Here is a 72,089-nt window from a genome sequence, read left to right on the forward strand (position 1 = left end):
TCCGGTAATTCAAAAAAGCTGCTTGACTCAGTTACAGCACTGTGAGTGACGTGTGACATCACTGTATCCTGTGAGGGTGACGAAGTCCTTGACGAAACATGTTGGGCGTGGAACCATATAATTTCACTTGCAGTTTTAAAGGTCTAGCTAAACTACAGGAAAAATTGGGCACACACCTTTATCTCATGTCACCATGGCTCCAACGGGTGAACAAGCCTAGGAATAAATGCAAGCAAAAACAATGTAATATGAGCATATTATAAATACAAATATATTTATATACACGCATATACATTACATACACACACACATAAATATATATATATATTTATTAGGCAGTAGGTGTGGCTTGGGACTCGTCAGCATCATTATGTCAGTATAAATAAGATACAGAGTATATAATGTATATAGTATATATATATATATATATATATATATACTTAGTATAGAATATGTATATATATATATATATATATTTATTATATACATATATACGCATTCATACACTATGTATATGGACACACCAGTTATATTGTGCCAGATAAATGTTTTACTTATATAGCCATAATGTGCTATGTAGAACTTTACAAAGAATTATGGTTCGTGCACATCACTCCCTGGCCCAAGTGGGGATATACATATATATATATATATATATATATATATATATATATAATGTGTGTAATATAGCTGAATAGCAGGCACTCCTATAAATTTCAGCTACCACAGTGCCAGAAAAATAATTACATACAGTCCAAACATCGGCAGTCAGTGGCCCATAGTTCATTCAGCAACAACAAGCTCAAATAGTCCAACAGACAGTTTACCAACGCTTCAGGCTTTATCCGCCCGTCTTCAGGCAGTACATGCCTGCTGCTGAATCACTGAATGAACAATGGACCACTGAATGCCGATGTTTGGACTGTGTGTGTGTGTGTGTGTGTGTGTGTGTGTGTGTGTGTGTGTGTGTGTGTGTATGTATATATATATATATATATATATATATATAATAGCAGCGTGCGGGCAGCACTTCTCCTTCTCCCATACAATATTATAAAGCCTTATAATAACGCCAATATCTAAATATATATACTGCATATATACTGATTGCTCCCAGCTTGTGATTTATTTATTGGATATCTAGACCTGGAGCACCATCCACTACATATTATTTCTGTATACTACTCAGGAGTGGCACCCAGGCAAACTGATTAGTTGGGGTGAGTGCAGGACATTTCTTCTGCATAATAAATATAAATATATATATATCCTTATGGTAATGACAGTGCCTAAATTACATTTACTTGTTGTATAAGCAGCATAACAGCCAGCAGGGGTACACCTCACCCCAGATGATCAGTCTCCTTGCCAGATCAGGCAGCCTTCTCAGAGCAGCTTTCGCAGCTGCTGTCACAATGCTGTTGCAGAGTTGCTTCCTGCAGAGCGCTCGGTAGTGCTAGAGCGCCGCCTCTGCAACGTCACACGTCCTGACATCACTGTATGCGGCGCAAGGGTTCCAGGGCTAGCTAAAGTGAATCTTCCATTGTGCCATGCCGGAGCCGAGGTAGGGAGAGAAGGGGGGTCGCGACCCGTGGGCGGGGCCTCAGACAGACTTTGGCAGGCTCCTGTAGCAGGAAAAAATGTTTTCCTGTCTACAGCAGCAGCACAGCGCAATTGCTTTGGGCCTATTTTGATGGGGGGCCTGGAGCTGCAGCTCCATCCGCCCCATTGTTAATCCGGCCCTGTCTTCACTCCATGTCTTGTCCCACATTATACACACTATATTATTAGGTTCTTACCATTCCAATACTTACCATTTGCACACTATATAATTTCCAATAAACATTTGTATCCATTCAAACCAGTATTGTGTGATAATTAGCATTTACTCCACCACAGAAAGCAGCTTACACCACTTCATTATCCCTTCGATTTAAACATCAACAGTATTTAATATTTCCCAATTAATTACTAAACCTCTTGCAATCACACTTTTATCTAGGCAGGGCTGTTTCTTGGGCCGAGTGCACCGGCAAATCGCAAGGGGGGCCGTGGCCACTGTTTTCACCAGTATTCTATTCAGTGTAGCTGACCACATAGAATAAAGATAAAATGTCCCACACAAAATGGTTGCTGCCATAGAGGAGACAGAAGCTAGAGGTCCTACTGGACCTCTAGCATCTGTCAGAGATGAGGACGCCGATACGGAAGTGCAGGGATCTGCATCCACCTATTTGAGACCTGCCGGGAGAGGCTGCAGTGCCGCGGGCACCAAACCGGAGGCAACCCATGGTGTGAAACCCCTAGACAATGAGCAAAAAAGTATCCATTATTGGGCAGGCAGGGCATAACTAGAGCATAATAAAGTAAGCTGGGCAGTAATGTGTGGGGCATAATAAATTGTCAGGGGCATTACTGTGTATCATACATAGTAATGTCCCTGAAACTTAATTATGCCCTACTGAGTACTGCCCAGGACAACTTATTATGCCCCACAGTGTACAGATAATTATGGTGCTCTAAATGGAATACACCCCATATGTGTCTAGCTAATATTATCACTAGTGGTTCTATCTTGAGATGCTGTCCTATCTATACACATGTACCTGTTTCACTGTCATCAGAACTCTATAAAGTTTTGGTAATCACATCAAATGTAACTTACATAGAGAACTTTGGCCTGTTACTACAATGCTGGTGTCTTTGTATACATACCCAAAAATTATAATAACAATTAGCAATAATATTTATATAGCAGCAGTACCCAAAATCTTTCCAAAAATTAATGGTAATGTTGGACTGGATATTCCTCTGAATAATATCCTATATTATTCATATATCAATTTATACATCTCTCTTCAATACAATACTCACAACCACATTTTTCAAAGGGTGATCTTTACACCAGTCATAAAGCTCTCTGGATTTCCTGCTTACAAAAAGAGGAAAGAAGGGTCTTATTGAAATAATTCCCATCCACATTAATTAGTGATGAGCGGGTTCGGTTCCTCGGGATCCGAACCCCCCCGAACTTCACCCATTTTACACGGTTCCGAGGCAGACTCGAATCTTCCCGCCTTGCACGGTTAACCCAAGCGCCCGAACGTCATCATCCCGCTGTTGGATTCTCGCGAGATTCGTATTCTATATAAGGAGCTGCGCGTCGCCGCCATTTTCACTCGTGCTTTGGAGATGATAGGGAGAGGACGTGGCTGCGTTCTCTCAGTTTCTGTGTTCAGTGTGCTGCAAATATCTGCTCAGTGTGCTGCAAATATCTGTGCTCAGTGTGCTGCAAATATCTGTGCTCAGTGTGCTTGCAAATATCTGTGCTCAGTGTGCTGAAAATATCTACGTTCTCTGCCTGAAAAACGCTCCATATCTGTGCTGCATTATAGTATATAGTAGGAGGACAGTGCAGAATATTGCTGTGACCACCAGTATATATATAGCAGTACGGTACAGTAGTCCATTGCTCTACCTCTGTGTCGTCAAGTATACTATGCATCCATACCTGTGCTGCATTTTAGTTGTGCGCAGTATATAGTAGGAGGATAGTGCAGAATTTTGCTGACCACCAGTATATACGTAGCAGTACGGTACAGTAGTCCACTGCTCTACCTCTGTGTCATCAAGTATACTATGCATCCAAATCTGTGCTGCATTTTAGTTGTGCGCAGTATATCGTAGGAGGACAGTGCAGCATTTTGCTGACCACCAGTATATATATATATATATATATATAGCAGTACGGTACAGTAGTCCACTGCTCTACCTCTGTGTCGTCAAGTATACTATGCATCCATACCTGTTCTGCATTTTAGTTGTGCGTAGTATATAGTAGGAGGACAGTGCAGAATTTTGCTGACCACCAGTATATATAAATAGCAGTATGGTACAGTAGTCCACTGCTCTACCCGTGTGTCATCAAGTATACTACAAAAGTTCAGTAAAATGACCCAAAAATCAAAATTAAAAGCGTCTGATGAGAAGCGTAAACTTGCCAATATGCCATTTACGACACGGAGTGGCAAGGAATAGTTGAGGCCCTTGCCTATGTTCATGGCTAGTGGTTCAGATTCACATGAGGATGGAAGCACTCATCCTCTCACTAGAAAACTGCAGTGCCACTCCTAGATGGGCCAGGTGTTTGTGTCGGACACTTGGGTCGCTTAGCTTAGCCATCCAGCGACCTTGGTGCACCTCTTTTTTTCTTTGCATCATGTGCTGTTTGGGGACTATTTTTTAAATCTGCCATCCTGTCTGACACTGCAGTGCCACTCCTAGATGGGCCAGGTGTTTGTGTTGGCCACTTGGGTCGCTTAGCTTAGTCATCCAGCGACCTTGGTGCACCTCTTTTTTTCTTTGCATCATGTGCTGTTTGGGGACTATTTTTTTTAAATCTGCCATCCTGTCTGACACTGCAGTGCCACTCCTAGATGGGCCAGGTGTTTGTGTCGGCCACTTGGGTCGCTTAGCTTAGCCATCCAGCGACCTTGGTGCACCTCTTTTTTTCTTTGCATCATGTGCTGTTTGGGGACTATATTTTAAATCTGTCATCCTGTCTGACACTGCAGTGCCACTCCTAGATGGGCCAGATGTTTGTGTTGGCCACTTGGGTCGCTTAGCTTAGCCATCCAGCGACCTTGGTGCACCTCCTTTTTTCTTTGCATCATGTGCTGTTTGGGGAGTCTATTTTAAATCTGTCATCCTGTCTGACACTGCAGTGCCACTACTAGATGGGCCAGATGTTAGTGTTGGCCACTTGGGTCGCTTAGCTTAGCCATCCAGTGACCTTGGTGCACCTCTTTTTTTCTTTGCATCATGTGCTGTTTGGGGACTATTTTTTAAATCTGCCATCCTGTCTGACACTGCAGTGCCACTCCTAGATGGGCCAGTTGTTTGTGTCGGCCACTTGGGTCGCTTAGCTTAGTCACACAGCTACCTCATTGCACCTCTTTATTTCTTTGCATTATGTGCTGTTTGGGGACTATTTTTTAAATCTGCCATCCTGTCTGACACTGCAGTGCCGCTCCTAGATGGGCCAGGTGTTTGTGTCGGCCACTTGGGTCGCTTAGCTTAGCCATCCAGCGACCTCGGTGCAAATTTTATGACTAAAAATATTGTGAGGTGTGAGGTGTTCAGAATAGACTGGAAATGAGTGGAAATTATGGTTATTGAGGTTAATAATACTATGGGATCAAAAAGGACCCCTAAATTCTATGATTTAAGCTGTTTTTGAGGGTTTTTTGTAAAAAAAAACACCCGAGTCCGACAAAACATTTTCAGGGAGGTTTTGCCAAAATGCGTCTGAATCCAAAACACGGCCGCGGAACCGAATCCAAAACCAAAACACAAAACCCAAAAAATTTCCGGTGCACATCACTAACATTAATGGATGAGTACTCATACCTACACCACACTTCTGCTCGCTCTCTCTTCAAAGAAAAAGACAAAAAGTCCTAATACTGTTATAAATAATATCGCTCCCAGTATACAGTACTTTCAAAAATGTTAAAAGTTCTGTAGGATATTAGCTTATAAGCACATAGTCTATTATCGGCAATCATCTTCATCTCGATTGAAGGGTTCATTCAAATATAACTCTCTGGTAGTAATAGTTGTAATAGTCTCTTTATCTCCATACAGTTTGAGTTTTTAGGTTCCTTCAAGCTCCGGTCTCTGATCTTTTCATTCCAATGCGAGCTCATGGATCTCGGTGTCCTCCTTCTGCAGCCTTTGCAACGGCTGTATCAGTAGTCACCGGTACTTGTCAAGGACCATCCTATGCGATATGTAATGGAACCGAAACATAAGCAACTTCTCACCATAACACAGTCTCCACTCCCTCAGTGATTTGTTGTGTGCTGGACTGAGTGTTCGTGCTAGTTAAATATCCTTCCAAGTTTCTTGCAGCTTTCGATGTTCTGGTAACTGTTTAAATAATTTGTGTGACACATTGAACAGTCAAATCAGTTTGTAGTTTTGAATCAGTCTCTGGATAATATATATTTGCTGGATTCCAAAAAAAACAACAACAAAAATTATACAGAAGAGAGACTAAGCAGAGGTTTAGGTGTCATTCTACCACTATTGAACCAACGATTGGACCATGCCATGGTTCAGATTCTGCTATTCCTGTCTCTTTTGTAGATTAATGATGCTTAATTCTTTAAACCTCCTCTGTCAAATTATGATTTATTTGTATTTTCAACATTACACATATTCATTGAAAAATATTCCCTATTACAAGTGGGTAAATCATGTCTTCATACAAATTCCTGTGAAATCACCATATTCTCTTTTACACTATGTTGTATTTAAAACAATGTTGTATGTATTTAATCATCCTAAAAACATCCTCAGTAAACATCCACATACGATAGCTTTCTTATCTTTATCAAATAATTTGTAATCCTTGTAAAGAAATTATATTGCTTTAAGTTCTGTTATTTTGGTTAAATGCTAGAACACAATGTATATTTCTCCATTAAATTTCATACTATTGTAGTAAGCTTGTGCAAACTAATTCAGGTTAGTTACCCTTAGATGTGCATAACTCATGACATTTCCCATAGCAAAAGTTGTCAGCAACACTTTACTACTACTAATACTAATTCACATATTAATTTCAGTTACCCCACATTAATTCACCATCCCAGTATCCCCTATAGATGCTAGAGAAAGTATTCTCCTGTTACTGTCAGTTTTTAAATGCAATGTAATAATTACAATTGTCTTAGTCACATTATAGGCCCTCATTCCGAGTTGTTCGCTCGCAAACTGCTTTTAGCAGCTTTGCACACGCTAAGCCGCCGCCTACTGGGAGTGAATCTTAGCTTATCAAAATTGCGAACGAAAGATTAGCAGAATTGCGAATAGACACTTCTTAGCAGTTTCTGAGTAGCTCCACACTTACTCGGCATCTGTGATCAGTTCAGTCAGTTTCGTTCCTGGTTTGACGTCACAAACACACCCAGCGTTCGCCCAGGCACTCCCCCGTTTCTCCGGCCACTCCCGCGTTTTTCCCAGAAACGGTAGCGTTTTTTCACACACTCCCATAAAACGGCCAGTTTTCGCCCAGAAACACCAACTCCCTGTCAATCACATTACGATCACCAGAACGAAGAAAAAACCTCGTAATGCCGTGAGTAAAATACCTAACTGCATAGTAAATTTATTTGGCGCAGTCGCACTGCGGACATTGCGCATGCGCATTAGCGACTAATCGCTCCGTTGCGACAAAAAAATAACGAGCAAACAACTCGGAATGACCACCATATTGCTTATACTCCCCACTTTTGAGGATGAGGAAGGCAAGTATGCAGCTATATCAAAGTTGTGACAGCCATGTGTACTGCCAGAGGTAACGATGTAGATTCTTATCATACAAAATGCACTGCTTAACCACAGTTCTACACATACACAGTTTATTGCAGCGATCGGGTCGGAACTGCACCTGCGCCGGGGCGCCGCAGAGCGACGACGCATGCCAGACGGCCAAAGGCCGCCATTGCCTAGCAATCGCCTCTGCCTGATTGACAGGCAGAGGCGGTCACTGGGTGGGAGGGGGCTTGACGGCGGCGTCAAGCCGCCGTTTAGGGGGCACAGTCCGGCCAATGCAGGCATGGCCAGACCATTGGGGAGGGCGGCCCGCGGCGGCTGCGTGATCTGTAAATGGTGCCCACGCAGCGAAGAGGTTCTCCCGGCCAGCCGCAGGAGCTGTGCTGGCTGGGAGTTACTCCTCAAATGCAAAAGCATAGCCGCTGTACGATACTTATGCATTTCTGCGGGGGGGGGGGAGGGGTCGGCACTGAGATGTAGGGCAGACTAGCCCTGTGCTGGGCATCCCCCCGCATGTCTGAGTGCCTGATCGTAGCTGTGCTAAATTTAGCATAGCTACGATCAACTCGGAATGATCCCCATAATCCTTACATATACATGAGTAGATCATTCAGCTCTATTTGTGTTTCCATCAAATGTCATTCATGATAAAGTGTAATATATTGTAATACATTCTATAATTTCTTCTGTTATGAACTTGAATGCATGCATATAGCACTCACAAAAATATACTGTATTCAGAAATTCATCATCTGGTCATAGATACATATATATATATATATATATATATATATATATACACACAAATGGAAAATAAGAGGCGGCACTCAGCAGACTTGTGAAAAATTCAACGTAGTGTAATCAGTACGGCCAACGTTTCGGGTACCACCTCCCTGTCTTCAGGACAAGTGTACAGTGTCAAATCAACATTTTTATAACAATGAACTTACCCCCCCCTGATCAGTTTCCCCGCCAGCGTCATCCACGGCCGCGTCTCCCGTGCTCTCAGCCCGGCGTCCACAGCGCACCACCTGATGCACACCACATGGTGCGGAAGTGATGTCATGGCGCCTGGCCGGGCCGCGTTACCATGGCGACCCTGGAAACAACAACAAACAAACAAACACAAAAGAGGTTATCTGCATCGGTCATATAGTGTTCTAGTGCAACAGGTCCACTGGGGACATTATTATATTCACAAAGTGTACATATAACAACAGGCTAAAACCCATACAGTGACAAAGTGAGCCATATAATTCATACGATCCCAGGCCGGGAATTACATATATACAGATGAATGACCGAACTAGACTGATGACCCCTATATCTTGCAAATGACAACATATTAAAAGAGATAATGAACAAGTGCCTCCTAGCAGTGCAATCTAAATTAAAAATTAAAAATTGAGAATATGAGCTCTTTGGCAGCCTAAGTTGTTCATCCAGGCTAACATCAACTTCACCATATTTAAGTTAATGCATATTTTTCAACACCAGCTACCTGACTTTGTTAAAAACGTACCCATGATATTTTATGATGCATATGACACACCCATAGCTTACTATTATTCATAAAAAATTGATCAGACCTAGGCTTTCATTTAGCCCCCCTGGTTTTAACGTATTGAGTCTATGAATCCACATGGATTCCAGCTGTAGGAGCTGTTTGCCCCTATTGCCACCTCGCTGTGATGCTGGAACATGGTCTATGATTCTATGCTTAAACGTGGCCATCCCATGCTTAAATTCCATAAAATGGCGCGCCACAGGCTGCTCCCCACTACCTGATGCCAAGGCGTTCCTAATGGCTTGTCTGTGTTGCGCCATTCTGACTTTAAACTGGCATTCAGTCTTGCCAATATAGTAGCGCCCGCAGGGGCAGATTATGGCATATACCACGAATTTAGAGCTACACGTTAGTGGCCATTTTATCGGAAAATTTTTTACCACTAAACGGGTGGGGGATATTATCCCCTGGGGACATATGTGAGCAGGTTGTACATCCTGTACACTTAAAGCAACCATTTTTTCGTGTCAAAAAATTAGTGGGGGTGTTCTTTAACTTTGACAAGTCTGTCTTTACCACTACGTCCCTAAGCTTCTACCTCTCGTGTAGCTTGGCATTAGCCGTTTATCGTGGAATATTTTCAATTCTGGATCAAGACACCAGGGGCCACAGGGTCTTAACTTTCTTATTAACAAGATCGCTTTTTACATTATATTCGTTAACCCATGGGATGACCCCAGTTTTTTATTTTTGATTATGGGCCTGCAGCAGTGTTTCTCTGTTTTGTTCCTGTGCTTTTTTTCTAGCCCCACTCAGTAACTTTCTAGGGTAGCCTCTTTGTAGGAACCTCTGTTCCATCTCATATCTGGCCCCTCATATTTCAAATTTCCTGTAATAAGTTGTCTCACTGCCTGCAACCCCTGTGCATGGGGTATGCAGGTATAGAGGCTGGTGACATCAGCCGTGGCCAAAATGACCTCTGGCGGTACAGTATCAGTAGTCAGGAATTTTCTTAACATCATATTAGAGTCTTTCAAGTGTGTAAATGTCCCCTGAATACAGGGCTGAAGGAAGGCGTATAAATAGATGGCCACTGGCTCACACAGAGACCCCCTGGCAGAGATGATAGGTCGTCCAGGAGGCCTCTGTGCGTCCTTGTGGATCTTAGGAATTATATAAAATAATGGTGTAACAGGAAATTCCGGACAAAGTTTTTTAACCACATCCGCTGAAATCACACCCTCATCCTGCGCTCGCTGCAAAATGTCCAGTAATTAGGGGTCATCAGTCTAGTTCGGTCATTCATCTGTATATATGTAATTCCCGGCCTGGGATCGTATGAATTATATGGCTCACTTTGTCACTGTATGGGTTTTAGCCTGTTGTTATATGTACACTTTGTGAATATAATAATGTCCCCAGTGGACCTGTTGCACTAGAACACTATATGACCGATGCTGATAACCTCTTTTGTGTTTGTTTGTTGTTGTTTCCAGGGTCGCCATGGTAACGCGGCCCGGCCAGGCGCCATGACATCACTTCCGCACCATGTGGTGTGCATCAGGTGGTGCGCTGTGGACGCCGGGCTGAGAGCGCGGGAGACGCGGCCGTGGATGACGCTGGCGGGGAAACTGATCAGGGGGGGTAAGTTCATTGTTATAAAAATGTTGATTTGACACTGTACACTTGTCCTGAAGACGGGGAGGTGGTACCCTGTGCTGTAACACCTTTCTTATCCATTAACCTGTTCAACACAGGTGTCGGCAATCATACATTAAGAGGGAAGTCCAGGAGCAGAGCATTGTGTCCCTCCTGGAGAGGGTCATGTTGGGAGGTATGATGGAGAGGGTCAGGTAAGCAAGTATTGGGGGGGGGGGGGGGGCGTGTGTGTGTTGTGATCTGTGCAGCAGTTGGGCGTTGTCTCTTTAGATAATTTCCAGGAGGAGTGAAAGATACATTTTTGTTCACTCTGGGAGGGGAAGAGTGTGAAAGAGGGAGAAGTTTTGCTGGTATCTGTAGTGCAACAGATGCTTACAAGTGGTGTCTGCAAGTGATGGACAGCTGCATCCATAAATTCCACATGCATAACATATTCCATTCTGAGACAATCTAGCTAATGTATACTGCTGGTTTTTTTTTCTCTTATTAACGTTCTGTCCCTGTAACTACACTTTTTGCAGCTTTCTCTACAGACTTTGGGGCAAATTCAGTAAGGATTGCAAAAATTACAAATTAGCAAAAATTGCGCGCAAAAGCAAAATTGCGAAAGCACGCCCAAACAGAAAAACTGCAACACTAATTTAATTTAACAAAAATAAGGTGGCCTTGTGAAATGTGCAAATATTGCGAAAATCATCCTAATAATCATAATTTTTGCGTACATATTACAAATGTATGCAATTTTTGCGTACTTGTTTCTGATATTGCATTTTTTGCTAACAACAGTGTTTTTCCCTTAACAATTGCACAACCTACTTTCCTGCACCCAAATTAAAGAAACTACTCAACAATTGTAAATCAATTCAATCATCACTTAATTGATCAAATGATCTTGTGGTAATTTAGCAATTATTATCTTAAAGACACCAAAGTGTTTTTCTTCAAACATTGACTAATGCTTATAACTGTGTTCAAATATATTCAACTAGAGAGAGTGTGAATTCTAGCCTCTAAACCCTACACAACAGCAATTATTGGTATATGTTTTAACAAACACACTTTTTTGAAGTCAAAATATTTTAATTCGGAAACAACAGTAACATTTTTATAAAAAAAATAGTGTTATTTTGATTGTGAAGTGGTCAAGCATTACATATTATTGTTTATTTGCAGTTATTTACATACCTTACTTTAAGGAATTATGTGTAAATATTTGTTTCAAAAAGTTTACAAATGGAGCAGAATTTGCAAAACTTGAAAATAAAAAGATGGTGTTGCTCTTCTTCAACATATGTTTATGTGTGTAGCGCACAAATAAAATGTAAAAAATAAAAAAAATGTATGTGGGTATGTTTTGTTTAACAAAAAAAGTTGGTTGTTTAAAAAAAATGTCAGGAAGCTAAATGTCATTCAGCAGATACTACTAAGCAAAATGCTTGTAAAGGTTTTTTTACAATTTCTTCTATCAAATAGTGTGGTTGTCAAACCTCGATTGTTAGTAAGTGTAAACACAAATCGGTTAGTAATATATATTTTCACAATCAACATGTGTTACAGAGTTAAACAATACCTTACATGTTTCTAGGTTCCAATACAACTGAATGAAGTGATTTGTGGTCTGAGGTGTGAGCTGCTTCAGCTGGGTGTAATGAAGCAATGATTGCAGTATACATGCAGTCTACAACTGAGGTCAGCTTGTGCAGATTTTAAGGTAGACCTGTAGTCACTCAGAAACTGCACATCAGAAATGTGTGATCTGTTGTAAAAATTGCGAATGCAACACCCACCGACCATCAGCATGCGCCCACAACATGCCCCGTAACACGCCCTTGATCATAGTTTTTGCAAGTCCAGCACTTTAGTACGCCCCCTACACGCCTACTTTTTGTAGTGCATACGCAGTTTTTGCTAAGTCTCAGAAATTGAGTTTTTTTCTCAGTTTTTGCTATTTTAGTTGCAGAATTTGCATTTTTACGCTTTTTTTGCTAATTTTGATGATTTGCGATCCTTGCTGAATTAGGCCCTTTATCTGCAAAGTTATCAGTTTACTAATTAGTTCTCATCTTAAAATAAAGTAGAGCTTACTCCTGTAAAAAGAAAAAGCAAGATTATCAACATAAAAAACGTAACAGTTCAAAAATATTTCATCATATAAAGCATAAAATCTGATCATGATCAATATTTATATTAAAGCACTTATCTATTTCATGGAATACCCCTTTTTATTGTTTCCAAATAATTATTTTCATTTTAATGCAAATACATATCTCAAACGTATGTGTGACAAACATTTTAAAATAACAAATCATTGTCTTCCGAGAGCATTTGTCGGATATCGTCAAAACATTAACATACCTCCCAACATGACCCTCTCCAGGAGGGACAGAATGCTCTGCTCCCGGACTTTCTCTTAATTTATGATTGCTGGCACCTGTTTTGAGCAGGTTAATGGACAAGAAATGTGTTTCAGCACAGGTGCTGGCAATCACAAATTAAGAGGGAAGTCCAGGAGCAGAGCATTCTGTCCCTCCTGGAGAGGGTCATGTTGGGAGGTATGCATTAATATACTTACCACACTATATTGCCATATATTACAGGAAAAAAAACTTCTTTTTTTCCGGCAATACAGCAATCGCAAAACAGCACAAGGATCAAGCTATTAACAATTTACTGGCAGACCTTCTCATAACATGTCGCATTAAAGAATAGGTACTAAAATGATACCTTATGGAACTTCACTCCATAAATAAGTAGTAACATCAGATAAACACACATTTCTAATCACACATCTTTCAGTCCTGCAAAAAGTCATTTGAGCACAGACACTCAACTCCTTAACTGTATTTTTATCTCAGTTCAACAGATATATAAACATTATTTGCAAGACTTGTAAACAAGCCAGACACGGACAGAATAGTTTCTGTGTTAGGCACAGAACAGAACCAGATATTGTGCTTTCGAAAGTACAAACACTGAAGTTTCATGTCGGACGTACAAGACACCATAAAAACAAAACCACACAATGACATACAATTTCGCAGGCGCAGGGCGGGTCATTTGATACCATATTTTTATAGTCTTTTAATTTTTATTTTTATTTTTTCTTACATAACCTGTCTGTATTAACTCTGTGAATACACACATATAACTTAAATCAGAGTTTGCACATTTCAATATTGATACTGCGGTCAGTATTGGTTGAACAGGACATACCCCACAGCATCATTGAAATACACAATTCCCTAACATGTACATGGTTTTTTTTTTCTCACATTTTCTGTAGACTGTACCCATTGGTCACAGTACTGTACAAAATCGGTACAATATGAAACATTTTTCCATAAAATAATATAACGTGTACACCTAAGTTGTGCTCGGCATGCCTTCCCATATGCTGAAAAATTTGCAATCACTGCAATTTTTCACACATGCAACACATCTGTCAACTGAGAACAACAATGCACCACAAACAACACACCACTTTAAAAGTTGCTCATCTCTCTGCGCAATGATGTTAGCAGACAGATTTATGGTTAAAAACAATAATCAGCAGATTAGATTAGTAGAACTATTACTTTATAAATATTATTATATTTAAATAACCTTGGGTGATCGCCCTATTTATAAAGCACACACACACGTATCTCTCTGTTTAATATGGGATGATGTCTTTCCTATGCATATGTGTTTTCACGTTATACTTATGGTGTTACAATGCTATCTTATCCAACGCAAGCATATATATTTTGCTTCTCACACACGCATTTGCACATAAGGTGAACAGCCGAGGTTTATGTATTAGTCACACTTACAAAATTTGGATTTTTCAACTTATACTTGTAACAATTAAATTTTGCAACATTTACAGATGAAAGCACTCCTCATCAATTGTTCCCAGGTTACTTTCCTAGCTTACTCAATCATTTCAACCTAATTCCCATATTCTAAGAATAAAATCACACAGACAGCTGGCAGGTACAGAAACAGCATGTACTGGCATATAGCACATAGCATGACATATTCTATACTCACCAGTGCCTGTAATGATCTTGGGATATTCCTGCCATACTAAAATGCTGGCAGGCTGGCACACCCCTTTGAGAATTCAATGAATCGACTGATCTATAGGTCCATAGGACGTAGCCCCCAACTGTTGAATACCAACTTTAATTTAACCATTGTGTTTTCCTTGTTGCAACTAAGTAAAAGATTGAATTGAAGTGAGATTTATAAAAACAATTAATTATTTATTAAAAGGACCCTGCACATATACAGGCTGAGAGACAACATCCTGTCAGCCCGGGTCAAAGACATTAATAGAAAAAACATGGTGATTCATTTAGTTTTATAATACTTGGTTACACCCAATTCTTATAACACTCCCACTGATTTCATGCATCTTGGAGTACAATGTTATGCTCATATTAGGAAAAGGTACCAGCTAGAATCTGGTCAGCCTTATTTGGTGCTAATTCCAATTCTATTACACACAATAAGTCTGCTAAACTCTGTTAAATGTACATGTATCTGATTAGTGAACTAATGTCTATATAAAGGTCATCTATCGAACAAAATGGATGGAGGGTTAGCCTTAAAATATGATGGTTATAGCTGTATATCTATTACATATGCAAGTGTATTGTATGAATAAAATCAATTATATTCCTTATGCACTTAGATATTTAACAATTTATTTTCATTAAAAATTAACTTTAAATTATTTGTATTCACATTCCATAAATAAACATTTATTTCCAATCAAACAAACCCTATATTCATTCATTGGGCCAGGATGTAATGGGATGCGATTTGGTCAAAAATGCATGTTTAGTGCTAAACTCACATGTTTTGACCATCTCACAAATCTAATGGGGTGTGGGAACATGCAAACTTTCATGTTCCCTGCAATCCCAAAACTCGCAATGACAATGGGGGTAATTCCAAGTTGATCGCAGCAGGATTTTTGATAGCAATTTGGCAAAACCATATGCACTGCAGGGGAGGCAGATATAACATGTGCAGAGAGAGTTAGATTTGGGTGGGGTGTGTTCAATCTGCAATCTAATTTGCAGTGTTAATAATAATAAATAATAAAGCAGCCAGTATTTACCCTGCACAGAAATAAAATAACCCACCCAAATCTAACTCTTTCTGCACATGTTACATCTGCCTCCCCTGCAGTGCACATGGTTTTGCCCAATTGCTATCAAAAATCCTGCTGCGATCAACTTGGAATTACCGCCAATACTCGCATCCAGATGTTTTGCCATTGCAAACAAACAATCCAGGCAATGTAATAGGATGTAAGTTTACAACTTGCTCCTAAAACATTACCATAATTTGCAAAAAAAATAATTAAAAAATTGAGTAGGGGTATTTAACAACTAGCGCTGGTCCTGGTTCTAAAAATATGGGTGGACAAAAGACATAGGGGTTCCCCGCATTTTTTAAATCAGCACCTGGCTCTACTAGTGAAGGAGGTAATGCCACAGCTGGGGACACATTTATACTTGTTTCTGTGGCCATAACATAACAACCTCAACTAGTAAGCCCTGGCTGGGGTTCCCTGGGGGTCTTTCCACTCCGGACACCCAAGGGCCCGTGCTGAAGCCCGGGGCTCTGGCCACCACTTGTGAGCTGTGGGAGGTAACTTCATAGTCCATTGTGTAAACTTAAGAATAAATATTGTTTTTTACAGTGGAACTACAGATCCCAGCAAGCCTCCCCTGCATGCTGGTACTTGAAGAACCACATGTACCAGCATGCAGGGAATATAAGGGCCTGTTGGTACCTGTAGTTCTACTTAAAAAAAATTACAATATAGACACCACTCACACACCATGACAGTAATACTTTATGAAAGCACACTTACACACTCACACTTACATATACTTACCTACCATCCCACGTAGCCCATCAGTCCCCTTGTCCAAATAGTAATCCTTAGAGATGTGCGCTGGCCCAAATCTTGGGTTTTGGGTTCTTGTTTTGGATCTGTATCTCTGTTGTGTTTTGGATCTGAATTTGTTTTGCCAAAACCTCACCTGCGAGTTACGGATCTGTTTTTGCTTTGGGTCTGTATTTTTTTTTTAAATCACAAAAACAGCTAAAATCACAGAATGTTACCACAGTATTATTAACCTCAATAGCATTCAATTCCACTATTTTCCAGTAAATTTTGGTCACATCACAATATTGTTTTCATCCAGCATCAGATCTTGCAGGTTTTGGATTCCATATAAAGGAGCCGCAGCTGGGACTCGGCGAATTTGCACTCCCTTTGCCACAATGTCTGCACTAAAATGGAAATATGTTAAATTAATACAAAGGATGTGTATATTGGTCAAAAACATTTACATGGTACTATGGGATCTATTTACTACAGGGACGTGCAGTCAGGGGAGGCAGGGGAGGCAGTGCCTCCCCTGTAATTCATGATTAAAATAATACAAACAAGATACTTATGACACATATTATGTGTCATAAGTATCTGTTTTGGCCTCTATATTATTTTAATAATTTTTTGCTTTGTAAAAAAAGTGTTAGTAGTGTTTTGGAGGCACCGAGAGCGGTGCCTCCCGCTGTCAATAGTAAAGGACAGGAAGTGGGGGGCGGGGCCTAACATCGGCCAGTAGAATCCCGTTCAAAAAATCAAAGAAAGCAGCACTAGTATAAGTGCCTCTTTGACAGGGGCTTGCTTTCATCCTACATGAAAGCACGCCCCTGTCATTAAGAATGATGTGATTGGGCAATGGTTACTTTGGGGGAGACACCAACGCAGGTGTCCACCCTCTCATCTTGGGTTTTTGTTCCTTACCGAATGTAAGAGCCGTCCCCACCTGCCCACCCGCCAGCCCTCCAGTCCATTCCGCACCGTGCACCGAGATAGAGGAGGGCGCCGCCGGGCAGTGAAGTAGCTGCAGTGAAATTCCCCTGTGTGCGGCCAGAAGTATGCGGACCGACTGAGAGGTGAGCGGGGAAGGGGACGGGGAGGAGACTGGCTGTGCCTGTGCCGCTAGGATGCAACCTCTGATTCCACCGCGATGGGAGGGGAAGGACCGGGGGCTGCCTATGCCGGTGATACGGAGTCATCTTCTGTGACTGTGTCTGCCTGAGTAGTGTGAGGCATCCCATGTGACTTGTGAGGTAGTAGGCTATCTGTGCTGCTGGGATGCCCCCTGTGATGGGATGGAGGGGGGGGTTGTTTGAGGAGCCTGGCTGTAGTGTGCCCTGTCACCCACTACCTCCATCACCCACTGTCTCCCTGTCACCCTCACAATGTCACCCACTATCTACCTGTCACCCTCTATCTCCCTGTCACCCTGACCATGTCACCCACTAATCTCCCTGTCACCCTCTATCTCCCTGTCACCCTGACATGTCACCCACTATCTCCCTGTCACCCTCCATCTCACCCTGACCATGTCACCCACTACCTCCATGACCCACTATCTCCCTGTCACCCTAACCATGTCACCCGCTATCTTCCTGTCACCCAATGTCTCCCTGTCACCCTCTATCTCCCTGTCATCCTAACCATGTCACCCACTGTCACCCTCTATCTTCTGTCACCCTGACCCTGTCACCCACTACCTCCATGACCCACTATCTCCACGTCACTCTCACCATGTCACCCTCTATCTCCCTGTCACCCACTACCTCCATCACCCACTATCTCCCTGTCACCCTAACCATGTCACCCACTATCTCCCTGTCACCCTCTATCTCCCTGTCACCCTCTATCTCCCTGTGACCCTCACCATGTCACCCACTATCTCCCTGTTACCCTCACCATGTCACCCACTATCTCCCTGTCACCCTCTATCTCCCTGTCACCATCTATCTCCCTGTCACCCTCACCATGTCACCCTCTATCTCCCTGTCACCCTAACCATGTCACCCACTGTCACCCTCTATCTCCCTGTCACCCTGACCATGTCACCCACTATCTCCCCATCACCCTGACCATGTCATCCACTAACTCCATCACCCACTATCTCCATGTCACCCTGTCCCAGTCACCCACTATCTCCGCAGGTGGGGGGGATCACCAGCAAGAATATTGCCTAGGGCATCAAACTAGTCGGGGTGACTCTGCCCAGTCCTGTACCTTGCGCCCACCTCATTTTCACTGCCCGTCTCTGGCCTACTCTGCCAGACTTCGTGGAAGCCCTGTACAACAAAATTGCATTCATGACATCCTTCCACTCCCTCCCCAGTCCCAAAGACTAGTTTTTATTCTATTTTATAAAAATTTACAATATATTAGCTACCTGCTCATCACAAGTTTGATGAGCAGGTAGGCTGCAGGCATTGGCGGCGGTGGCATCGGACTGGTACTGTTTGCAAATTAGTGGCGGGAGGCCGGGGCATTTGATGGTGGGTGATTTTGTAATCCGTTCGTGGGGGTAGTGTCCATTAGTGGCAGGGGTAGCGGGCATCAGGGAAGGTGACAGTAGTAGACATTGGCTCAGGGGCAGTAGTGCGCATTGGCTCGGCGGCAGTAGGGATCATCATCAGGACTCGGCGGACATTATGGCTGTAGTGCCTCACCAGCCACTGACCTCACCGCACGCCACTGATTTACTAAGCCTTCGGTGGAGATAAAGTGGATGGAGATAAAGTACCAGCCAGCCAGCTCCTAACTGTGGGCCTAATTCAGAGTTGATAGCAGCAAATTTGTTAGCAGTTGGGCAAAACCATGGGCCTAATTCAGACCTGATCACTCGCTAGCTATTTTTTGCAGCACTGCGAACAGATAGTCGCCACCTACAGGGGAGTGTATTTTAGCTTTGCAAGTGTGCAAACGCATGTGCAGCCGAGCGCTACAAAAAAAGATTTGTGCAGTTTCTGAGTTGCCCAGAACTTACTCAGCAACTGCGATCACTTAAGCTTGTCCGAGCCCGGAGTTGACGTCAGACACCCTGCAAATGCTTGGACACACCTGTGTTTTTCCAAACACTCCCAGAAAATGGTCAGTTGCAACCCACAAATGCCTTATTCCTGTCAATCTCCTTGCAATCAGCTGTGCGAATGGATTCTTCGCTAAATCCATCGCTCAGCAATGATCCGCTTCATACCCGTGCAATGTGCCTGCACATTACGGTGCATACGCATGTGCAGTTATGACCTGATCGGAGTGCAGCGATATAATCTAGCGTGCGATCAGGTCTGAATGACCCCCCATGTGCACACTGCAGGGGGGGGGGTAGATATAACATGTGCAGAGAGAGTTAGATTTGGGTGGGGTGTGTTCAAATTGAAATCTAAATTGCAGTGTAAAAATAAAGCAGTCAGTGTTTACCCTGCACAGAAACAAAATAACCCACCCAAATCTAACTCTCTCTGCAAATGTTATATCTGTCCCTCCTGCAGTGCACATGGTTTTGCCCAACTACTAACAAATTTGCTGCTGCGATCAACTCTGATTACCCCCTGTCATTTTTCAAGCCCAGCCTGTGACATGGCAGTTAGGAACTGATTGGCTGGCACTCAGGCCCGGCGCTACCCGCTCAGCAAGGTCTGCAAAGCAGGGAGGCGCTGGGATAGAGAGGCGCTGTCCCTACTCCGCAACCTTGGTGACGCGCAGCGCCTGTCTCACTGTATTGTAACTGTCTGTGGCGTCGCCAGCCGTACACAGAGGCTCTTAATCTCCATCTGCGTCCGGGCCCTCCCCCCTCCCTGCTTGTTCCTCCCCGCTGCACTTATCAAGTAGGAAGACAAACAGCAGTGTCGCCCACCTCTCTTCCTTCCCCTCTGTGACTGAAGACACAGGAGTACAGCAGTCTTCAGCACTGCCCCCTCTCTCCCCTCCCTGTCCGTCAGTGGTGGAATCAAGTATGGGCAGTGCAACCACTGCACAGGAAGACATGTGATGCACACTGACCTTAGTGTAGTGGGAGGAGCGAGCAGCCGTGAAAAGAGAAGCAGCCAGCCACATGAGGAGCCAAGGCTCAGGTTAGTGCTGCTGCAGATAAACAAAGCAGGGAGAAACTGTCCTATTAATGTGTGCTGGGCGGGGGGGGGGGGGAGGGAGGGGGAGGAGAGTGGTGTCCTATTAGCTTAGGGGTGGGGGGTGGGTTCCTATTACTGTGTGCTGGGGAGGGGGGGTCCTATTACTGTGTATGCTGGGGAGGGGGGGGGTCCTATTAACCTGTGCTTGGGGAGGGGGGGTCCTATTACTGTGTGCTGGGGTGGGGGAGGGGTTTCCTATTAACCTGTGCTTGGGGAGGGGGTCCTATTACTGTGGGAGGGGGAGGGGTGTCATTTTAACGTGTGCTTGGAGAGGGGGGTCCTATTAATGTGTTCTGGGGAGAGTGTCCTATTAATCTGAGCTTGGGGAGGGGGGTCCTATTAATGTGGGAGGGGGAGGGGTGCACTATTACTCTGTGCTTGGGGATTGGGGTCATTAATGTTTGCTGGGGAAAGGGGTCATACTAATGTGTGCTGGGGGAGCAGGGGTGGTGTCCTATTAATGTGTGCTGGGGAGAAGTGGGGGTGTCCTATTAATGTGTGCTGGGGGAGAAGTGTCATATTAATGTGTAATGGGGATGGGGTTCATATTAATGTGTAACGGGGAGGGGCTTCATATTAATGTGTGCGGGGAGGGGGATACAGGGTAGTAGCGATGTAGTGTGTGTGGTGCAGGGTAGCGGTGGGAGTTTCGTTTGTGCGGGGAGGGGGATACAGGGTAGCAGCAATGTAGTGTGTGGGGTGCAGGGTAGCGATGGGAGTTTCGTGTGTGCGGGGAGGGGGATGTAGGGTAGCGGCAATGTAGTGTGTGGGGAGTGTGGTTCAGGGTAACAGCTGCAGTGTAGTATGCGTGTTAGGGGGGCAGGGGTAGTTCCCGGGCCGGCGCTACCCGCACAGCAAGGTCTGCAATGCAGGGAAGCGCCGTGCTGGATAGGCGCTCTCCCTGCTTTACAGGCCTTGCTGTGCGATGGTGCTGCCTTTTGTTGCTGCGCCTGGCACTCTGTGTGATAGGCTGCGGCGCCGGCAGAATGGAGAGCGGCTCCCCTCCCTGCCTCTGGAGCCTTGCGTGAGGGCAGCTTCATGACATGCAGTGCAGTGGTAAGGAGGCTGGGAGGGGGAGCCGATCTCCATTCTGCTGGTGGAGCCTTGCGTGAGGACAGGTTGCGCTGTCAACCAGACCCTAACAATCCGGAAGATGGGGGTGGTCCCTGTTGCATCTATGTGAGGAAGGGCGCAAATTATTTTTTTTGCAGGAGGGCGCCGAACTCCTTAGCACCAGCCCTGCTGGTACGTATTCTCCATCCACCTTTTCTCCATTCAAGGCTTAGTAAATAGACCTCTATATACCTTGCGTAAAGCTGGATGAAGCGGTTACCTTCTCCAGGTTGAACATACCTTTCAGGAACTGATCTTACATTGAGGCTGAAAATAATCTGTACAGATGATTACAGCATCTAAAAATAAATATTGTACAATATATATTTATCTTCGTTTGTACTGTAGTTAAAATGCCTGGAAAGGAAATGAATGTTATTATGGTTAATAATACTCTAGGAACCAAAAAAGGCCAAATCATGTGATTTTAGCTGTTTAAAAAGAAAAAAAAAAGAAACCAAAATCTGCAAAAATTGTCTGACACAGATCTTTATCAATAACTAGATCAGGGGCCCAAAGGATGTAGAGTATGTTTGTAGTGGAAGCAAGGATAAGTTAGTAATTTAATTGAATTTGTTTAATTTTAAAACGTTAAATTAATCATTGGGGGCATTGGTGACGGTCTTTATTGCATAGACAACAATTTTTATTGGTTATATTATTGCACTATTCTGACGTTTACTTTTTCTTTGGTTTTAGATGCCCTGACTTAAGCCACCTATGCTTCTCCTCTCAATTGTTCGTCTTCTAGATCTATCAACAAACACGAACCAAGTGGGGTACAGCACACACCCCAATTTGTACAAAAAAATTACCACCTACAGTGTCACAATACATGTATGAGTTAGAGATAATAATCTAACACTACAGTTTAATTTCACCAACAGTGTCGCACAATATGTGTATGAGATGAGTATGAAAAAATATACTGTGTTACTGTGGTACCACCTTCACCCACAGTGTCACACAACATGAGTATGAGTCAGGAATACAGTAGTAATAAACTACTGCGGTTTAATTTCGCCAACAGTGTCGCACAATATGTTTATGAGATGAGTACGAACAAATATATTATAGTGGTGCCACCTTCACCCACAGTGTCGCACAATATGTGTATGTGTCAGGAATAGTAATCAAAAAACTGTTGATTAATTTCACCAACATTGTCGCACAATATGTGTAAGAGATGAGTACAAAAAAAATAAATTATATTTTACGTTTTCTAGTTTTTATTATTTTAATTTTACACTGGGGGGGGGGAGCCCCTGGATAGATGGACAGATTACCCCTTTCAGATACAGCAGACAGAGCACCCCCTTTCAAATACAGCAGACAGAACACCCCTGGACTGATACTGATAGGACACACCAGCCCCTGGATGTTACTGGGTTAGTTTAATTTACACTGGGGTAGAGTCCCCTGGATGTATGGACAGAGCACCCTTTCACATACAGCTGACAGAGCACCCCTGGACTGATACTGATAGGACACATCGGCCCCTGTATGTTATACTGGGTTAATTTAATTTACCACTGGAGTAGATCTCCCTGATACTGATAATAGTTACAACTTCTACAAAACAAAAAAAAAATTACAACTCCTACGAGGAGTGCCAAAAAAAGAATCGGTCATAGAAACCAATATAGTTAGCGTTGCCATAATATTCCTTAAATTCAGGTCATCTGTGATTTACACAGGTTTTGGGGTAGATTAATGTCTAATTAGCTATGATCTGAGCAAATAACTTCACATCCATTTCAAAAAAAGAAGGCAAACTCTTCCAGTATAAGCGCCCTAATAAATAACAGAACACATCTCCTATATAATAGCCCAGATCTGTGACTTTGTGCCTCATTTGCTAACGCTGGGCGGAGTCACAACACTGGGCGGAGTTAGTCAAATGAGTCACAGATCTGGGCAAATCTATAGGAGACTAGGAGCAGAAGCAGATGGTATGGGCATGGCATAGGCAGGGGTGCATACCTCCCAGCTTTCTTCAGGCAGACAGGGGTGAATACCTCCCAGCTTTCTTCAGGCAGAAGGAGGGACACACGTGCAGCGAAAATGGGGCATGACCAACGAAAAGGGGGCGTGGCTTCCCATTTTCGTCAGTGAGGGGTCATGCCCAGCGCTCTGTGAGCTGCTGGCATGCCCCCAGGGGGCGGTTTATGAGTCCGGGGGGCCCAGGGCACTTGAGACAGGGGGGCCCTATCTCATTGCTGTTCCTGCTGTGTGTTTGGGGGCATGGCCTAATCGCGGGCCGCGTGGCCACGCCCCATTATGCAAATTCCGGGATTTTTTTTAATGGTATTTTGGCCTCTCAGCTAGGGGTAAGTGGGGGGGAGGTATGTGGATGGGCAGAGGAAGCAGAACTCCAGCCTGAAAGAGTTAGCCATGCCAAGTCTCCACCAGCAGCAGATCCCAACAGGTTGGAGTGGAACGGCAGCAGCCAGCAGCAGTGACTCCGGTAAGACACATCTGTCTGTCACCACTGTTTTGTCCCTAATACCAATCTCTCCCATGCCCTGTATTCTGTCATGTCCCTGTCACCCCTGGCCTTGCCCTGTCACCCTTATCCTGGCCCTTTCACCATTATTTTGGCCCTGTAACCCTTATCCTGGCCCTGTTACCCTTATCCTGGCCCTGTCACCCCTGTGCTTGCACTGTCAACCCTATCCTGGCCCTGTCACCCCTGTCCTGGTCCTGCCGCCCCTACCCTGGCCCTGTCACCCCTATCCTGTCCCTGTCATTTCTGTCTTGGCCCAGTTGCCCCTGTCCTAGCCCCCATCACCCCTGTCCTGGCCCCGTCACCCCCTGTCCTGGCCCCATCACCCCTGTTCTGACCCTGTCACCCCTGTCCTGGCCCCGTCACCCCTCTTCTGACCCTGTCACCCCTGTCCTGGCCCTGTTACTGCATACCCTCCAACTACCTTTTTGGCAGGTACAGTACCAGCAGCGCTTCCAGACCCCTCTCCGATGCACCACGCCTCCGCACCTTCCCCTCCACCACATGCGGCACTCCACCCCTCCCCCACACGCTGTGCCTCCACACCCCCTACACCACCCGCGGCTCCCACTCCCTCGCCCCTCCACCACCCACAGCGCCTCCAGACCCCCACCACCATCCACCCACCATATATGTCTTCCCCCACACCTGCCCCCCCCTCCACCTGCAGCATCTGCAGACACCCTCCTCCATCCGCGGTCCCCCTTCCCCCACCCACGGCACCCCCGCACCTGCCCCTCCACCACCTGCAGCTCCTCCAGACCCCCTTCCCCACCCCCGGCACCCCTGCCCCTTCCCATCTCACAGCACCTCCGGAACCCTTCACCCATCCACAACAGCAACATCCCCACACCTGCCCCTCCCCCACCCATGGTACCACTGCCCCTCCCCCACCTGCAGTGCCTCCAGACCCCTCCCCCATCTGCAGCCCCCCACTCCTCTGTCCCTCCCCCACCCGCAGCACCTCCCGACCCTTCCCCATCCGCCCCCCCTCCACCCCCCCCCTCCACCCGCAGCATCTGCAGACACCCTCCCCCCATCTGCAGTACCCCCCCGCATCCGCTACATTCTGTACATCGTGCCCTGCAGGTGCTGTTCACGCCGTTGCAAGGGGCTGCACCTCCTTCACCACCGCACGCCCTTTCATTGCGCAATATTTTACCACTAACAAAGGAATGTAGGTAATACTCCATATAATACAAATATTGAACCCTAGAAAGGCATGCAAAGGTTAAGGGGGCGTAGCCCCTTGCAACTGTGTGAAGAGCGCCCGTGGGACGCGATGAAGCACCTAGTATAACATATATGTCCCTTATCAGTTGTAGATGTGTTGTTTCTTCAATTTCTTAATCATCAGGAGGTTCAATGTTGATGATTTGATCTCGATGTTTTTATGTAAAAACAAAAAATTAAACATACAATGTGTGATATCGTTTTGTGCAATCCTCTTTTATATGTAGAAAACAGTCCTTGTTCCAACAGGGGTGGAAAAAACACCAGAAAGAATAGTCTATATGAGGTGCGTACCCCAGACTCACACTAAGGGAGAGTGTTTGTGCACATAGAGGTTTCTTTATATTTCTTCACCCCTTCTGTGGAGCCTTCACCAGCTAACATGCAAGGAAATGCATACCTAAACTCACTTAGAGATATAGATAAGTCAAGTGCATAAAGGTATCTTTTTCCTCTATAATTACAGCAATTATGGTGTGTACCACACTCATGAGAAATATAGCAAAGATGTTCCTATCTGGATTTCTTTTCCTTTTCATATCCACACCCGTCTTAGATTTAGGACCAGATGTATAGTTGAATATTCTCAACGGTTGTTATGTGGAAATATAAAACATATAAACATAACACTGTGTAATATCGTTTTGTGTAAAGCTCTTTCTTATATAAAACTACCCTTGTCCATCATAATAGAAGAAGAAAAAAATGGAGGTCTATACGAGGTGCGTACCCCAACTCACACTCAAGGTAAGTATTTGTGCATCTAAAGGTTTCTTTTAATACTTCTTCACCCTCTCCGTGTGACCATCACCAGATAGTATGCAAAGAAGAGCATACCTAAACTCACTTAAAAATATAGATGAGTCAAGTATATAAAGGTATCTTTTCCCCTATTGTTACAGTGAAAGGATGTGTACCACACTCACGCTAAAGGAAGTAGAGATATTCGCATCTGGGTTTCTTTTTGTATCCACACCCGTCTCAAACACAGGAACCAGGTGTAAATTTTGATGGTCCCAAAACAAAGAGAAAAGGATGTGCCACTCAATCCGTATCTCAGTCGTTGTCTATCAAAGTTGAAAAGAGGTTTCACAGTGCCCAGTGGTTTTCGACGCATTTCGGCTCAACAGGAGCCTTCCTCAAGACATGTCTTGAGACATGACTGCAGGTTTGAGGGGGCTGGTTAGGTTAAGGCTGCGTGGAGGGTGATTGGAGGTTATAAAGAGACTTATAAAAGTGGAAAAAGGAGTTATTTCTCTTGACTAGGGCAAAAGTAAGATTGCTCCATCTATCACTGACCTCCCAAATGGCATGGGATGCTTGCTTTTGCTTTTAATCTGTTGGCAATACATTTTAGGAGTTTTCTAGTAGAAGCATTGGTAAAGCCAACAAATATTTTTTCATGGGAAAAAAAGGTACTCTTTGGGGAAATACTGTCACAAGCTGCCTGATTGTACCGGGTTCTACCCTAGTATCAGAGGAAAATTTGAAACAAAGATAGTGGTTGAATCATTGGTGATAGTGAGTGACAATGAAAACATGCAAAAATAAATAAACAATAAAGAAAAAGAATGCCCTTAGTAGTTCTTTCAGCAGTTTTATGAAAACAATAAAAACAAGGATAGGGGTCAATTCAATTAGCTGTGAAGAGTGCAATGTGCCATTGCACAGTATTTAAACGTCAGCAATGGCATCCTATATTGCACCCTTCGTGGGCTGATTTCTGCTGAATTCACACAAAATTGCTCAGAGACCTATGGGGCAGTAATGACACACCCCTGCGAGTTTATCGTTGCTAATTGGATTGACCCCATAGTGTGTAATGAATAACACAAATGATCCACTCAGGGTTTGTAAAGGTGAAAACTTTTGTAAAATATGTAGGGGTAGTTCCACCAGTTTTTTCTGCCAGAAGTGACTGATTCTCACCCGTAACCATACACAATATCTGTATACCCATACTGAATAGGAGGTTTCTTGGAACAGTTCAAAATTCTGTAACTGCCTTTAAAACTACAACAGACCTGACTGTTCCCATTTGCAAATTGAGGCATTTTGTATAATAGTACAGTACTTCATTAATTACTTATTTGTGAGCTTTCCAAATAGTGGGAAGAGAAATGCTAGGAGTTGTGCTAAGATCAAAATATTCATGAATGAGGTCAATCAAATGGGCCTTAAAGTGCGAGATTTTAATAAGTGCACTCAAACATTCAAATAGCCTAGACCCAGACATTTAAGTAGAGATTTAGTATTAGTACTGCATTGAGGTAGACAGGAACCACTAGATACCGACCTGTCAAAATCCAGAGAGATGACTGTATTAAAGATACCTCCAACCTCCAAAAGACCCTTCCAAACTCCATAAATAAGAGTTTAAAGAAATCTGACTGTTTAATTTTGGGGGTATAAATATTAGCCAGTGTTACAGCTTGATGACCCACTTTGATAACTAAAACACGAAATCTTCCCTCAGTATTGAGTTTGGATTCCAAAAGTAAGGTAGGTTCTGTATTGCAAATTATAATAGCCACAACAATTGTTAGACCTATGGCAAGAGTATTCCATCACTCTTACAATGAGTCCTGTATAAAAACAAAATTACAATCAAGTTTCTTAATGGTGGATTACAGCAAAGAGCATTTCTGGGGTTATTAATAGAAATCAACTTGCAGTAAAAGACGTTCTGACATGAAGCTACACGGCAACAGCCAAGCAAGAAACTATAAGAGTACCAAATAGAATATTGAGATCTCATGCAAGCAGGAGGGGGAAGAGATGGAAGGAAGGGAAGGTAGAAGGTGGTCAGTAGATACCAAAAGTGTGCTGTGTGTCCACAGGATGGAGGTACCTGACCTACTCAGCACATGAAGAGGACAGCAAGCTCAAAAGTTATGGTTTTATAATTGGAGGTAACAAAGTAAATGAACATCAAGACAGTGGAGATAACTAAATTGTCAACAGAGGACCCACTCACTCGGGGTATAAATAACAAAATAAGCTTAGATAACCAAAGATGCTACTCAAGGTTCATAAGAATCAACATACTCCCCCAGGTAGACTCATCATATATGGTATTAATAACTTAACTGAGAATGCTAGCTACTTTCTAGACAAACACATGAGGAAGTTTGTCACCAGTCTCCCGTCATATGTCATAGAGACACAATGGACGTCCTAACTAAAATAAAAGATCTAGTCATGACCCCGGGGACCTGGCTGGTCACATGCAACATGGAGTCTCTCTACACTACCATACAACATACAAAAGGTATACGTGCAACTGACTATTTCCTTAATATGGCCGCTCCAAGTGATTTTAACATCTTTCTCCTTCAACTTTTGGAATTTATTCTCAGCAAAAATTATTTTACTTTCAATGGTAACTTTTTCCTACAACTAAGGGGGACTACTATGGGGACCCACTTATGCCAACCTGTACAAGGGTCGGTGGGAAAGAGAACATGTCTTCACTGAAGCCCATGAAAATTACACACAACATGTCCTCCATTGGTTGCGATTTATAGATGACTTTTTCATAATATGGGATGGAGAAAAAGAAGACTTCCAAAAATTCATAACAACTCTCAACTTCAATTCTTTCAATTTGAAATTAACCACAGGGATGAGTCAAAAAGCTGTAAATTTCTTAGACTTAACAATCTCGGTAATGAAGAATGGATGATTGACCTCTGACATGTACAGGAAGAAAACTGCAAACATTAGCATCTTACATGCTACAAGCTCCCACCCTTCATAACTGGTATACCTAAGAGCAAATTTCTAAGGACATGGAGGAATTTTGCAGCAGAAGTTTTTGAAAAAAGAGCAAAGGAACTTGAAGACAAACTGATCACCAGAGTTACAGTAAAAGGTCTAAACTTAAAGCCTTCAGCTATGCTAAGAACAAAACAAGGGACTGTGAGAAAACGTAGCCTAGCGATCAGGTCTAAATTACCCCCCTAACCTCGATGCAATCAACACTTGAAACTAAAAAACATGAGGAAGCAGTTAAAGAGTTTTTAAATGATGGATAATTTCCTACTCTTCCTGAAAAAATAACTCAAGCATTAGTGGTACCCTTTACAGAAGAGAAACTCTCTACTGCCCTTAATTCCTCCCCTTCAGGTTTTCCCATAACCTACTATAAAGCCTTCCAGGTGAAACTCATTCCCTTACAACTTCAGGTATGTAACACCGTTTCTCGGAGAGTCCCTCTCTCGGACCAATCACTTGGGGCCCATATTACCGTTATACCAAAAGAGGGCAAAGACCCTTCCCTTCCGTCTAGTTACAGACCTATATCACTATTGAATGTAGATGTTAAGCTTTATGCAAACTTATGTCCAATCAACTCAGACTTTTACTATCGGACATCGTCCATCCTGATCAGGTCGGTTTTGTCCCAGGCAAAGAGGCAAGGGATAATACCATAAAAGAATTCACTATAATAGCACATGTTCAATCAGTAAATTCTCCCATGGTGCTCCTTTCAGTTGATGCAGAAAAGGCCTTCGATCAGTTGGACTGGATTTTTATGAAAATGGGCCTGAGACGTTTGGATGTGGGTGAAATATTCCTGCAAAAACTTCTGACGCTGAGTGAATGGGTTATTATCAGAAACAATTAAAATTTCTAATGGAACTCGCCAGGGATGTCCACTCTCACCCTTAGTCTTTGTACTATGTATGGAGGCCTTGGCGGAGGCAGTTAGAGATGGTAATGTAAATCATTGTTTAGCCCTATTTGCAGATGATCTCTTAGCGATCATAACTAATCCAGTTGTCTTCCTTCCAAAGCTTATGGATGAATTTACAAGATCCGGAAAATTATACATTATATATTATGTATATCTCATTACACATTTAATATATAACATAAAAGAGGGTATATATATGTCCCTCAAGTTACATACAGACAAACGAATACATTACATAACAGACATGTTATTACAGGCCTATAAGATTTTCCTTTTAGTTCACTCTCGTCAACTCATTCAAATGGGAATTACAAGCTATTTCCAGGGTAGTGTCCTGAATTTCTATCTCGTAAATAACCATCCAATATATTATTATTATTATTATCCTTTATTTATATAGCACCACAAGGGATCCGCAGCCCCAATTACAGAGTACATAAATGAAAAATCAAAATGGGACAATAGTGACATACAGTTGAAGACAATATACGACAAGTACAGCGTAAACATAGTTGCATCAGCAGATGACACTGGCATAAGTATCTTGGTGGCAGAAACCATAGGATTAGGTGCCACTGAGTATGTTTAAGTAAGAGAAGGATAAGCACATGAGGGTTGAGGGCCCTGCTCGTTAGAGCTCACATTCTAAAGTGGAGGGGCAGACAGACAGGGGTGGCACAGATGGGGTAGACAGTGGGCGTGGAACAGAGAATTAGGATGAGATTAGGCTGGGTTTGGTGAAGAATTGAGTCTTGAGAGCCCATTTGAAGTTTTGTAGAGAGGTGGAGAGTCTAAGGGGGAGAGGTAGGGAATTTCATAGAAAGGGAGCAGCACATGAGAAATCTTAAAGGTAGGAGTGAGAGGAAGTAATCAGTCAACAGGAGAGGCGGTGTGCATTAGCAGAGTGAATTGGATGGGTCAGAGATGTAAATGGGAGAGGTGAGAGTGAGAAGTTTGAATTGGATTCTGAAAGGGAAGGGAATCCAGTGAAGGGCTAGTAGGAGAGGGGGGGTGAACATTGTGCGTTTGTAGAGGAAAATGAGCTGGGCTGCAGCGTTGAGAACAGACTGGAGTGGAGAGAGGTATTTTTCAGGGATGCCAGATAGGAGGAGATTACAGTAGTCCAGTCTGGAAATGACCAGTGAGTGGATAAATCCCCTTTATCTCAAGAGTCGTTCCCACTCGCGCCACTTTTTTACTGCCTTAGAGCTACGTGGCTTGTTCCAAGCTTCCATTTTATAACTATGATTTATTTTATTTATTACTATCTGTATAAGTGGGATCTGTTCTTGTCTCCATAACTGGGCTAATGCTGCTCTAGCAGCAATAAACACCTGGCAGAATAGGTATTTCTGTGAATTCTCCATACTAGGTGGAAATATATGTAGTAATACCATCTGAGGAGTTAGTCGAGTTTCAGACCCCAATAATTGATTTACTAGATTTCCTATTTCTAACCAGAAAGACTAATTTTCTACATGACCAAAATATATGTATAATATCTCCACATTCTTCACAACATCTCCCATAAAGATCTGGTTGCTCTGACCAAATTCTATGCATCTTAGCTGTAGTTAAAAACATCCGGTAACACATTTTTATATATTGTATCTTTCAATATGGGTAATCGATTTAGACATCTTATGCACTGAATGAAACAGTTGGGCCCATTGCATCTTATCCATAGAGATATTCAAATCTTGTTCCCATCTTTTCAATATTTTTTGAGCCCCCCACTATTCCATATTTTTTGAGTATCCTTTCAGTGTATCCCCAATGTAGGCGGTCGAAGGCCTTTTCTCCATCCAGCGATACCAACACCAGCAGAATCTCCTTATATTCTGATTGTTCTATTATATTATTAATTGCTCTTCGTGTATTATCTGGACCTTATCTTTTTCTTACAAATACTACTTGGTCTGGATTAACCAATTCCCCCCAAAATGGGTTTAATCTCTTTACAATCATTTTGGCATAGATTTTAATATCTGTATTTAAAAGCGCTATTGGTCTGTAGTTTTGTGGTGAGATTAAATCTTTCCCTTCCTTACCAATTGTAATCATTTGAGCTTCTAAAAGATCCTGCGGCAATTTCCCTTCCTGCATCCCTATCTGATAAACCTGTAAAAGAATAGGCGCTAACTCTTTTTGATACATTTTATAGAAATGATTTATAAATCCATCTGGTCCGGGGGACTTATTTACTTTCAATGTCTTAATAGCTTCTGTTACTTCCTGTATTCTCCACGGCATGTTCAATGTTTCTAATTGTTTCTGATTAATTCTAGGGCGATTTGCTTTTGACAAAAAGGAATCTATATCTTCATTGGTGGGCTGGTATGTCTTATGGTCATCTTTCATATTATATAGTTGTTTAAGATATTCACCAAATACAGTATATTTGAGATCTCTAAGGGATTTGTTATTTTAGCACCTTTAGGATTATAGAGAGCTTTCACAGAGTTTCTCAGTCTAATCCCTTTAATTTTTCTGGCCAGGAGGCGAGACGCTCCGTTACCCTACAAATAATACTTTGATTTAGAATATCCCAATCTTTACGGATTTGTTTAATATTATGTTTCTAACTCTGCTCTTAACTTAATGAGTTCATTTTTAATTTGATCCTCATAAGGTTTTTCCTTATGTTTTTGTTCAAGAGCTCTAATCTTATTTTCTAGATCCTTTAGAAGCTTAGTTTCTTGTTTTTGTTGTCCTCGATGTAATCTGCATTATATTACCACTCATCACTGCCTTTAGCGTGCATCAGAGATTAACTGGGTTGGGTTGTTGTACATTATTAAAGAGCAGAAATTCTTCCAAAGAGCTCCTGATCAGTTGGCTAGCTTCTAATGAATTAAAATAAAGTTTGGACATTGTGCCCTTTATATGCTCACTCTCCGCCCATCTTATGATTAGTGGCGCATGATCTGACCATGTTCTTGGAAGTATTTCCACTCTTTTTACGTTCTGTAAAGTCAACCTATCTGTAAAAACTAAATCTATTTGTGAGTATGTTTTATGTACACTAGAAAAAAAATTATAGTCTCGAGTTGTTCGATTCTTTACTCTCCATATGTCATATAATTCAAATTCTAGAATCAATCTATCAAACATCTCTGATGCGTTAAAAATTGATTGAGAGGATTTTAGTTTTATATAGTCAGATTTATCTACTCTTACATCCCTCACTAGATTGAAATCTCCCAATATAAAGACTGAGCCCTCTGACTCTGTATTTTAAAAAAATATATTTTTATAAAACTTATTTGTGCAACATTAGGTGTATACACTGATGCCACCGAAACCTTTTTACCATTTAGTTTCCCTTTTTAAAATAAAGTCTCTGCCTTCTTTATCCATAATTTGAGCCTCAAGTTTAAAATCCACTTTAAAACTAAATGGGGCAACCCCATTTTGATAGCATTTGAGAAGAATGCTTTTGTATATCTATTATCAGAAAAAGATGGAGTTGCTGTTCTTGAAAAATGCATCTCCTGCAGTGCTACCACATCGATTTATTGCTCATAAAAATATTTCAATGTACTTCTGCTCTTTTGCGGTGAATTTAGCCCATTGACATTTATTGACATCATGTTAATTATCCTATTATTTTATATTTTCTTTTTCTAATTCTTCCCTTCTATTCTGTTTTCCTGTTTTTAACTCCCTTCTGTTCTTCTTTATCTTATGGCCTGTATCACATACAATAAGACAATACTCATAACAAGACCTAACACATTACATATACAAACATATATTAACAAGGCTCTATCTCGTGTGCCTTTATAACCTCTACACATTGAGCTATTAATTTTTAATAAGGGGTAGCGACCTTAATTTCCCATCACTAATCATGCCTTAATATTATTGTTCTTCAAGTTTCTTAAAAAAATATATATATAAAAGAAGAACAAACCTGTTTACTCCCATTGATATTACCACTCCGACTCCAGTGATAGAGATTTCTAGCCTAATATTAAAGCTTGAAAAGGTAGGAGAAGAGAGAGAGAATTAAAAAAAAAAAAAAAACTTCTATTTTTACATTTTTATGCAAGTCAAATTTAACCCAGTACTCATAAAATCTGCTCTTTATACCTTGTTTCTCTTTGGAATGAAATATGTTTCTCTTATCCACAGATAATAGTGTGGGTGTGGTATGGAAGGTAGATAGTAACTAAGTCGACAGTGTCTAGGTCGACCACCATTGGTCGACCGTAACTAGGTCGACAGGGATGCTAGGTCGACAGTGTCTCTAAGTCGACATGTTCTAGGTCAACAGGTCAAAAAAAATTTATGGGGGCTTTTGTGTCGTTTTCTTCGTAGAGTGACCGGGAACCCCAATTAGTGCACCGTTTCCCCGGGCAAGGTGCCTCGCTCTGCTTCCACTGTGATTAGCACAGGTTATCATTTCCAATTGTTGACCACGTGGATCATTAAGTGTGAAAAAGTTCAAAAATAAGAAAACAAATTGACAACAACTCATGTCGACCTTTTGACCTGTTGACCAAGAAACCCTGTCAACCTAGTTACTGTTGACCAATAGTGGTAAACCTAGATAGTGTTTACCTAGTTACTATTGACCTAGACACCGGTTCTGTAATAGTGTATATCAAACCTTTAAAACCGTATTAATAATATAAACTCCTTTAAAGAGAAACCTATATACAAATATACCTTTATCTCATTTGATCACTTATAAACTCTCTATATCCCCTTATATCTTCATGCTTTTAGGTCCCCACCCTACTAATCATGTCTTCATAGCCAGAAATATACAATAGCTAGTATGGTCCCCTATAAATATTTATTTTTTAGTTCAAACCTTTATACGTGCTTAAAATGTGAACAACTATCTAAAAATTCCTTCAGATACTAATATACCTTATACATACATGTGGAAATATATACAACATTACAATATATCAAAATTTCCAACATATACATTCCTTGTGGGATATATGTGTCAACATTTTCACGGTACATTAATATTTCATCCTATGCAAACTCATTCTAATTGTATCTTCTTATACCTTCAAGAGAGGAGAGAAAGAATAAAAAGTTTTATATCCATCCACATAGAGTAGTCCCCCTTCTCACTCTATCATTTAAAGTGAGTCTCTATCACAGATCAATACTGCAGTTTCTTTATTTCTGTACAGTTGAACCAGCTGTACTTCCTCTTGTACTTTTTGAGTATCCAATTTTCTAGTTGTCTAAGGCTTTAAGGGGTCTATTTACTAAGCCTTGGATAGAGATAAAGTCGACGGAGATAAATTACCAGCCAATCGGCTCCTAACTGCCATTCCACAAGCTGTATTTGAAAAATGACAGGAGCTGATTGGCTGGTAATTTATCTCTAACCACTTTATCTCCATCCAAGGCTAAGTAAATAGACTCCTAAGCACTTCTTCTTCAGTCTTCCAAATTTTGGTGGTGCCTTCGTAGTTATCTCACTTATATGGGATGTTCGCCTGTCAAAGCACATTTGTGACTCTGGATAGTGCTTTTCTCTTATTCAGTGTATCAATTGATAAATCCCCTAAGATCTGGAGGTTTCCCATAATGTTTTCAGTCTTTAACTTATCTCTAGTTGATTTCAAAATTTGCTCCTTTGTTTGGTAATAATGTATTCTCATTATAGTATCTCTATAGGTATATTCTCCGGTATTTTTTTTGTTTTGGAAGTCTACGTATCTACGTATCCAATCTATTATGAGTTGTGTCTTAAGCTGGGTACACACTGGCAGATATATCTGCAGTTCAATTGATCTGCAGATATATCTGCCGGTGGTGGTTGTTCATATGCTGGCCATACACTTGTGCGATGCCCTGCGACGCGACATCGCGGGGCATCGCACCGGCAGTTCAGGTGCGAGGAAATCGCACCTGAACTGCCAAAGTGATTACCATGCGATCATGCGATAGATCACATGGTAATCATGTGATGGGCACGTCACCGCTGAGTGGGAGCTGCCTCTGCCCTCTCCCGGCGGGTGCCCATCGCACATCGCAGTGCGATATATCTCATGTGGGTTTGAGACCACATGCGATCGCACTGCGATGCGACAAATATTAAGTGCAGCACATAATATCTTGAGACGCAATATTCGACCGGCGTGCCCGTGCATCGCGTCTCATGGTACTAAAATGTGCATACAATCCTTCGATTTCTCTCACAGATGTGGTCGAAATCGAAGGATAGCACCGATTATCTCACAAGTGTATGGGCACTATTACACACAGAAAGATGGGCTAATATATCTTAAAGATATATCTGCTGTTCAATCTATCTGCAACTTTATATGCAGATGGGGGTTGTTCATACACACAGAAAGATGCACAAATATATCTGCTGATATATTGGCCATCTGCTGTGTTGTAAAGCAGATGCAATATATCTGTGAAAGACGTCTTTTGGTGCCCATACACTTGTGAGATAATCGGTGCTAACCTTCTATTTCGACCGCATCTGTGAGAGAAATCGAAGGATTGTATGCACATTTTAGGTACCTTGCAACGCGATGCACGGGCACGCCGGTCGAATCTTGCGCCATGCAATATATCACACTGCAATGCGCGATGGGCACCCTCCGGGAGCGGCTGGAGGCCGCTCCCACTTGGCGGTGATGTGCCCATCACGTGATTACCATGTGATCTATCGCATGATCGCATGGTAATCACTTTGGCAGTTCAGGTGCAATTTCATCACACCTGAACTGCCGCTGCGATGCCCCGCGTCATGGGGCATCGCACAAGTGTATGGGCACCATTTCACAGACATATTGCTTGTACACACCTGCAGATCGGCAAAAGATACATTGGCCGACCAATTGATTGGCCAATATATCTGCCAGTGTATACCCAGCACTAGATATATCTGGAAGTAATTTTTGAAATAGCTTTGAGACAAACTGCTCCAACTTTGAATTTTTAATATTTTCCAGAATGCCTCGTATGTTTAAATTGTTTCTTCTTGCTCTATCTTCCATATTTATTACTTTCCCCTTTAAATTGGATAATTCTTCCTGGGTAGATTTATGTGCCTCAATCAATTTATTATGTGAATTAATCATCTCTTCCAAACTGCATTCCAGATATTCCATTCTTTACACTATAGCAGTGATTTCTTTTGTTAGTTCTCTAACTGTACTATTAAATTCAGCTGATAGGCTAAGGGTGGGCAACATGCGGCCCGCAAACCGATTCTGCCTGGCCCGCTGTCCCATACCACTGTGCAATGACAAGCGGCCCGGCTGAGCCGCTTGTCATTGCGCTACGAAGCTCCGAGATGCGGCGCCGCTGAGGAAATACCCGGTCACGCCATAGGGTCTGCTGACCGGGATTTCCTCTGTGACATCAGGCGCTGGGCGGCATAGGGGGCGGAGCCACGTCAGGAGCGTGCAGAGGGCAGCGGGTAGCAGCAGCGGCTCTGCGCAGCGCAGCGGGCAGCGGATCTGGCAGAAGGCGGTGGATAATCTGGGCAGCAGATCTGCCACTGTGAAAAAAATGCATCAAAGGTAAAGGTGCTATATGGGTCCGGGAGGGGGGGTGGGAGGGGAGGGGAGGGAGAGGAGGAGGAGGAGGGAGGAGAGGAGGGGGGTAGAGACTGCTGTATAGGTTCAGGGGAAGGAGGGTAGAGACTGCTGTATAGGTTCAGGGGAGGGGGTGAAGGGGGGTAGTGACTGCTATATGGGTTCAGGGGTGGGGGAAGGGGGGTAGAGACTGCTATATGGGTTTAAGGGAGAGGGGAGGTTTGAGACTGCTATGTGGGTTCAGGGAAGCGGGTGGGGGGAGCTAGTAACCAGCTGTGAATATGATTGATAACAGCATTACACAGGATGCTGTTTGTTTGTTTGTTTTCAGCAGTTTTTTATTTTTATTTTTTTATTACTGGATGTGTTTTTTAGACATTTGTATTTTGGCTGTAAAAAACTACGTATGCGGTGTAATGTATATTGTGGTGTGTGTGTCTTTATAGTTTCATATATATATATATATATTAATACTATGTTTTATATATATATATATATATATATATATATATATATATATGTGTGTACCAAGGAAGCTGTCAGCGCCACAGATGCAGTATCTCAAATATCAACACTAGTATTGGGACCAAACCGTAAAAATGACTAAAAAGAACTGCTTAGCGGGTACTCCCTATAGTTTATTAGGGCGTCAGCCTATTTACCTCAGGTAAGATAAGGCACTGGTATTGATGCCTAGAATAAAAGTGTGTGGACAGGGAGTGAGGTACTAGAGGCGACCACTGGTGCCAGACAGTATTATAAAACTAGGCAGTTTAGTAAAAAAGGAAAAACATTTATTTATGAAGCACTAAAACAAACCCAAGTCTTAAAAAAGGTGGGAATTTATACAGTAAAAATACATACACAAAAACGCATAAAATACTCGAAAAAAGACTCCAAGGAAAAAAGAACATAAAAAGTAGTACATAATATATACATCACCCCTTGATGAAGTCCACACAGGACGAAACGCGTTGGGTGCTACCTTGATCTAACCTCAAACACTAAGTTAAGATATCTACTCCTCTCTTTTTTTGAAATTTGATCGTTTTATTCCTGTATATTTTATGTCCTACTTTTTATGTTCTTTTTTCCTTGGAGTCTTTTTTCGAGTATTTACTGTATAAATTCCCACCTTTTTTAAGACTTGGGTTTGTTTTAGTGCTTCATAAATAAATGTTTCTCCTTTTTTACTAAACTGCCTAGTTTTATAATACTGTCTGGCACCAGCGGTTGCCTCTAGTACCTCACTCCCTGTCCACACATATATATATATATATATATATAAAACTATGGGCCTAATTCAGACCTGATCGCTAGGGTGTGATTTTTGCACTGCTACGATCAGGTAGTCGCCGCCTACAGGGGGAGGGGGTAATCGCTGTGCAGGGGAGCGATCGCATGTGCAGGAGAGCTGCAGAAACAGAAGTTTGTGCAGTCTCTGCGCAGCCCAGGACTTACTCTTTCAGTGCGATGATCGGGGCCGGAGCTGACGTCAGAAACCCTCCCTCCAAACGCCTGGTCCCTCCTGCATTTTTCCGTGCACTCCTCTAAACCGGTCAGTTGCCACCCACAAACGGCCTCTTCCTGTCAATCACCTTGCGATCACCTGTGCGATCGCTTTGTTCGCACCATCCCATCACTGCCTGACGCTCCCCAGCGCGGCGGACCGATGTGCCTGCGCACTACAATGCATGCGCAGTTCAGACCCGATCACCTGCTGTGCGAAAATACACAGCAGCGACCGGGTCTGAATTGGGCCCTATAACGGGTCTCATTTTGCAGCAACTGCTGACTAAGGGGCTGATTCAGACCTGATCACTGTGCTGCAAATTTTGCTGTCCTGCGTTCGGGTAGTCGCCGCCCCCAGGAGGAGTGTAAATTCACCCGTGCAAGGGTACGATCGTATGTGTACGCAGAGCTGCAAAAATCTACTTTGTGCAGTCTCTGCGCAGCCCAGGACTTACTCCTACAAATATTTGTCATTCATATTAGTCCCCGCCCTTGTGTGTGGCCCTCGAATATTCACTGGAAGTGTTAAGTGGCCCCCCAGCTGAAATAATTGCCCACCCCTGTGATAGGCTGTGTAATAGGTTCATCCTCAAATGTGGTGTATCCAATATTATTGCTTGGGGGTAGTCTACTTGTGAGTGCAGAGATAGAGACATTCTATCTTTCTGTCTATTTGTTGGCATCTGGGAATCTTTAAAAAAAAAACTGATTGTATTGGTGATATTCTTGTATTTCATTGGCGGATTTGTGCACAAGCTTGATAGACTCTTTCATTAAATCTCAATATTTTAATGAGCTAAATAGCAGTTACTGTAGATCTCTTTTCCTCCGGATAAAATAACCTTAAGCAGTAAAATAATATCCACCAGTTAATAGCTTCCCTAAAAGGATCAAAACAAGGATGCTGTGGTACTAAAGTGATGGTAGGAAAGTCACATATTAATTTCTTGTTATGTCAATCATACTGAACAGCTTATTCCCTGCGGGACTAATTGATCATAATTGCAAGGCACTATTAAGTCATACATACATATATGCTACTTAGTCCCACTGGATTAGGAGAGGAGGGAAGTAACAGCTCCCTCTGTCCCGGCATACACTTACAGGCACACTAGATCTAACCCCTGGGTTATTAACCCACCATAGATCCCCAGCTCTTTTAACCCCAAGGTGCAGTACCTCTCCAGCAGTCTTCAATTCACTTGGCTTTACAGCAATCTGTTTCTGGGGTTCCCACCTTTCTCTACCTCTGGGTCCTCCACTTCAATGTACCGTGGTGGCCTCCAGGAAGGAGTAAGGGGGTTTACTTTTATAAATGCAGCAACAGCAGTTCCCCTTTTGCTTGGGGCTTCACAGGATTCTGATAGTCTCTGCAGACTCTGGGGTAATGCTGTGAGTTATATTTGCTTCTGTGACCCAGGTCTTTGTGGTCTTCCAGTTCTAACCCCTGCAGTGCTCTCTGCAGGTTCAGGATATGCTGTGAAGCATACTGTATATGCCTTGGGGTCTCACTTCTATTATGGGCAGGCCATCCGTCTGCTCCCGGCTCTCGCCCATATGAGCGTCTGGCGCTGCGATCTCTCCTGCGCTCCAGCCAGCATGGCTGCTCCCATCCCTCCCGGCTCTAACCTGGCGTGCGGCCACGGCTGCGGCTCCATGTGCTAAACTGGCCGGTATCTCCTGCTGCTGCATGGGTCGCGGACGAGCGTTCCTGCTCCTTTTCCTTGCGACTATTCGGTTATGCCCCCTGCCTCCTTCTAAGTTTGATCACCCAATTTTAAAATGATTTACTCAAAATCTACAGTGCTGAACATTAACTTACCTAGGAACACAATCTCAGCCTTAACTTCATCATTTCTATTCACATGGCAACCTTTTCATATAAAATACTTAGGTATTTTAATTCCTTCATCTCTACACACAACAGTCAATATAAATCATCTACCTCTTTTGAGAAAATTAAGACAAGAGATGGCGTAGTAGCTCACACAGAAGTTCTCATGGTTGGGACGTATTAATATAGTGAAAATAAATATACTTCCCAGATTGTTATACCTGTTCCAAAAATATCCATTGAAACTTTCACCCCATTTCCTCTCAGAAACCCATAATGCAATTAGTCAATTTATATGGGGTGGCAGCATGGCCGGCGCTACCACTAAGCAGCTTTAGGCAGCTGCCTAGAGCGCCAGCCACTGAAGGGCGGCACTGATCCACTTTATAAAAAACACAGAAGGATGTCTCTTGTCTGAGAAACATCAAGACATCCTTCCATTTAGATAATGCCTGCAGCAGCTGCAGGCCGTGGGACTTATAAACCCTCCCTGACAACCCCCCCACCCCTACCCCACTGGCTAGCATTGTTTTCCATGCAATGAAGTCGCCAGCCCAGACCTGCTATTTAAGCCCCTCCCATCCCAGCATTTAGCTCCACCCCCTCTCTACAGACCAGGACACACTGCAAGGGGGCCGGGCCTCATTGAGTTAGGCACCCGGACGGCTACTGTTCCAGTCAGTGAACTACTGTACTAGGCTTTCCGCTGTGCTGCTCCTGCTGCTGACCTCAGTGGTAAGTTAAGCATGAAGGAAGGGGTGTGTGTACAGGTTAGATACATGTTGTGTCTGACTTGTAATTATTGCTGCCAGTGTTCTTATGGGGATATATATATATATATATATATATATATACGCAAACACTAACAAACCCCGCATATAGAAGGTCACCTCAGTCTCTGTAGGTCTCAAACCCATCTTTGGAAACACCCCGGCATAAATTCTGCATTTACCCTGCACACAGAGCCGTAACTACGCATGTGCCAGGTGTGCCTGGCACACAGCGCAGTTGCCCTGAAGGCACAACTGCCCGCTTTCCCTAAAATCATCAGCGGCTTGTAATGAGTTAAACTGACTCATTACAAGCCACATGTGTGAGTGTGCTGCCGCCGGAGGGGAGAGTAGCAGCTTCGGAGGCAGGGGGAAGGAGGAGGGAGGGGAAGAAGGGAGCCACAGCAGCGCTAAGTAATTGGTGGCCACGCCGCTGCAGCTGTCCCTCTCCTTCCACATAGGCTGGCTGCAGCCGCAGTGAATGCTGGTGTGCGCTTCCCTCATCCCAGCATTCACAGCGGCGGCGGCCAGCCAATGCGAAAGGAGAGGGACAGCCGCATGCGGCGCTGCCACCAATTACATAGTGCTGGTGCAGCTCCGGAGTCCCCCTCCCTCCTCCTTGTTCCCCTGCCTCCGGTGCTGCCAGCACCGAGGAGCCTGACTACCTGAGCCAGCGGAGATGGTAAGTATCTATCTTTCTATCTATCTATCTAATGCGTAAAAGGGGGATTGGCTGCTGTAACGTGTAAAAAGGGGGACGCTGTCTGCCGTAATGAGTAAAAAGGAGGACGCTGTCTGCTGTAATGTGTAAAAAGAGGAACGCTGTCTGCCGTAATGTGTAATAAGGGGACGCTGTCTGCCGTAATGTGTAAAAAGAGGGACGCTGTCTGCCATAATGTGTAATAAGGGGGCACTGTCTGGCGTAATGTGTAATAAGGGGACGCTGTCTGCCGTAATGTGTAATAATGGGATGCTGTCTGCCATAATGTGTAAAAAGGGGATGCTGTCTGCTGTAATGTGTAATAAGTGGACGCTGTCTGCCGTAATGTGTAATAAGGGGACGCTGTCTGCTGTAATTTGTAAAAAGAGGGACGCTGTCTGCCGTAATGTAAAATAAGTGGACACTGTCTGCCGTAATGTGTAATAAGGGGGACTGTCTGCTGTAATGTGTAATAAGGGGACGTTGTCTGATGTAATGTTTAAAATTGGGACGCTGTCTGCTGTAATGTGTAAAAATGGGACTCTGCCGTTTTGTGTAAAAAGGGGACGCTGTCTGCCATAATGTGTAAAAAGGGGTAGCTGTCCACCGTAATGTGTAGAAGGGGCTCTACATGGGCTACTGTGCGGCGTAATTTGAATATTTGAGACTCATGTGCACAGTATTATGAATTGGTATTATTTTGTGGCCACACCCCTTCCGCATGAAGCCATACCCCTATATATTTTTTCGCGTGCTGCAGGCGAGCACTGCCCTTATATTCCATTTAGGGGAAGGGGGCTCTGTGGCAGGAGAGGCCCCAGCCACGTGGAAAATGGCCGCCGCGGCACTGAAGGGGTTAACCCCTAGTGCCCGGCGCCTTTATCGGGACAATGGGCGCTTGGCGCCATATTTAAAATATTGTGGGCGCTAGGCGCCGTGTTTGTACAAATGTTTAAAATTGTATTTTAACAATGTGCCACGGTCCCGGACCTCTCCGGCGACCGCGGCAGTGAGGGCAGCCCCCGGCGCGCTGAGCAGAGTGTGCGCGCCGGGGCTAGAGGAGAACCGCTGCAGCCGGGAGATCAGCTCCCACTGCAGCCATCGGGTGTGTGCCACCGGAGTCCGGGAGCTCCGCTCCCGGCAGCGGTGAGCACAGCCCCCGGCGCACTGAGCTGTGTGTGCGCCGGGGGAGAAGGGTGAGCCGCTGCGGGTGGGAGATCAGCTCCCGCTGCAGTGCGCTCCGTGGTTGCCTCGGCTGAGGGGCCGGCAGCTCTGCTCCTGGCGCCTCAGCCCATCGGAGGTGGTCAGCCGCGGCAGCCCGGGCTGCTGGGCGGATTGGTGGGGTGCACCGCAGCCCAGCTCCCGGCCGGACGCTGCGGCGAGGGCACCAGATCTCAGCGCCGCATACAGGGGACCGGGCTAGCCGGCCCCCTGCGCGGCGAGGCCACTAGAGTGGCCCTAGCGGCGGGGAGATGAATAGGTTGGTGAGTGCTGGGGTCCGGGAGCTACGGAGCGTAGCTCCCGGACCTCAGCACTCACCAACCTACTCATCCCCCCACATGACCACCTCAGCGCTGCAAAGGACACAGAGCCACGGCGGCCGGGACAAGTGTCCCGGGCCGCCGGGCTTCGGATCAGGGGGGGCGCGCCGCTCCGTGCAGCGAGGCTACAAAAGTGAATGCGCTCTGGGGGGACAGGGAGAGCCAGCTCCCTGGACCCCAGAGGCAGGCAGGCAGGCTGGAAGATGGGGGAAGCCAGCCCCATACCTCCAGCGCTGAGAGAGAGCCCTAGCAGCCAGGCTGCAGGGCTAGGGGAGCCCAGTGCTGAGCGCTGGGCACAGTATTTAAAAACAACAAAACAATGTATTTAATTGTAAGAGATATTGGACTGCTTATGAGGCACTGCAGTGCCTGGGAATGTGGAGCCTGTGCAGGGCACAGGCTCAGTGTATATGTAAAGGGGAATGTACAGTGTATTTTAAATGAAATGTATTTAAAGGTAAATGCACTTACTTGGTTGTGTGTCCCAGGAGGGGGGAATCCATGGCTGTGCAGGCTGATGGATTCTACCAGACCTTTTCCTCAAAAACGGAATACTTTCCCAACCAGCCTCACACTTGAAAGGGGCATTGGGAGAGAGAGCGGAAGCTCAGCTTTGAAACAAGCTGAGTGGTTTTCTGGAGCTCCATGGAGATCACCCGTAGTGGCCCGGAAACCTAGACCGGGGAGCTAGGCAGCCCAGCTCTGGAGCCCAAATCCAGGCTGCAGGCAGTGGGCTAGGTCCCGGGCAGGTTTCTGGAAGTCAGTTTAGGAGGGAAAACTTCCCCCAGCCTAGACTGAACGGCTCCGGGGCATATCCTGATCCTCCAGGATGGGACAGTCAAAGGAGAACAACCACTCCCCACTATCCATAGAGAACAATGTTAGCTGTGCATGTGACCAAGGCATGCACAGCTCATGGGTAAACATTGATTGGTTGTACACCACAGGGCGGGCTTACCCCCTGTGGTAATGTGTATTGGAGTAGGATAAAAGGAGGGCAGTTGCCCCATGGAAACTGTAGTTGTACCATCTTATTCTGCTGGAACATCTTGCTGTATGCTGTTGCCCCTAGCAATAGGGATGAATCTTTTTTAAGGCTAATATTGAGCAAATAAACATCTGCCTCAAGAAGATTGCTTCATCTTGTGACCTACAGGGTTATGCCAAACATAGCCCCGTCCTCCGGCTGTCCAGGGAAGCACCTAACGTCTCCAAGTTCCGCCTTCCGCCAGCTACCGGTAGAGGCCTAGCAAGTGGCTAGTGGGGATTCGTCAACACCACACAGGTGTGGTAAGGCAGTGCGTCGGCACATACAGAGCAGAACCGTGGTTCCAAACGCCATGGCAGGTTAGGAGTTTGGTGGTGGCAGCATAAACCCGCCCACAGCGCAGTGGGTGGAGTCAGTAACAGGCGGTTACTGACGGTAAGCGGGAATCCCCTATGTGGTCAGGCCTCAAGTGACCTAACCTTCCAATCTGTGCGCAGGAGATGGGACGCGAGAGCGGCGAGTGCTTTCGTATGGTACCGTCCTGTCACAGAAATTGGTGGCATAGCGGTGGGATAATCCCAGGCGGCTTTTCATCACCCGATTGGAGAAGCCGAGTTACTCAGGGGAGGAGTAACAGCAGCGCAGGAGAACGCACAAGATGGCGGAATTCAGCGGAATGTCCAAGGATGATCTGGAGATCGTGTGCCAGGAGAAGGGTGTGGATATCCCTTTCAACGCGTCCAGAAGCGTCATGAAGGCGGCGCTCATGAGCGTGGAGGAGTCCCATCGGGCGGAGGTGGAAAGCACTGACGGCGTCAGCATCGCAGAGGACGGCCCAACAGTGGACCTTCGTAAGGAACCGGTGAGACCCACAAGCCCCACCCTCTCTCACAGCAGCAATGTTTCCCAGCAATCCCTAGCAGGGCCAGGATCCCAACGTCCCAGGAGGGGCGGCCCGGATACCCTAGCAGATCGGCTAGCGGAATTGGGGGAAAGGGCAACGGAGCAAGAGCGCTTGATCATCATCCAGATGTGGCGTGATGAGCGGGCACCACAGGCCGTGGTACCCCGGAAGCCGTTGTCAGCTGTTGTACACAGATCAGGACGTATTCAGTTTGCCAAGTTTGCAGACTGTGATGGGGACATTGATGGACATTTGCAACTTTTTGAAAGGACTTGTAAACTACACGATCTACCCAAGTCGGAGTGGGTGAGACACCTTGTGCCCACTCTGCATGGAGAGGCCTTGGAGGCCTATCGAGGAGTGGCCACGGAGGACTGTGGGGATTACGACGAAGTTGCGAAGGCCCTCCTCCAGCAATTCTTTATCACTCCAGAGTCTTACAGGAAGAAGTTCAGAGACTTGCCCAAGAATCCTAGCAGCACCAATGGGCAGTTCGCCACCCAGCTGTGGCAGTACGTTGTGAAGTGGGTGAAGGATTCTGAAGCCACTACATGGGGCGCACTGATCGACCTGATCTGCAGGGAGCAGTTCTACCGGAGGTGCGCCCCAGAAGTGAAGGAGTGGGTGCTAGATCGGGAGCCACCCAGCTTAAAAATGGCTGCCCAATTAGCCGACAAATATGTGGCAATTCGGCCATGGGGGCAGAAGCGCCCAGCCAGCAGCCAGCTCCAAAAGACTGTACCACCAGGGGGACACCCCTCTTCAGCTCATCACCCCAAAAGACAAGCATCTTCCAACCCGGGTGCTCTTAGCCAGCAACCGCACCGCAGCGTCCCTGCAACTGATCAGAGATCATCGGTGCCACGACTGGAGAAGAAGTGCTACGGCTGTGGGAAAATCGGACATCTGAGGATGAACTGTCCTGCATCCCAATCACCCCAGACTCGTGCCCCAAATCCGAGTGCTGAAGCCCGGCTCGCTTGTTTGACGAGAGGAGATGAGCCTACAGAGACTGTTCCCCCTCCAGTCAGTCCAATGGAGTGTGGCGAGAGACAGGTGCACTCTGCGGAGAGAGTCACCTGCATGGCCAAACAGCCCCTACACAATATGTGGAGGCACCTGCAGCCGGTCCAAGTGGGACCCCTGCTGGGAGAAGGCCTAAGAGACTCTGGGGCCTCAATCACTGTGGTGAGCCCCCACCTTATAGATCATGCTGCAGTATTGCATGGTCGCACTGCCAAGGTCTCCCTGGCAGATGGAATGGAGAAAGCGGTTCCCATGGCAAGAGTCTACCTGGACTGGGGAGCTGGACCAGAGTTGCGAGAAGTTGCCATCATGGATGGTCTCCCAACTGATGTGGTCCTAGGAAATGATCTGGGTGGTGGGATCGTCACTACGTTTGTTGGCGCCATTTCCCGGAGTCAAGTTCCACAACCACCGTTGACATCAGCTACTCCAGCACAGCCCAGCCCAGCTCTCCCAATTTAGGAGAGATTGAGGGCCACAGGCAGGAGTTTAGGGAGGCTGAACTCTCTGACCCATCCCCGAAAGGCATGAGGCGCCACTCTGGCAGCGGCCTTGACCGGGTTGGGGCAGGAAGTTTGACCTGGTGGGAAGGGTTAAGGTACAGGGTAGCCAAGAAAGTGGGAGGGGATAGACCAGATAGGGAATGTGTCCAACTGGTCCCCCACAGGGAACGTTCCTGCGCAACCGGTGTCGGTTGCCAGCGAAACCCCTTTGGACAGTAACCCGGAGACAGACCGTACCCTGAAGTGCCTGACACAGAGCTTACCCTGGTCTGGAATGTCGGATGACACCCAGACCAACTGTAAGGCTGGTGCCATGCATTGGCAGCTGGGGCACTCCAGCGGTTGTGTTGTCTCTGGGCCTCTGCCCATAGGGGAACCCTTGCAGCAAGTTGCTGTGGACATAGCAGGTCCCCTGCCTGTGCGCAGTAGATCGGGGAAGACACGCAGCCTCCCTGTAGTGGATGCCACACAGGATCCAGAGGCTGGTGGTCTGGCCGCCATCACTGTGGCACAGGTAGCGGACGAGGAGGAAGGAGTAGGCCTAGGTGACAGGGTAAGTTTCCCGAGTCATAGGTCGACAGAGGAGGATTGGAGGGCAGGTCTGACAGTTCAGGCAGACAGTTGCCAGATAGGTATGACGGAGGTGCAGTGCCTGGGGCACCATGTGGGAGGAGACAGGGGTAGGCCCAAACCAGAGGGGGTGGAGGCAACAAGAGGCTGTCCCCGACCCACATCACCCAGACCGGTACTGACCTTAGAACCTGTAAGGCCCTACGAACATGTTGTCATTGACTTTAGTCCTGTAGTGAACCCCTTGACAGAGATGGCTAGGAAGGGCATTCCCAAGTCAGTGGACTTTGCACCCGCTTGCGAGTTGGCATTCCAGTCATTGAAGGAGGCTCTGGTACCCGCTCCAGTGCTGATGGCGCACATTCTTGACCAGGACTGTGTGGTACGAACTACTGCGCCACTGCACGGACTGGGAGCAGTACCGAGCCAGAAAGAGCCATATGGGCAGGAGCACCCTGTGGTGGGAGGTGGGGTATGCCACAATTGGGACACCTTGGGTGGCACTTGTTTGTAACCAGCAACCCACCGTGGTGACTTACCACCCACCTGTTAGGTGGCTGCAACCTACCTTGGGGAAATTGGACAGACTTTTGTGGTGGAGCCTTTGGACTTCAGGTGGACTATTTGAACATTGTGCACCCACGAAGAGAGGCCCACTATACTATGGATGAACTGTCAAGGCCGGAGCCTACACCCCCTAGGTAGCATCCCCTTTCAACACAAGGGACTGCGGGACCAGGACCCAAATCGTTGGGACATGGCTCCCTGGTTGACCCGCTTGAATGGGGGGGGGGGGTGTGGCCGGAGAGGCCCCAGCCATGTGGAAAATGGCCACCGCGGCACTGAAGGGGTTAACCCCTAGTGCCCGGCACCATTATCGGGACAATGGGCGCTTGGCGCCATATTTAAAATATTGTGGGCGCTAGGTGCCGTGTTTGTACAAATGTTTAAAATTGTATTTTACCAATGTGCCGCGGTCCCGGACCTCTCTGGCAACTGCGGCAGTGAGGGCAGCCCCTGGCGCGCTGAGCAGAGTGTGCGCGCTGGGGGAGAGGAGAACCGCTGCAGCCGGGAGATCAGATCCCGCTGCAGCCATCTGGTGTGCGCCGCCGGAGTCCGGGAGCTCCGCTCCCGGCAGTGGTGAGCACAGCCCCCGGCGCACTCCGTGGTTGCCTTGGCTGGGGGGCCGGGAGCTCTGCTCCCGGCGCCTCAGCCCATCGGAGGTGGTCAGCCGCGGCAGCCAGGACGAACGTCCCGGGCTGCTGGGTGGAAAGGGGGGGGGGTGCGCTGCAGCCCGGCTCCCCGCCGGACGCTGCGGCGAGGGCACCAGATCTCAGCGCAGCATACAGGGGACCGGGCTAGCCGGCCCCCTGCGCGGCGAGGCCACCAGAGTGCGCCGCTCATGGGGGACCAGGCTAGCCGGCTCCCTAACGGCGGGGGGATGAGTAGGTTGGTGAGTGCTGGGGTCCGGAAGCTACGCTCCCGGCACATCAGCGCTGCAAAGGACACACAGCCACGGCGGCCGGGTCAAGTGTCCCGGGCCGCTGGGCTTCAGATCAGGGGGGCGCACCGCTCTGTGTGGCGAGGCTACAAAAGTGAATGCCGCTCTGGGGGGGACAGGGAGAGCCAGCTCCCTGGACCCCAGAGGCAGGCAGGCACGCTGGAGGATGGGGGAAGCCAGCCCCATAACTCCAGCGATGAGAGAGAGCCCTAGCAGCCAGGCTGCAGGGCTAGGGGAGCCCAGCGCTGAGCGCTGGGCACAGTATTTAAAAACAACAAAACAATGTATTTAAATGTAAGAAATATTGGACTGGTTATGAGGCACTGCAGTGCCTGGGAATGTGGAGCCTGTGCAGGGCACAGGCTCAGTGTATATCTAAAGGGGAATGTACAGTGTATTTTAAATGAAATGTATTTAAAGGTAAATGCACTTACTTGGTTGTGTGTCCCAGGAGGGGGGAATCCATGCCTGTGCAGGCTGATGGATTCTCCCAGACCTTTTCCCCAAAAACGGAATACTTTCCCAACCAGCTTCACACTTGAAAGGGGCATTGGGAAAGAGAAGAAGCTCAGCTTTGAAACAAGCTGAGTGGTTTTCTGGAGCTCCATGGAGATCACCCGTAGTGGCCCGGAAACCTGGACCGGGGAGCTTGGCTGCCCAGCTCTGGAGCCCAAATCCAGGCTGCAGGCAGTGGGCTAGGTCCCGGGCAGGTTTCTGGAAGTCAGTTTAGGAGGGAAAACTTCCCCCAGCCTAGACTGAACGGCTCCGGGGGCGTATCCTGATCCTCCAGGATGGGACAGTCAAAGGAGAACGACCACTCTCCACTGTCCATAGAGAACAATGTTAGCTGTGCATGTGACCAAGGCATGCACAGCTCATGGGTAAACATTGATTGGTTGTACACCACAGGGCGGGCTTACCCCTTGTGGTAATGTGTATTGGAGAAGGATAAAAGGAGGGCAGTTGCCCCATGGAAATTGTAGTTGTACCATCTTATTCTGCTGGAACATCTTGCTATATGCTGTTGCCCCTAGCAATAGGGATGAGTCTTTTTTAAGGCTATTATTGAGCAAATAAACATCTGCCTCAAGAAGATTGCTTCATCTTGTGACCTACAGGGTTATGCCAAACATAGCCCCATTCTCCGGCTGTCCAGGGAAGCACCTAACGTCTCCAAGTTCCGCCTTCCGCCAGCTACCGGTAGAGGCCTAGCAAGTGGCTAGTGGGGATTCGTCAACACCACACAGGTGTGGTAAGGCAGTGCGTCGGCACATACAGAGCAGAACCGTGGTTCCAAACGCCACGGCAGGTTAGGAGTTTGGTGGTGGCAGCATAAACTTGCCCACAGCGCAGTGGGTGGAGTCAGTAACAGGCGGTTACTGACGGTAAGCGGGAATCCCCTATGTGGTCAGGCCTCGTGTGACCTAACCTTCCAATCTGTGCGCAGGAGACGGGACGCGAAAGCGGCGAGTGATTTCGTACGGTACCGTCCTGTGACAGGCTCCAATGCCGTTTTTTGCACACAGTGCTAAAATGTCTAGTTACGGCACTGCCTGCACATATGACTAAACTGCCAGCCTGGCTCTAGGTGCTGGTCTCAGCGTGGATACAGCAGCGGCACTGACAGTGACATGACTATCGTGTGCTGTGATGTCACCTGCCCGTACAGCACCTGTTCTCGGGTGGCTCCTCCCTGGCTGTAGTCTCTCCATTCCCTCCTGGTCAGCAATGAATTACCCACCCCTTTTGTTTCTAGTCCATGTCACCACATTTGGCAACTGCAGCTACGGAAAATGGGAGTTTTGTGAATCCTGTATGAAAACACATAACTGACTGACATGCCTATGCCCAGCTAACAGAGGGACCACAAGTATCCAGCAGTAGAGGTACTACAAGTCCCAGCACACCATGTACTCAGTGTACTGTATTGCAGAATTGCAATCCCAAAGGTGTCGTCTGTATGATCGCTGCTGTGCGTTTTCACAATTACTGGCATGCTGTGTATGTGGTATGGTCGTCATTGTGACAGTGAATGTACAGCATTGCGGTCACTGCAGTTATATCAGTATTGTATGGTCTGTCACTGCATTGATGCCTATAATCATGGGTGTAACTATTGTGGGTTCAGGGGGTGCCATTGTTATGGGGCACAGAGGCTTAGGGGGGCCTGGACCCAAGTTATAAAGTTGCATAGCAATTTCCCTACTTTTGGCTGCTAAGCAATTGGGTCTGATCCATTCCCAGACTGTGCTGTGTGACATTACATTGTCAGTGAGAGGAGTGTGTAGTGGATGTTATAATGGTAGGGGGGGCACTGTAATGTGACATAATATGAACTGAGGGTACTGTAATGTGGCATAATCTGATCTGCTCATCATAATGAGCAAAGAGGATCGGTATGGGATCCCGGCGGTCAGGAGACTGACACCGGGATCCCGACAGGCGGATTCCCAGCAGCAAGCACAGCGAATCCCCTCGTGCTTGCTGCGCTTGCCACTCGTCGGCTCCGGTGGCGACCTTTGGCCGCACTATTATATTCCCCCTTGGGTGGTGGCGTGGACCACCACCCAAGGGTGAATTCCGGACTTGTGTCAGTATTCAGACTGCCGGCATTTCGCCGAGTGTTGGGATTCCGACAGCGGTTTCCTGACCACCAGGATCCCAACAGTCTGGATGTTAACCGCAAAGAACCCTATCTCCCCCACCCCCACAACTATAGAACACTCCATATGCTGTATATCTGTGTATATCTCCTCCCTATGTTGTCCCCCTTCCCTACAATACAGCCTACATGGGGTCCCCGCAAAAGTCGTGCTTAGCGGTTTTTCTTTTTTTTTTGTAGGTGGCGTTCTCTATTTAACAATATCAGCTGTGGAACTTCTAAGACGCCACTTCCACATTTTCACCTGAGGGGGAAGAGTGGGGGGTGGGGGGAGAGTGCGCAGATGTTTTGCCTAGGGTGCCGGGAAACCTTGCACCGGCCCTGCGTGTGACCTGTTGGTTTTTGGCTTTGCAGCCATTTAAGTTTGAGGTGAGGCATCATCCGGGAAAACAGCACCTCAATGCCGATGCCCTTTCCAGGAGGTTTGTAGGTCCTGTTCCTCCAAGCAACCCTATGGTGAAGGGGAAGAGGAAGAAGGCGAGGTTGGTGACCTCTGGAAGGTGGTGGAAGGCTGTGTACCTGGGCGGACGACACAGATGGGGGTGGGCGAGGCAGAGAGCTCGCCTGAAAATAATGTAGCTTCACCAGGGTGGTTGATGCTAAGGGGGGAGGAGTGTGGCAGAGACAGCATGTTTCCATGTGAAAGTAATGTGGAGGATCCAGACCAGGTTTTGGAAGCAGTAGTAGAATCCCAGGTGTGTGATCAGCAGTATCTGGGATTTCCTGATATAAGGGTTTCCAGGGCAGAGTCACCTTGCTCCTGATGGCAGTTAGTGTCCAGGTTATAGGCTGGGGTGTGTGGGTTAGACTAGGGACCACTGGAGCCCATCAAGAGTCTGCTATGCTGAAAGTGCCTGTATGCTACTGCCTGTAACACCGACTGCATATGGATGTAACTTGCTGTGTGCTGACCTGCTGTTCCAAATGCCAAAAATATTCATCTGAGTTCCCGTGTGTGTGATCCTTGTCACACTTATCATTATGCATGCATATTATGAATTATAGAAATTAACATCATGGCATAATAAACCTATAATAAATAGTAGCTTAATCACAGGTGTAGTATTTTTATAGCTAACCTTAATTATTAGTTTTAAACTGATGCATTGAAATTCACATATTACATAAATAGATAATATATCTCTAATTATATTTTGATAACAATTACACAGCAGTAATGTCATAAGATAATCAAATGTTTTTAACAATTACACAGCAGTAATGTCATAAGATAATCAATTTAATGTTTATGATGTGCAATATTCACAATTATAGACATATTTTAACCTTTTGATAATGAAGATTATACCTCAGACCACACTCCTATAATTAATAATAATTAATACTCTGTTCTGAAAATATATTATTAGTTACAAATAGCTTTTTTTTTTTTTTATAAATTCTTTATTTTGAAAATAACAATATACAACCCTTACATATATCAGGTTACAATAATGGGGGTGATTCTGAGTTGATCGCAGCAGGAATTTTGTTAGCAGTTGGGCAAAACCATGTGCACTGCAGGGGAGGCAGATATAACATGTGCAGAGAGAGTTAGATTTGGGTGGGTTATTTTGTTTCTGTGCAGGGTAAATACTGGCTGCTTTATTTTTACACTGCAATTTAGATTGCAGATTGAACACACCCCACCCAATTCAAACTCTCTCTGCACATGTTAAATCTGCCTCCCCTGCAGTGCACATGGTTTTGCCCAACTGCTAACAAAATTCCTGCTGCGATCAACTCGGAATTACCCCCATGGTACAGAATATGTGTTGTACAAAAGAAGACAGATATATTGGAATAAAGTAACACTCATGTCACTTTGAGTTGAAGTAATCAAAAACATACTTACATAGTGACATCTCATGCATATACACAGATGGAAATAGTATGTATAATCATGGGTAATCATCCAATTTTTATCAAAGAGGTTGAAAGACAAGACAAGGGGCAGGACCAAGGAGAGGATGTGGGGGGGGGGGGGTAAGAAAAATTGTTATACAATTAAGATCAAATGTCTAAATAGGTGTTAGACAAGGAATTAAGTCACAGAGGTTACATCGTATTATGTTTGATTTGAAGGTACCAGTGCTACATATATTGAAGAAGATTTAAATTCCGTCCAGCTAAACCAAGTCGCTACATAGTCTTACTGCTTCTCTAAGGCTGTACAAAATATATCTTCCATGTTCATATAGTAGTCTATATGCTGAAACCATTCCCACATCGTTGGTATTGTCGCTGATCTGCAGTGTACTGGAACAATGGCCCTAGCTGCATTGTTTAAATGTTTGAGAAGGGACTTTTTGTAATTAGATAGAGATACATTAATATGTGATAGTAGCCAAAAGTCTGGTCCCTCAGGAACCTGATAGCCAACAATTTTAGTTGATAGTTCAATAATTTTAGTCCAGATGGGTAAAATTAGTGGGCAGTCCCACCAGATATGAATTAAAGTGCCACTTCTTTGCCATAGCGCCAACACAAAGGTGAAATAGTGGGAAATAATTTGTGTAGGATAGTGGGGCACCTGTACCATCTTGTTCATAACTTATACTGGGTTTCAATTATTTCAAGGCTTAAGGAACACTGTGCGGTAACCTGGCATTGCTTCTCCCAATTAATGGTTATTCCACGAGGCGCAAGGTCACTGTCCCATGCATCGAGAAATTAAGGGTTATTTGGGAAGTAACCATGTATTAATTTTTTGTAGATTCCTGAAATTTTATGTGTAGGATCTATAGACTGAGAGCACATTTTCTCAAAAGGTGTAAGATCTCTTATCAATTTTGATATTCCTCCTTGAGAAGAGATGAAATGTCTTATCTGTAGATAGAACCAGTATTCCTTTGCCAATGTATTATTGTATTCACTGATCTCTGAAAAAGTTTTAAATGTATCATTTGCCATCAAGTGATTTACTCTGGTTATTTTTGCCCTCCTCCAGTTGGATGCTGTCTTACCCGAGACACCTGCAGGGAAAAAGAGTTGGATCTACCGTCAAGTGTGACGAACTTCCTATTTTTCGAAGCCAAGGAATAATCTGTAAATTTAGGCTCACAGAAAAGTTTTCCAGGTCTATCCACTGTGTCTACTTTAAATCTGGTTGGGACCAGTATATAATCCTATGTAAGACCACAGTCTGATATGATGTGTTTATCATAGGTAGTTGATGACCTCCCTGATTTTTACAAAACAAATTATTATGCTTAAATCTGGGCTTCCTGCCACCCAGGGCCGGTGCAAGGTTTCCCGGCACCCTAGGCAAAACATCTGCGCACTCTCCCCCCACCCCCCACTCCTCCCCCACAGGTGAAAATGTGGAGGTGGCATCTTAGAAGTTCCACAGCTGATATTGTTAAATAGAGAACGCCAACCAAAAAAAAAAAAGAAAAACCGCTAAGCACGACTTTTGCGGGGACCCCATGTAGGCTGTATTGTAGGGAAGGGGGACAACACAGGGAGGAGATATACACAGATATACAGCATATGGAGTGTTCTATAGTTGTGGGGGTGGGGGAGATAGGGTTCTTTGCCGTTAACATCCAGACTGTTGGGATCCTGGTGGTCAGGATACCGCTGTCGGAATCCCAACACTCGGTGAAATGCCGTCAGTCTGAATACTGACACAAGTCCGGAATTCACCCTTGGGTGGTGGTCCACGCCACCACGCAAGGGGGAATATAATAGTGCGGCCAAAGATCGCCACCGGAGCCGACGAGTGGTAAGCGCAGCAAGCACGAGGGGATTCGCTGTGCTTGCTGCTGGGATTCCGCCTGTCGGGATCCCGGTGTCAGTCTCCTGACCGCCGGGATCCCATACCGATCCTCTTTGCTAGTTATGATGAGCAGATCAGATTATGCCACAGTACAGTACCGTCAGTTCATATTATGTCACATTACAGTGCCCCCCCTACCATTATAACATCCACTACACACTCCTCTCACTGACAATGTAATGTCACACAGCACAGTCTGGGAATGGATCAGACCCAATTGCTTAGCAGCCAAAACTAGGGAAATTGCTATGCAACTTTATAATTTTGGGCCAGGCCCCCCTAAGCCTCTGTGCCCCATAACAATGGCACCCCCTGCACCCACAATAGTTACACCCATGATTATAGGCATCAATGCAGTGACAGACCATACAATACTGATATCACTGCAGTGACCACAATGCTGTACATTCACTGTCACAATGACGACCATACCACATACACAGCATGCCAGTAATTGTGAAAACGCACAGCAGCGATCATACAGACAACACCTTTGGGATTGCAATACTGCAATACAGTACACTGAGTACAAGGTGTGCTGGGACTTGTAGTACCTCTACTGCTGGATACTTGTGGTCCCTCTGTTTGCTGGGCATAGGCATGTCAGTCAGTTACGTGTTTTCATACAGGATTCACAAAACTCCCATTATCTGTAGCTGCAGTTGCCAAATGTGGTGACATGGACTAGAAACAAAAGGGGTGGGTAATTCATTGCTGACCAGGAGGGAATGGAGAGACTACAGCCAGGGAGGAGCCACCCGAGAACAGGTGCTGTACGGGCAGGTGACATCACAGCACATGACAGTCATGTGACTGTCAGTGCCGATGCTGTATCCATGCTGAGACCAGCACCGAGAGCCCGGCTGGTAGTTGTCATATGTGCAGGCAGTGCCGTAACTAGACATTTTAGCGCTGTGTGCAAAAAACGGCATTGGAGCCCCCTTCCCCTAAATGGAATATAAGGGCAGTGCTTGCCTGCAGCACGCGCAAAAATATATAGGGGTATGGCTTCATGGGGAAGGGGTGTGGCCACAAAATAATACCAATTCATAATACTGTGCACATGAGTCTCCATTTTTCAAATTACGCCGCACAGTAGCGCCACTACACCATGTAGAGCCCCTTCTACACATTACGGTGGACAGCTTCCCCTTTTTACACATTATGGCAGACAGCGTCCCCTTTTTACACATTACGGCAGAGTCCCATTTTTACACATTACAGCAGACAGCGTCCCAATTTTAAACATTACGTCAGACAACGTCCCCTTATTACACATTACGGCAGACAGTCCCCCTTATTACACATTACGGCAGACAGTGTACCCTTATTATACATTACGGCAGACAGCGTCCCTCTTTTTACAAATTACGGCAGACAGCGTCCCCTTATTACACATTACGGCAGACAGCGTCCCCTTATTACACATTACAGCAGACAGCATCCCTTTTTACACATTACGGCAGACAGCATCCCCTTATTACACATTGCGGCAGACAGCGTCCCCTTATTACACATTACGGCAGACAGTGTCCCCTTATTACACATTACGCCAGACAGCGCCCCCTTATTACACATTACGGCAGACAGCGTCCCTCTTTTTACACATTACGGCAGACAGCGTCCCCTTATTACACATTACGGCAGACAGCGTCCCTCTTTTTACACATTACAGCAGACAGCGTCCTCCTTTTTACTCATTACGGCAGACAGCGTCCCCTTTTTTACACGTTACGGCAGCCAGTCCCCCTTTTACGCATTAGATAGATAGAAAGATAGATACTTACCATCTCCGCTGGCTCAGGTAGTCAGGCTCCTCGGTGCTGGCAGCACCGGAGGCAGGGGACAAGGAGGAGGGAGGGGGACTCCGGAGCTGCACCAGCACTATGTAATTGGTGGCAGCGCCGCATGCGGCTGTCCCTCTCCTTTCGCATTGGCTGGCCGCCGCCGCTGTGAATGCTAGGATGAGGGAAGCGCACACCAGCATTCACTGCAGCTGCAGCCAGCCTATGTGGAAGGAGAGGGACAGCTGCAGCGGCGCGGCCACTAATTACTTAGCGCTGCTGCGGCTCCCTTCTTCCCCTCCCTCCTCCTTCCCCCTGCCTCCGGAGCTGCTCCTCTCCCCTCCGGCGGCAGCACACTCACATAGGCGGCTTGTAATGAGTCAGTTTAACTCATTACAAGCCGCTGATGATTTTAGGGAAAGCGGGCAGTTGTGCCTTCAGGGCAACTGCGCTGTGTGCCAGGCATACCTGGCACATGCGTAGTTACGGCTCTGTGTGCAGGGTAAACGTAGAATTCATGCCGGGGTGTTTCCAAAGATGGGTTTGAGACCTACAGAGACTGAGGTGACCTTCTATATGCGGGGTTTGTTAGTGTTTGCGTATATATATATATATATATATATATATATATTAGTGATGTGCACCGGACATTTTTCGGGTTTTGTGTTTTGGTTTTGGATTCGGTTCTGCGGCCGTGTTTTGGATTCGGATGCGTTTTGGCAAAACCTCACCGAAAATTTTTTGTCGGATTCGGGTGTGTTTTGGATTCGGGTGTTTTTTTCAAAAAACCCTAAAAAACATCTTAAATCATAGAATTTGGGGGTGATTTTGATCCCATAGTATTATTAACCTCAATAACCATAATTTCCACTCATTTCCAGTCTATTCTGAACACCTCACACCTCACAATATTATTTTTAGTCCTAAAATTTGCACCGAGGTTGCTGGATGGCTAAGCTAAGCGACACAAGTGGCCGACACAAACACCTGGCCCATCTAGGAGTGGCACTGCAGTGTCAGGCAGGATGGGCACTTCAAAAAAATTGTCCCCAAACAGCACATGATGCAAAGAAAAATGAAAGAAAAAAGAGGTACAAGATGGGATTGTCCTTGGGCCCTCCCACCTACCCTTATGTTGTATAAACAGGACATGCACACTTTAACGAACCCATCATTTCAGCGACAGGGTCTGCCACACGACTGTGACTGAAATGACTGGTTGGTTTGGGCCCCCACCAAAAAAAGAAGCAATCAATCTCTCCTTGCACAAACTGGCTCTACAGAGGCAAGATGTCCACCTCATCATCATCCTCCGATTCCTCACCCCTTTTACTGTGTACATCCCCCTCCTCCCAGATTATTAATTCGTCCCCACTGGAATCCACCATCTCAGGTCCCTGTGTACTTTGTGGAGGCAATTGCTGCTGGTGAATGTCTCCACGGAGGAATTGATTATAATTCATTTTGATGAACATCATCTTCTTCACATTTTTTGGAAGTAACCTAGTATGCCGATTGCTGACAAGGTGAGCGGCTGCACTAAGCACTCTTTCGGAGTACACACTGGAGGGAGGGCAACTTAGGTAGAATAAAGCCAGTTTGTGCAAGGGCCTCCAAATTGCCTCTTTTTCCTGCCAGTATACATACGGACTGTCTGACGTGCCTACTTGGATGCGGTCACTCATATAATCCTCCACCATTCTTTCAATGGTGAGAGAATCATATGAAGTGACAGTAGACGACATGTCAGTAATCGTTGGCAGGTCCTTCAGTCCGGACCAGATGTCAGCACTCGCTCCAGACTGCCCTGCATCACCGCCAGCGGGCGGGCTCGGAATTCTTAGCCTTTTCCTCGCACCCCCAGTTGCGGGAGAATGTGAAGGAGGAGATGTTGACGGGTCACGTTCCGCTTGACTTGACAATTTTCTCACCAGCAGGTCTTTGAACCTCTGCAGACTTGTGTCTGCCGGAAAGAGAGATACAACGTAGGTTTTAAATCTAGGATCGAGCACGGTGGCCAAAATGTAGTGCTCTGATTTCAACAGATTGACCACCCGTGAATCCTGGTTAAGCGAATTAAGGGCTCCATCCACAAGTCCCACATGCCTAGCGGAATCGCTCTGTTTTAGCTCCTCCTTAAATGTCTCCAGTTTCTTCTGCAAAAGCCTGATGAGGGCAATGACCTGACTCAGGCTGGCAGTGTCTGAACTGACTTCACGTGTGGCAAGTTCAAAGGGTTGCAGAACCATGCACAACATTGAAATCATTCTCCACTGCGCTTGAGTCAGGTGCATTCCCCCTCCTTTGCCTATATCGTGGGCAGATGTATAGGCTTGAATGGCCTTTTGCTGCTCCTCCATCCTCTGAAGCATATAGAGCGTTGAATTCCACCTTGTTACAACCTCTTGCTTCAGATGATGGCAGGGCAGGTTCAGGATTGTTTGGTGGTACTCCAGTCTTCTGTACGCGGTGGCTGAATGCTGGAAGTGGCCCGCAATTCTTCGGGCCACCGACAGCATCTCTTGCACGCCCCTGTCGTTTTTTAAATAATTCGGCACCACCAAATTCAATGTATGTGCAAAACATGGGACGTGCTGGAATTTGCCCAGATGTAATGCACGCACAATATTGCTGGCGTTGTCCGATGTCACAAATCCCCAGGAGAGTCCAATTGGGGTAAGCCATTCTGCGATGATCTTCCTCAGTTTCCGTAAGAGGTTGTCAGCTGTGTGCCTCTTCTGGAAAGTGGTGATACAAAGCGTAGCCTGCCTAGGAACGAGTTGGCGTTTGCGAGATGCTGCTACTGGTGCCGCCGCTGCTGTTCTTGCTGCGGGAAGCAATACATCTACCCAGTGGGCTGTCACAGTCATATAGTCCTGAGTCTGCCCTGCTCCACTTGTCAACATGTTGGGTACAACTGCATTTTTTAGGACACTGGTGACTCTTTTTCTGAGGTCTGTGTACATTTTCAGTATCGCCTGCCTAGAGAAATGGAACCTAGATGGTATTTGGTACCGGGGACACAGTACCTCAATCAAGTCTCTAGTTGCCTCTGAATTAACGGTGGATACCGGAACCACGTTTCTCACCGCCCAGGCTGCCAAGGCCTGAGTTATCTGCTTTGCAGCAGGATGACTGCTGTGATATTTCATCTTCCTCGCAAAGGACTGTTGGACAGTCAATTGCTTACTGTAAGTAGTACAAGTGGTCTTCCGACTTCCCCTCTGGGATGACGATCGACTCCCAGCAGCTACAACAGCAGCGCCAGCAGCAGTAGGCGTTACACTCAAGGATGCATCGGAGGAATCCCAGGCAGGAGAGGACTCGTCAGACTTGACAGTGAGATGGCCTGCAGGACTATTGGCTTTCCTGGGTAAGGAGGAAATTGACACTGAGGGAGTTGGTGTGGTTTGCAGGAGCTTGGTTACAAGAGGAAGGGATTTAGTGGTCAGTGGACTGCTTCCGCTGTCACCCAAAGTTTTTGAACTTGTCACTGACTTATGATGAATGCGCTGCAGGTTCCGTATAAGGGAGGATGTTCTGAGGTGGTTAACGTCCTTACCCCTACTTATTACAGCTTGACAAAGGCAACACACAGCTTGACACCTGTTGTCCGCATTTGTGTTGAAATAATTCCACACCGAAGAGCTGATTTTTTTTGTATTTTGACCAGGCATGTCAATGGCCATATTCGTCCCACGGACAACAGGTGTCTCCCCGGGTGCCTGACTTAAACAAACCACCTCACCATCAGAATCCTCCTTGTCAATTTCCTCCCCAGCGCCAGCAACACCCATATCCTCATCCTGGTGTACTTCAACAGTGACATCTTCAATTTGACTATCAGGAACTGGACTGCGGGTGCTCCTTCCAGCACTTGCAGGGGGCGTGCAAATGGTGGAAGGCGCAAGCTCTTCCCGTCCAGTGTTGGGAAGGTCAGGCATCGCAACCGACACAATTGGACTCTTCTTGGGGATTTGTGATTTAGAAGAACGCACAGTTCTTTGCTGTGCTTTGCTGTGCTTTCATTTTTCTAGCGAGAGGATGAGTGCTTCCATCCTCATGTGAATCTGAACCACTAGCCATGAACATAGGCCAGGGCCTCAGCCGTTCCTTGCCACTCCGTGTCGTAAATGGCATATTGGCAAGTTTACGCTTCTCATCAGACGCTTTCAATTTTGATTTTTGGGTAATTTTACTGAACTTTTGTTTTTTGGATTTTACATGCTCTCTACTATGACATTGGGCATCGGCCTTGGCAGACGACATTGATGGCATTTCATCGTCTCGGCCATGACTAGTGGCAGCAGCTTCAGCACGAGGTGGAAGTGGATCTTGATCTTTCCCTATTTTAACCTCCACATTTTTGTTCTCCATTTTTTAATGTGTGGAATTATATGCCAGTATCAATAGCAATGGCCTACTACTATATATACTGCGCACAACTAAAATGCATCACAGGTATAGAATGTAGATGGATAGTATACTTAATGACGACACAGAGGTAGGTACAGCAGTGGCCTTCCGTACCGTACTGCTATATATAGTATACTGGTGGTCACTGTGTCAGCAAACTGCAAAACTAAAAAGCACCACAGGTATAGAATGTAGATGGATAGTATACTTAATGACGACACAGAGGTAGGTACAGCAGTGGCCTTCCGTACCATACTGCTATATATAGTATACTGGTGGTCACTGTGTCAGCAAACTGCAAAACTAAAATGCACCACAGGTATAGAATGTAGATGGATAGTATACTTAATGACGACACAGAGGTAGGTACAGCAGTGGCCTTCCGTAACATACTGCTATATAAACTGGTGGTCACTGTGTCAGCAAACTGCACAACTGAAATGCACCACAGGTATAGAATCTAGATGGATAGTATACTTAATGACGACACAGAGGTAGGTACAGCAGTGGCCTTCCGTACCGTACTGCTATATATAGTATACTGGTGGTCACTGTGTCAGCAAACTGCAAAACTAAAATGCACCACAGGTATAGAATGTAGATGGATAGTATACTTAATGACGACACAAAGGTAGGTACAGCAGTGGCCTTCCGTACCGTACTGCTATATATAGTATACTGGTGGTCACTGTGTCAGCAAACTGCAAAACTAAAATGCACCACAGGTATAGAATGTAGATGGATAGTATACTTAATGACGACACAGAGGTAGGTACAGCAGTGGCCTTCCGTACCGTACTGCTATATATACTGGTGGTCACTGTGTCAGCAAACTGCACAACTGAAATGCACCACAGGTATAGAATCTAGATGGATAGTATACTTAATGACGACACAGAGGTAGGTACAGCAGTGGCCTTCCGTACCGTACTGCTATATATAGTATACTGGTGGTCACTGTGTCAGCAAACTACAAAACTAAAATGCACCACAGGTATAGAATGTAGATGGATAGTATACTTATTGACGACACAGAGGTAGGTACAGCAGTGGCCTTCCGTACCGTACTGCTATATATAGTATACTGGTGGTCACTGTGTCAGCAAACTGCAAAACTAAAATGCACCACAGGTATAGAATGTAGATGGATAGTATACTTAATGACGACACAGAGGTAGGTACAGCAGTGGCCTTCCGTACCGTACTGCTATATATACTGGTGGTCACTGTGTCAGCAAACTGCACAACTGAAATGCACCACAGGTATAGAATCTAGATGGATAGTATACTTAATGATGACACAGAGGTAGGTACAGCAGTGGCCTTCCGTACCGTACTGCTATATTTACTGGTGGTCACTGTGTCAGCAAACTGCAAAACTAAAATGCACCACACGTATAGAATGTAGATGGATAGTATACTTAATGACGACACAGAGGTAGGTACAACAGTGGCCTTCCGTACCGTACTGCTATATATACTGGTGGTCACTGTGTCAGCAAACTGCACAACTGAAATGCACCACAGGTATAGAATCTAGATGGATAGTATACTTAATGACGACACAGAGGTAGGTACAGCAGTGGCCTTCCGTACCGTACTGCTATATATAGTATACTGGTGGTCACTGTGTCAGCAAACTGCAAAACTAAAATGCACCACAGGTATAGAATGTAGATGGATAGTATACTTAATGACGACACAGAGGTAGGTACACAGCAGTGGCCTTCCGTACCGTACTGCTATATATAGTATACTGGTGGTCACTGTGTCAGCAAACTGCAAAACTAAAATGCACCACAGGTATAGAATGTAGATGGATAGTATACTTAATGACGACACAGAGGTAGGTACAGCAGTGGCCTTCCGTACCGTACTGCTATATATACTGGTGGTCACTGTGTCAGCAAACTGCACAACTGAAATGCACCACAGGTATAGAATCTAGATGGATAGTATACTTAATGATGACACAGAGGTAGGTACAGCAGTGGCCTACTGTACCGTAATGCTATATATTATATACTGGTGGTCAATGGTCAGCAAAACTCTGCACTGTACTCCTCCTATATAATATTATACTGGTGGTCCCCAGTCCCCACAATAAAGCAGCACACTGAGCACAGATATGGAGTGTTTTTCAGGCAGACAACGTATACTGGTGGTCACTGTCAGCAAAACTCTGCACTGTACTCCTGCTATATAATACAGCTGCTCCCCAGTCCCCACAATTAAGCAGTGTGAGCACAGATATATGCAGCACACTGAGCACAGATATAGAGTGTTTTTCAGGCAGACAACGTATTACTGGTGGTCACTGTCAGCAAAACTCTGCACTGTACTCCTCCTATATACGGCTGCTCCCCAGTCCCCACAATTAAGTAATAAGCAAGCACAAAATATTTGCAATGCATCAACATAAACGGAGAGGACGCCAGCCACGTCCTCTCCCTAACATTTCCAATGCACGAGTGAAAATGGCGGCGACGCGCGGCTGCTTATATAGAATCCGAATCTCGCGAGAATCCGACAGCGGGATGATGACGTTCGGGCGCGCTCGGGTTACCCGAGCCATACGGGAGAATCCGAGTATGGCTCGGACCCGTGTAAAAAGGGTGAAGTTCGGGGGGGTTCGGTTTCCGAGAAACCGAACCCGCTCATCACTAATATATATATCCCCATAAGTACACTGGCAGCAATAATTACAAGTCAGACACAACATGTATCTAACCTGTACACACACGCCTTCCTTCATGCTTAACTTACCACTGAGGTCAGCAGCAGAAGCAGCACAGCGGAAAGCCTAGTACAGTAGTTCACTGACTGGAACAGGAGCCATCCGGGTGCCTAACTCAATGAAGCCTGGCCCCCTTGCAGTGAGTCCTGGTCTATAGAGAGGGGGCGGAGCTAAATTCCGGGATGGGCGGGGCTTAAATAGCAGGTCTGGGCTGGCGCCTTCATTGCATGGAAAACAGTGCTAGCCAGTGGGGTAGGGGTGGGGGGGTTGTCAGGGAGGGTTTATAAGTCTCGCGGCCTGCAGCTGCTGCTGGCATTATCTAAATGGAAGGATGTCTTGATGTTTCTCAGACAAGAGCCATACTTCTGTGTTTTTTATAAAGTGGATCAGTGCCGCCCTCCAGTGGCTGGCGCTCTAGGCAGCTGCCTAAAGCTGCCTAGTGGTAGTGCCGGCCCTGGTCACACGTGCATTCGCCTCTTTGTTTCTATGCATCCACTGTAAGTGTGCATGGTCTGTGACCAACAAAAACTCTCGTCCCAATAAATAATACCTTAATGATTCAACTGCCCATTTAATGGCCAAGCACTCCTGCTCTACAGTTGAGTATCTGCGCTCCCTGGGCAATAATTTCCCGCTAAGGTAGAGGATGGGCTTCTCCTCTCCATCTACCTCTTGGGATAGGACTGCTCCTTATCCTGTCCCAGAGGCATCCGTTTGTAACACAAATTGCTTTTTAAAGTCAGGAGCTTGCAAGACAGGCTCAGTACACAAAGCTCATCTTAAATCCTGTCAAGCAGTTTCCACTGGTCTAGACCACGTTATCTTGTCTGGGAATTGTTTTTTAAGACATTCGGTTAGTGGAGCCGCTCTAGCGGTGAAATCTTGAATGAACCTGCAATAATTTCCGACCAAACCGAGAAATGTCCTAAGTTGTGATTTACATATAGGTCTAGACCAGGTGAGGACTACTTCAACCTTACTAGGCTGAGGTTTAACCTGCCCTCTGCCCACAATGTACCCCAAATACTTGGCCTCAATCATACCAATGGAACATTTCACAGGGTTGGTGGTAAACCCGTGTGCCCGTAGAGATTGTAAAACGGCTTCTACCTTTGGTAGGTGTGACTCTCAGTCACAGCTGAAAATAACAATGTCATCTAATATGCAGTGGCATATTCCCCGTGGAGCCACAGCAACTTATTCATAGCTCTCCGGAAGGTTGCTGGGGCACCATGTAAACCAAATGGGAAAATTTTATATTGGAATAAGCCTTTTGGTGTAGAGAAGGCTGTTTTTGCCTTAGTAGCTTCTGTTAACAGAATCTGCCAATAACCTTTTGTTAAGAGATATTGACTATTGGCTAAATTTTCTACCAACTCATCAACCCGGGGCATAGGGTAAGAATCAAACCGGGACACTTGATTTAATTTACGGAAGTCATTGCAGAACCTTAAGGCACCTGAAGGCTTCTGAACTAGGACAATTGGATTATTCCACACACTGGCGGATTCCTCTATAACCTCTAGGCGTAACATCTCTTCCACCGTCTACTTTACCGCTGCCCGCTTCGCTTCGGATATGCAATATGGCCTCTGTTTAACGACCGCCCCGGGTGGAGTCACAACATCATGTTGGATGATCTGTATCTCTCCTGGAATGGCAGAAAACATATCTTGGTAGTGTTTCGTCAAGTTCACCACTTTCCGTTTCTGTTCAGGAGTAAGCGTGACTTCCATGGGTACCTGGCATTCTGAAATCTTTTTAGCTACCAAAGTGGGCTGATTGGCAGTTTCCTTCCAAGGTTTGAACAGGTTTACATGGTAGACTTGTACCTCCCTCCTTCTACCCTCCTGTCTGACCCTATTATTGACTGGTCCCACTGCCTCAATGACCTCATAGGGGCCCTACCATTGTGCATACATCTTGCTTTCTGTGGTGGGCACCAGCACTAACACTTTATCTCCCGGATTAAAGGACCGGTTAACTGAGGTGATGTCATACCTCTGTTTCTGACATTGTTGGGCCCTTTCCATGTGTTCATTCAGTAGTGGCGCAATCTGCCTTAGACGGCCGTATAACTGGGCCACAAACTGAACGACGTTAGGGTCCTGGCATGGTTGTTCTTTCCACCCTTCTTTTAAGAGATCTAGAATTCCTCTGGGCTGTCACCCATAGAGGAGCTCAAAGGGACTAAACCCTGTAGAGCAGGCATGTCCAAACTGCGGCCCTCCAGCTGTTGTGAAACTGCATATCCCAGCATGCCCTGACACAGTTTTGCTGTCAGAGAATGCTAAAGCTGTGTCAGGGCATGCTGGGATGTGTAGTTTCTCAACAGCTGGAGGGCCGCTGTTTGGACATGCCTGCTATAGAGGTTAGGGGTACCTCTCTGACCGCAAACATCAAGTAACATCTTGTGACACTGCCCTCTTTATCATTTGCTTAAGGGTTTTATTAAATCTTTCTACCAGGCCATCTGTCTGCGGGTGGTACACCGAGGTGGTAATCCTGTCTACGTTTAGCAACCGACATAAATCTTTCATGAGTTTAGACATGAAAGGTTTACCTTGATCCGTTAGGACCTCTTTCGGTATTCCTTACCGGGTATACATGGTTAGTAGTTCTCTGGAAATAGTGCTAGATTTCATATTGTGCAGGGGTATAGCCTCTGGGTACCTGATGGCATAATCAACTACCACCAATATGTATTGGTGCCCTCGAGCAGATTTTTCCAATGGCCCTATCAGATCCATACCAATCTGCTCAAAAGGTATGGAAATGATAGGGAGGGGTACCAGTGGAGCACTAAACTCTGGCTGGGGGGCTGTTCTCCGGCAGACTGGGCATTCCTGACAATACCTCTTAACGGAAGCATAGATGCTGGGCCAAAAGAACCTTAACTGGATGCGTTGGAGTGTTTTCTCCTTCCCTAGATGGCCACCCCACAAATGCGTATGGGCAGCTTCTAACACCAACCGCTCAATCACCACTGCCAACTCCTCAAATGTCTGGGGGTCAGCTTGAAGGGCCCACTGCTGCACCGAGCAGTCTAACACCCACATAGCCTGGTCCAGTGTGACAACTTCCACAATCTGTACTGCAGAGTTCTTATCCGGCTGCAACCAGGCCCTTGCCAGTCGGGCTAGTTTGGCCAGCTGAATCCTGGGAGGCTCAGACCCCTCGATCCGCCAGTCATGGAATTCTTGAGCTTTGCTGTTCCCGTCACTCCAATTCTATCCAGTATAGCCTTTTTCAGGCCAGGATAGGAGCGTGCCTCAGCCACACTCATGTCCACATACGCCCGCTGGGTTCCTCAAATCACTTGTGGTCTTTGTCCTTTCTGGCATCGGTTTCTCATTGATCTACGCGGGTTCTTGCTTGGTTAACCGCTCGGTGCACCTCCACATGGTAATTAATATCAACAGGCCTTTTGGGAAGCTATTCCTCGAGTGGTGAGCACAAACCCGCATGTGTGAAAGTCCTCCTGCTCCAGGCACAACATTCTTATCACAGGGTGATCACCCTTGGACACTCAACAGCACCAAGGACTGAGTCTTCTCATAACCGGCAGCACCAAAGGGAACAGGTTATAAAATTTACTGGACTGTGTGATATATATTATACCTTAGTGGGTGTATTTTGTCATTTTAGGAATATATTAATTTAGGATTATATATGTTTGAAATAAAATTTACATGTTATTTTTAAAACTATTAAATATACATTTTTAAATGAATTTAAATATCCGAATATATATATATATATATATATATATATATATATATACCTTGTAGATTCAGCCAGGCACTCCTGTTGGTAGAATTAAATGATTGCCCAGGTGCCATCAGTGTATGGTTGTAATACGAAGAAATAATCCGTGGCACTCAGGGTCTTACAAAAAATCGATGCTTGTATTTAGAACATCAATGAAATAAACATCAACGTTTCGGGGATTTTAACCCCTTTGTCAAGATGTGCAATAGAAAAGTGTTAGAAAGAAAAACTCACCTTATAAAGGAAGAGACCCGCCGAACCCAGTGTTCGTTGCCGCCCCGTGTCACGCTGCAGAGGAGAGAGTGCGCCCAGTGATGACGTGCAGTCGCGTCTGGGCTGTGACAGAGCCGGCTAGTTGCTTAGCAACGCCGGGAAACAGTGGCAGCGTCCGTGCGGCTGTGAAAAAGAACAGTGTGAAAAGTAATAGAAGGTAATAAAGCCACAGTGCCAATTAACAGCTAAGGTCCTAATATGGAGTGTCACCGAAAGATAAATATACTACAGCGACCTGTGAGTGCGGGAGCTGAAACATAAGGTGCCTAATGGCCTGAATCCTGATAACCGATGGTGAAAGAAGTTCATACTAATGAACTGTGTAAGTTAGGATCAGTGCCCTTAGAGTGTGGCCCGAAGGTGGACATGCTTGAGCTTTGTGCCCTGTGTCCCTGCCATTAGAGGACAGTGATGTATACAAAGCTAAGAGACTATAATAGACAAATAAACAAGTGTTATCCAGCAAAAAAACAGGTATTATCCAGCAAAAAAAGCGGCATGCTCCCCTGCTGTGGAAAGAATGGATAGTCACTATTTCGTGCAGCTGGAAAAATGTTCATCCAAACGTACTCCAAATGATCCTCTCGTTTAGTCCAGCTGGATGAATCGTGCCCAAATTATATATCCAGGAGGCTTCCTTCCTAAGGAGCTGGCCCTCTCTATCTCCCCCACGTAATGATCTCGGTATATGGTCAATGATGATATGCTTGAGGTCAGATAAGGGGTGTTGGGCTTCAAAAAAATGCCTGGCCACAGGTTGATCAGATGCCTTTCCCGTTAGTGCTGCCTTTATCGCGGACCGGTGCAGTGCCATACGCTCACGTAGGGATCTGATGGTTTTGCCCACGTAGCAAAGGCCGCACGGGCATGTTATCAGATAGATGATGTATGTCGAGGTACATGTCACAATGTGGCGTATACGTATTATTTTATCGGATGAAGGTAATTTGAACACAGAGCCCGTCAGCATATGTGTGCACGTGGTACAACCCAGGCAGCGATAGCAACCTGGTTTCTTGGTGATGAAGGTGTCCTTCAGAGGTCCGTCGGTGGCTTTGGGAAAGTTGGTAATGTCGGTATGTACCAACATGTCGCGAATGTTTCGGCCTCTTCTGTAGCACATCATGGGAGTTTTGTGTTTAAAAGGCAATGATGCGTCGGTGGAGACTATGGGCCACAACGCCCGACTTGCTCGAGTAAGGATGGGACTGGAGGTATCAAATGTCGTGGTCCAAGGTATCCTACTGTCCACTGATTTGCTATTGGCCTGCAGTAGAGTGCTGCGAGGTATTGACAAAATCTCTCTTTTGGTGGCCTCCAGAGATGAACAATCATAGCCCCGGGCGATGAACTTAAGGATCATCTTGTCCAGTTCGCCCTCCAGATTCGCCGACTGACTGTGGATGCGGGCTACCCTTATCATTTGCGACCTGGGGAGGCCCTGCTTCAATGACCGGGGATGGTGGCTGTTGGCTTGAAGGAGGGTGTTTTTATCCGTGGGTTTGTGGTAGACACTCGTGTGTAGTTTGCCAGCTTGCACTGTGACCAGAACGTCTAGATAGTTGATGGAGGTAGGAGACCACTGGTACGTAATTCTTATAGGTGAAGGTCTGGTGTTGATTGATTCTAATAACGACTTCAACGCAGTTTCGCCCCCTGTCCAAATAATAAACAAATCGTCTATGTATCTGGTAAATAGTGCAATTGACGTTGCCGTTGTCTGGTCATGGAAGAACATCCCTATCTCCTCCTTAAGCATATAAATGTTGGCGTACGACGGGGCCACGTTACTGCCCATCGCACAACCGGTCCTTTGTTGGTAAAAGCTGGCATCAAAAAGAAAATAGTTCCTGGTAAGGGTCAGCTCTAGTAGATTCATAAATAGGTCTAGATCCACATCTGTCATTTTTTCTTCAATCAAGAACAGCCTCATGGCTGCTAAGCCATCGGTGTGCGGTATGCTGGTATACAGGCTACATATGTCGACTGTACAGAGAAATGCCCCTTCAGGAACTGGACCGAAGGCTTCCAAGATACACAAAAAAGAGGTGGTGTCCTTCAAGCAGGAAGATTGTTTGAGCACTAAAGGTTGCAATATGCTGTCCAAAAATTGCGAGATGGGTTGATATAGAGACTGGCGGGCCGAGATGATAGGACGGCCAGGGGGCGACTGCAGATTTTTATGAATTTTAGGTACGGTAAACAGGACCGGCACTACCGGGTGTTTCTGAACAAGAGCCTTGTGAAGTTTGTCTGAAATCAACTGTTGAGAGTGTGCTGATGTTAAGAGGCTGTCGAGTTCCTGTTTGTAAGCAATGGTGGGGTCGGAGCTCAGTAAACTGTAAGTGATGGTGTCAGATAGTTGTCAAAGCCTGTATGCGAAACGTACGTAGGACTCCAGCCTGGTGTCCTACTGTGCTTTATTTAAATTGAATGTGTTACTTCTAAATACAGTATCAGTAATGCTCAGCCAGAAATAGTGTATACTATAGGCAGAAAGCACGGTATTGGAACAATAGATCACATGGTTCAATTCAGTATAATCAAACTAGAATGTGTAATACTGCTCAGTGGAAGTCATATCAAGAAGTGACACTACCTGTTTATATAGAACCCCATAAAGTGGTGCTGCATACAGTATTACATCACCAGATAACATATACTCATAAGATCTGGGTAATAATAAAGTGAAAAACTTTTGAATATATTAACCAGTTGTGCACTCCTGACGGAATTATTAGTAAGCTAGATCGACACGGGGGCAATTAATGCATTAGAATTACAGTGCATTGAAACATCATTGGTAGCCGTACAAATTGATTTATTTCAACACGGACTTACAATAAAGTATCTCTGATTAATATTATTGTATTAATGGCATATAGAAAGATCCTCAATGTCTACCTGATCATATATATATAACGTGCACACACATTATAGTAGCAGACAAGGGATTAAAAGCGCTAATATCCCCAGGTCTGCTATAAGGCAATCATAAAAACTGACACCTTGCGGGCCACTGGAGAGAATCAGTGAAAATGAAGGCTGTCTAACCGCAGACACCACGGCCGATACAAGCAAGCTATCAGTAGTGAATTATATTCTATGATTGCAGCATGTCAATAACACTTACATCAAATCAGAGAAGTTGCACACTGAAAGACACAGTGCGCAACATAATCAATGCATGCTCCCTTTCTAACATAGATGCT

General features: G+C 45.5%; 1 long non-coding RNA gene across 1 annotated transcript; it reads left to right on the forward strand.

Moving 5' to 3' along the window:
• The first annotated feature begins 2,203 nt into the window (after positions 1 to 2,203).
• On the forward strand, positions 2,204 to 22,854 carry LOC134898847 (uncharacterized). The gene is made up of 2 exons (XR_010172588.1): positions 2,204 to 2,292; positions 22,334 to 22,854. It is a non-coding gene; the product is annotated as an uncharacterized LOC134898847 (long non-coding RNA).
• Positions 22,855 to 72,089: the final 49,235 nt, after the last annotated feature.

Source organism: Pseudophryne corroboree, chromosome 1 (assembly GCF_028390025.1).
Source record: "Pseudophryne corroboree isolate aPseCor3 chromosome 1, aPseCor3.hap2, whole genome shotgun sequence".
In the NCBI taxonomy this organism is placed as follows: Eukaryota; Metazoa; Chordata; class Amphibia; order Anura; family Myobatrachidae; genus Pseudophryne; species Pseudophryne corroboree.